We start from the raw sequence: 65,415 nt of genomic DNA, 5'->3' as shown, positions 1-65,415 counted from the left end.
TGTGTGCCATATGTGAGATTACTGTCCATCTGTGACGGTCTGAAAACAGCCCACAGCAGAGTGTTCATTTTTTTACTTCACTGAATGAGCTAGTATAATCTCTATTTTTATCCCCAACTTTCAGTAGGTTAAAGCATTCACTGATAGTGTGACTGGTGATGTATGATAAGCTTTAATTTAAAGCATTGGGAACAAAGGGAATTAAGTGGAAAAATGTACTATTTAAGGATTCAAAGCAAATGTTGGTATTACAGCAATTTTGTATGCCAGTGAAGTTATAAAATGTAAAACAGATACTTTGTTTTTTACTTTTGATTTTTAAAGCTTGTACGCTATCTGTATTTCCCTCAAAGGACATAGCAATGTTTTCTCTCTCCTTCTCTCTGAAAGCTGAAAAGGGTTAAGCACTACAGTCAATCACATACAAAACTTTATGAAAATATTAAATTTAACATCTGCAATCTTGAGCCAAATCCCTTAAAGCTAACACTCCTTTCTAGACCTATTTACATAATAGTAGGTAGTTTATTTCTGCATTATTGTTTGAATTTACTTGCATATAGGAGTAGTGGATTTCTTTTGGTCCAGCTGGGTTTCACAAGCCAAAAGAGGGAGAAAATTGTGTTGAATTGGTTGGAAATTGTAATTGTCTTAAAGCAAACATATCACTATGAATTATTTTACTATTTTATCTCTGTGTTGCTATTCTGTATTTTTAGTGATGAACAATTTCTTACCATTCTTACAGATTTTTAACATGATTCCAAATTGTATTATGGACAGGATAACTTGTATCCGCCCTGTTCTACAAATGCAACTGTTCCCTAATCTTACGGATTCATACCTTGTTCATATTTCATCTGAAAATTAATAAAAAGGAGCAGGATTCCAGCAGATGTTTTTTTTTTGTTTAAATCATACCATATGTTTTGATTTCTTCTTTGTTTTTAAATGCTATTTGTAAATCACAGCTCTCTAGTGTTGCAGAAAATCTTTTCTATCTTGTGAAAAAAAAATGCTGATGGTTTTGGAACTCTGTCAAAATAATCTTTGCAAGAGAAGGTACCAGATGCATCATTTTACAGACTTCTGCCAGAGCAGGGTTTAAGTAAGTCCTCTCTGCTCAAAGTTTGCTGTTGCCATTAATCATATTTGTAAAATTTAATTGCTGTGCATACGTATAAGCATTTTCTTTTAATGAGCTGTGTAAATAACAAAATGCTTTTTTTAAAAAATTGAAGTATACTATCACAGTACATGTATGAGCAAAGTTGGTAACCAAAGTTTTATTATATATAACCTTTTCTAAACAAAAACATCTTATGACTAATTGCAGTTTCCAGTGATTCATTATACACTATTGTGGTCACCTCTACTATCTTTTCTAAAGTTTGTCTGTCATATAGTTATACTGTGTATGTCATTTTTTAACAAATAAATAGGAATAACATTTTTAAATGATAAACACCACATGTGAACGATACATGGTAGTGTCTGTCATTGTTAGGCTAAAAAATAAGGATCATAAAAATACAAATGACCATGCAATACAATAAAATAGCACTCCATGTATTACATTAAACTTTTTAATTTTGCAGTGGAATACTTCAAAGCAAAGGATTTGTTTTAAATATCTGACAAATGTAACCTGAAGAAATTATCTAGGTGTTTACTATAGGGGAAAAAAAATAATGAAAAACTACAGTATATCCTAGCGATTGGAGCAAAATGTGTTTTTGTTGCATATTCAGTTGCGCATTTGTCTGAAATTTATTAGAAAAATATGCTCTGAAGACTAATTTATTCTGTTTCAGTGATTGACTGTTCTGTGTCAATCATTTGAATATTTAATCTCTATATGGAATATTTCAACATCTTTCAAATGTAGCATTCTACAGAGGTTATTCATTTAAAGCAGAGATCTCTATTCCTGGTCTTGGAGGACCGGTTTGTCTGCATATTCTCTTTCCAACTCAACTCATTATTGGCTTAATTAGACAATTTAACAATTACTCCTACTGCTTCAGGAGCTGGTTCATCAAAGAGAGATGCAAAACCTGCAAAACAGACCAATCCTCCAGGACCAGAACTGAAGACTCCTGATTTAGATATAGCAACAAAAAAAAAGGCTGTTTGACATTATTAATGTGAGATCACTCAGTGTTTTATTAAACACTATTAGTGAAGAAAAAATCTCAATGATTATATAATGGGTGTTCAAAGCCACTACCCTGTTTTATGACAAGAATGGCACGCCAATAATTTTTTAAACCAGATACCATTCCATATAAAGAACTCCTTCCATTTTCTCAGCTCTGCTAAGATATCATTGGTGAGGTTTCATTTAGTTTGGTGAAAACACTGCAGGTCTGTATTAATTTGTGAGCTTATGACTGAAGCCCTAGGATTAAGTACTGCAAGTCTCCATAACACACACAAATGCACAACCAAATTAAGAAAACTCATTTCCATTATACCAAGCAATGTTATTTTCTTACCACTTAGATCTACTGGGTTTTCAATAACTGAAGAGAGCACTGAAACATGAAAAAGGAAGTGCTGAAACACATCTGTCTTGCTATTACAGGAGGCTGTCTAAGAACCCCACACACCACTACCCCTAGAAAAGCTGAAAAAACAGTTAGCCTCAAAAGCAGTAGCTTGAAGGACCGTGAAGCCCAGTATTCAAACTACAGCATAATCAATGTGGATTAGTTACCAAAATCATCAGTATAAAGCATATTATTTCTTCATAAACACATACTGTATCAGATTTCCTCCTCTATCAGCCTGACAGCAAGGTAGCTAAATATTAAGAGGCAACTTGTCAGAGAAGCAGATACATTTCCTAAATGGAAAAAACACATTTTCCATCCTGTTTAAAAGCCAAGTATTTTTCAGTACGATAATTTTTAGTCTTGAACTCATTCATAGCAGTTCTGTGTAATGAATGTGAGATTTATTTTGTTCTGAAGAACTGAGAACAGATTTTTGGTATTTGTGAATGTTCTTTCTTAATTCAAATGTTTATTTCCTTGCCTTTATGTAATTCAGAAATGCTGTATTTATGAAACGCCACAGCGCTTATGCAATTGTATAATTCTTTTTTATTATTGTTATAATTTTTCCTCTTCTGTCAATGTAAATTACATGTTGTCAAAAGTTTTGTGAAAGTCGAAAATCACCGGCTTAAGGAGGTTTTCTGTACTTTTTGGACAATACTATGGATTTGTGGGTAGAATTTTGAAAATTCGTTTCTAAGTGCATTCAAGTATTTACTTGGCCTTATGTATATATATATGAAATTTCTGAAAGGTATGTATAGTAATTCAAACTAAAATGGATGTAAATAAATTATATATTGTTAAAATGTGTTCCTTATTATTTACTTTGGTTTTTAAAAGGTATTTTTTATTTAGCTGCTTATGGATAGAAATCTTTCATATCTAATTTTTCTAAAAACATCCATTTATCAGTCAGATCAGCATTCTTTAAGGAATTAAAATGTCCACACTTTTAAGCTTTAATTTTAGCTTTAATTCCAATTCTGATCTGAATTACTTAATAACAAGACCAGAAGTAGAATGAATAGCTTAGGTCTACCATCTGTTCTTAACACAGCCCTACAGGATTCTAGCTCTTAAGGACTGCAGTTGTCCAGCTCTGGTCCATCCCTTCAACAAAGAACTGTAACCGGTAGAAAAAGCACAGGACTTGTTTTGCAATAAGGTGGAACCTCACCTATCCTAAAGGACCAGGGTGTCTACAAGTCTCTTTTACAGCACTAGCACCTGAAGAGCTGAGAATTTGGTAAACTGGCCTAATGAAGCTAGTAATGAGCTTAAGTTAACAGCTGAGCTGGAATTGAACCCCCTTAGCTTCACCAACCCTATAGGACCTGAGACCAGGACCAACCTTGTACGGAGTTGGGCAATTCTGTCTTAGACCAAGCAGTTGCAGGAATTGAATCCTTCTGCCATGTTACTGAAGTGATTAAGCATCAGTTAAGGATCAAGCGAAGGTCCTGAAGAAAGACAACTTGGAAAGGTCTACCTCTGATCCCCATTCATAAAAGTGCTGCAAAAACTCAAATTTTACATCCTGAATTGTAGACTATTTTTTTACTATTGTTAAAAAAAGGGAGACTAATACAAATCAGAATATTCTAAAGAACTGTTGTGTAACTAAAATAAAATTGTAAAGTAATGCAATTATTCTAGCATTTTATATACACATTTAATCTCCTGCTGTTCATCACTAGATGTAGGGGATCAGTCTAAAAAAAAAAAATCTGATTTTCTTGAAACAATCCATGACAATAACGGTTCATAGTATGAAAAATAAATAGAAACTAAAGACAAACCATAGATAGGGCGCCATTCAATTCTAAAATTCACAGCCATGCATGTACCCCACACACACACACACCAAAGAACATGGTGTGCAGAAAAATGAAAGTTGTAACTCGTGTAACGCAAAAGACATCTAGTTGTTAAAGATTCAGATGACATCACTAAAGAATTTCTTTCTTAAGAAATTGCAGTCACATCCACATCATTGAGAAGAGTTGCACAGCTTTCTGTCCTGAGCTCATACAGCCTAGATTTCAGGTTTCACCCCCATCCTGCAGCAATATTGCTACAATGTGGTCCACAGAGTAACCAGGCAGAGTTTACATTTTGCATGGGTCAATCATCCAGCATCAGTTTTGATGTCTTCCTTCTCTTCCCTTGATCAATAATTGTCCATTTGTCTTCAGTGCATTTTTTTTTCAGTTTTAACAGAACAATCTAACAATGCCAATAGACAACAGTTTGTAACAAATACACAACCATAAGTGGTAAAAATCAAATGTATGCCCTGATTATGAAATCTTTGCAAGATGAACAGGAACGAAAAGGGCAACTTGTACATTAATGCAACAAATTTATTGGCAACATTCAAAAGATATCACTTTTTCACAAATGTCTCCTCTATTTCTATTAGAATTTTCAAGCTTGTATATTATGGGAATACAGTAGTTTTTTTAAGACTTTTTTTTAAAAAAAAACTTAAAATAGCAAGGCTTAAGGAAAAGATACATAAAACAACCAAGACAAAAGAATAAAACAATGGAAAAAAAAATAAAGACCCTGCTCAGGGAATATAATCCTAACCAACAGAACCATCAGGATCTATTCTTTGGTGCTCAGTAGAATTGTGCTGTGGACTTCAGTGCACAGGGAACTTGCAATTACTGGAGTTGGTTTTGTGAAGCATGCTGGTTTTCCTACATTTGAGCAGATGGGGCATACAGTACAGATCATAAGACTACAAAACAAAATGGAAATCTTAATAGCAATACTAATAAAGATAAGCTTAAATGGGTGATTGTGTACACATGGTGTTGAGTGCCCAGTAACTATACAAGTGTATAAAAATGTGCTGATGGTGCAGGAAATCGTGGAGTGTATGCTTACTATTATATCTGATTTCGATGTGTACTGCCCACACTTGGAATTAAAAATAAAACGGACATTCAGCTCTGGTAAACAACATACAATTCCATATGTCCTCAATACAAAAAAGTTGTCAATCATATTTATTTTAGTAACTAAACAGGTAGGTCCCATGTTGCTAAATTTTCTGGGTTACATTAATTTGCATTCCTACCCAAACGCATTCTTCCTAAAAGCATAATCATATTTTGTAATGTCTGGCAATTTAATCAGATTCCAATACAAGTTCGGTTCCTGTTACAACAGCACACTGTATTAACCTCTGGACTTTCATTGTAAAGCAAGGCTAGGTTTTATGACAACCATACCACAGGCTTATAAAATCTCTCTAATATTTTTATCAGAAGTGCATGTATAAACTTCTGAATTATACTTGCACAGAATGAATTTTCATCCACTGGTTCCATGGGAGTCATGTGACATTTACTTTCTTGATGTACGTAATACAGCAGTGTGACACATTGTATTATTAAAGCTTTTCAGAGGCAAAAGGGCTGTTATTAGGAAGAAAAGGAGCATTGGGCAAAATATGAAAGGGGTTCCAGATCACGCTTATAGCTTTACAGTAACACGTAATAGGTTTATTCCGAGCTGAAAAGAGAAGAAAACAAAACGTTTCGGCCGTGGAGCCTTCTTCATGCTCCACGGCCGAAACATGGCGTTTTCTTTCTTCTCTTTTCAGCATGGAATACACCTATTACTTGTTCCTTTGCAGCCTACGCATTCTGACGCAGCTCCCCACCTGAGCTACTTATATCTTTACATATAAATGGCATCTTAAAAATGATTCATTAGTGAACTAATTTCACAGTCACATTTACAAATGCCTTGAAATTTGTTTCTAAGATTTTGTAAAAAAAAATACTACAGCATCATAAAATCTACTTATTACAACTACTTATGTACAGTTTTTGTCAGATTAAGTTTGAAAATAATTTGATTAAAGAATTAGGATTGGGAGGGCTCCTGTGCTCTTATTAGGAATTGCTCAAAAAATATCCTCTCGGTCCAATTTCTTGCAGTTCTAGGCAGTAGAAATGAAGAGACATTTTGACGCGAATAGGTAGAGCTTCAGTCCAGTTATTCTTATCACAGGTTCTTGCTTATTATGACTAGCAACATCTGTGTGATATTACAGAACTGAGAAAAAAATATATATATTCCCCCCCCCCCCAATGTAAAAATCTCTAAAAATGACTGAATCAAATCTGCTTAATTTAGAAATTGATTAAGTAGTGTCCCACAAAACCTACTGGAATGGCACTCTCTAGGACCAGGGCTGGAGACCCCTGCTCTAGGGGAAAGGCTTTCTTGAGTGACAATAGAGACAAAACATAAGGAACGTAATATTTTCTATTATTTACTACACATTTATATAATTTTCAAGCAGTAGACAAACTATTTAAATCTGCATAGAGCTTTCATGATTCATTCTAGTCAAGCCCTTCTGCTTTGAACCACCTAGCGCTGACCTACATAAGTATTTTAATATTAAAACCTAGCAGAACTTTAAGTAAACAATAAATTCTGACTCCAGTACTGGAGATATTCATCATTCATCAGAGATAAAATCCAGCCAACATCAGAAAGAGCACTCTTAATACTTAAATATATTAGCAATTTGAGCTAATGCACATCTTTCAAGAGTTCAATCCTCAAAAAAAGTGCATCACAAATGTAGAAAGAGCAGAAAAGGATGACAGAAACTGGACATCCTTTATTTAACACTGTTGGCTGGAAACGGGGGTTAAAATGGATATATCCATTTTATGGTTATTTTTATTTAAGCTTTCTTACTCATTTGCACACTAACCAAACATCTTTAAAAAAAAGGTTCCACGCAGAAGAAAATGGTCTTGAAGCTAGGTGTGATGTAATTCGACACCATCAACAAAATAGGCAGCATTTCATTTTTGCTTCTACTGTAAAAAAATAATGACAAACAAAACAGATGTTGTACTTTACTGCTATACAATTATGAAGGTGAAAACTCAGCAGCATGTTAACCTTCAGTCTTGAGTGGTATCTGAACATTGCACAAAAACTGTGCGCGATAAGTATCTGATTTTGATTCAATCCCAATCAAACAACCTGATTACAGCAAAGTTTGATCTAGCCTGGGATTTTTTTAAAATAATCATACATCAAGCACCAATTACATTTTCCCTGATATAATTACTTTGCCTTTGAGCCTTTCATAGTTTAAGAGGATCTAGGTTTCAAATCAAGGGTGAAAAAAGTCCTTTTAGATAAGGGACGAATCTTAAAACTATAGAAAAAAACATCTTACCACGCAGAAAATACCTTGAATAACTTTTCTCGTGCAGTAACTCTTGTTCTGCCTGTAAAGTGATTTTAACTAAAGTACAAGTGGCTGGTATTTATGGAGAATTAGATTAAAATTGAAATAATGATGCCATTCTTGAAATAGTATCGTTACTATTTGGAAATAGTATCCATGTTTCTCCTCCAGTAATCTCTGCATGACAAGAGTGCAAAAACAATGCAGTCAGGATCAGGCAACAGAAGGTGAAAACTGCCCCTCTCGTTTCAATGGCAGTGTGGAGAAGAGAGAGTTGTTAGCTGGGTTAAGATGATGGCACAGTCTTTTTCAGCATCTCATTTTGCTCCTGTGCTGTCAGGTTTATTGACCACACAAACCGAAGAGATGCTTTAAACATGTGAGAAGGCATGGGTCTTGCAAAGGGGCTTGTCTTTCTTGGAGTAAAAAGTCTTCCCTTCCAAATTGATCTGGCATATCTGAGGCATCAAACAGAAGACAAAGAGATGGCAGATTAATGGAACAAATGCGCAAAGAATGCTGAAACAAGGAAAGAAGCTTTGCAAATGTTTGCAGCAAGGTCATTCAGCTACTTTATTTTTAATCTGCACCTTTTTAAAAAATTAGGACCCCTTGCACTGAGAGCGCCTGTCCAGGAAAACAGTTGTTGATGAATCAAAATGACTTACTGCACAGACGAAGCAAGTGTCATGCCAGCTGTAACCAAGAGCCTCAAGAAAACGGTCTCCTGCATCAATCTTGAAGTCGCAACCATGACATTTAGTGCCAAACATCTTCTCGTAGTCTGTAAAGATAATAATTCATTCAAAAGCCTCCGCTATAATGCCAGAAGATACCTTATTACAAGAACTGAGTCCCAAAAGACACAAAGAATGATAAATCTAACCATGTCAGAAAAAGTCAACTTAGATTAGAGAAACTGCCTACAAAATGCAGCGTCAGTGATACATTTTAAGGAAAAGCTAAATTGATACAAACAGTGAAGCTTAAATGGGTGCCTGAGTTTCTCAATATTGTAACATGAAAAAGTCTTGGAATGTCTCTAGCACTTAAGGAGTGTGATTTACAATCTTTTCTTGTTAAAACTGCAATTTCAGGTGCTGAGCCTGCACTGTTCTCTTCAACAGAGTATCATAACTTACAAAAATTGCTGGGCTCATGTTTTTGTTTAAAAGCTAGAAAATAGGAGTCTTCAGCAAAATGAAATTCAAATAAAAGGTTTTAGTAAAATTTTAAAATGGCCAAATTCAATTCTGTCATTAGAGGTTAATGAAGATACTGGCAATCTGTCACACAACTTGGCCAGAGACAGCAGATGGGAAAAATACAGGTACACAAGAAGTAACCAAACAGAACACAGACTTTATTTTGACCAACTGTTATGCGGGAGCAAAACACAAAACTTCATTACGTCTTTTAAACTGTTAATCAAGCTAAGCTTTCTAGGCAGTCATGCAGTTAATGAAGAGATGTCCTTGAAAGAGTAAGGAGAGGTCTTGTTTTCTTCGCACCCAGGGAGGAAGCTTACCTTTCTCACAATATGGCTCTCCCTCCTCCATGTAGAAGGCTTTGTTCCTGATGGGAATCTTGCAAGCTGCACATATGAAGCAGTGCACATGCCAGGTCATCTTGAGGGCATGCATGATCTCCTGTATGACGGAGTGCACAAAGCGTACTGTACATTAAAACTTAATGAATAACAGCAGTGAACAAATCCAAGATGCTGTTCAGTCCAGCTGCAAACACACGTAGCTCCAGGTTAACATCACATCTTATTGAAAAAAGTTCATAACGGTATAGTTACTACAACCTCATGCTGCCATTGCTAAAAAAAGAGCACCTCTTGACTTTAAGCACAACAACTTATTACCTCACCCCTAGGAAATTACATTATACAGGTCAGAGAGACATGATAAGGGTGCATCAGTTAATAGCTGGCATGACGTCTCCATCCATCATAACTGTGGTTAAAGTGCTTAAATGCACTGACCAAAAATGATCATGATTGTAAGATTGATTAATTTAGCCGATTCCCTTATCCAAACTGCTGAATAAGGGATACATTTCCTAAAATGTTTCATATGTGCAAAAAACACCTTAAAGTTAAAATGTCATTTATTCAGTGAAAGAAAAAGTAGTACTAGTCTTCAATTGGATGGTACAATTAAAAAAAACACTCACACCAGTGATGATCTTCTTGCATTTGGCACAGTTGGGTGCGTAGCGACTATCGTAACACTTGGTGCATAAGATGGACCCCCTTTCCTCAAAGAAACCCCCCTCCTCCAGGACCACCTTGCACTGGGAGCAGGTGAACTCTTCAGGGTGCCAGGAGCGACCAAGAGCCACCAGATACCGGCCCCTGTCAGACAGGAATAGGTATAGAGTCAGTGAAAAGGGAAAGAGGGAAAAAAATTCACCTCAGGAAGGAACTTCTAAAGCTGTACAGGTGAAGATGGATTGATTTCTCAATCAAAAAAAAAAAATCACCGCAATTCTCCAGCATCAAGTTCTAAAATGGTCCACATTATCAAAGGTATGATCCAGTGCTAAGACAAAAGGTTATGTCATGCCTCTCAAGGAACTTATGAAAGTGCAACCACACAAAGAAAGTCTTGAATCTTAAATACCGGTGTACTACTCAATTTGTTTTCCATATTATTAGGGTATTGCTGCAAAAAAAAAAACTGTCCAAACATATCATGAATATGAAATCAACATTAGTCTACGCAAACAAATGCAACATGCATCCGCAACCTGCCACCTTGATCCATAAAATGATCTGCAGGATGTCTGAAGTGCCTACCAGCACAGCAAACTGTGCCAAGGGCAAGAGGACAGTTTCAGATCAAGCCCGCGGTCTCTCTGGCTGGAGACGCACCTGATGATCTTGCTGCAGGCTGCGCACACGGGGGTCCGGGTGCTGTCGTCCGGGGCCTGCTGTGCCGCCTGCACGATGGAGCTGCGGTTCTGCATGGGTGTTGGCTGGGCTGGCTGACTATGCCGGGTCAAAACCGTGCTGGTCTTGTCAGGGCGGTATCGATCCGCAAAGTTAGGGTCCGTGACCCAGGGCGGACGACAAGAGGGCCCAGCAGCAGGTCTGGGTGTCGTTTTGGCTAAAAAGAGAGGGGGGAAAAATGGCCACTTTTTAATCTAGTAAGAGTGGATTTGGGGCAGCATTAACCAAACTAGCACAGGTGCTTCATCTTTGTCCATTTTTTTTAAAACACCTGCAATTAAGGATTGGAAAAGAAAGGATGCACTAAAATAATAAGCCTCCAGTACTTTCAGGTAAAAAAAAGGAGAATTGCACCCTTTGTAAGAGTTGTAGACTTGTCACAAATGAGTGAAAAGTGTTGGGTGATGTACTAGAGCAAGCACAATGATTACGGTGAAGTTTTGAGGAACATTTTTTAGAGGGTTTTTTGTCTTTCTGGGTACACCCCTGATGACTAATCTCAGGCATTTCTGCATGAAGTCCCAAAAGTGGGGAAGTGACTGCGCAAATGAGGGTTCTCAGACATTAAAAATGAGTTGTTCTAAAGCCTCTGGCATTTCTGACACTTAAAATGACACCTTTTATTTTATTTTTTTAAGTTCTATATTTTACGTTTTGGAAAGCGTGTCTTTGAAAGGTCACAAAACTTCAGAAGCACCCATTTCCTTAATCTTCGCCGCCATAATTAATTGCAGAATGACATTCACTCCTTACTGCCCATGACGATGTGCATCACAACAAAAGAGTATTGTTCGGGGTCTTAACTGTCATTTTCCAATTATGTGGAGACCACATCAGGAGCAGGTACCTGCCGATCTAGCTGACCTGCAGCCTTTCACCCAGCGAAGTCTTGCCAATGATGCCCCTGTAGCTATGGAACTGTTATCCACCCCCATTTCTTTGCCTCCAGCTCTTATCAGGGGACTGTATGAGTTGCTGCTGGCATCTCCAACGCCTTTACTTCCTCCTGCGTTTCCAAATTGTGCTTCACAATTCTTTTAGACTAATAAATTCCTATTTTCCCCATTAAAAAAAGAAATCGCTAGTACAATAGTACAATCACTGAAAATAACTACTTTGGCCATTTCTGGTTTCCCCAGTGTTATAAGAACAAACTGTGCACGCATCTCTGAAACCTCTGAACATCTGCACAGAATTATGAAACACTTGTTCCGTGAATATGAAGAATATGAAGGTAGTGTGTTAGTCAAACCTATTGAGCCCAAATAGTTCAGTCTTTTATGTTAAAGAATGAACCATATGAAATAGGGACGTTTCTCTTCCTGCGCTCACCCATCACAGCTGGTTCCAGACTGTGGTTCTGGTGAGGCAGGCCACGACAGTGCTTGGGTTTAGTGCATAGGATGCAATGCTCACTTGCAATCATTTCACCATCTCCTCCTATATCTGGCCCACAGTATCCATTCTTAACTGCAATTTAACAATTTTAACATAAGAATTAAAAAACATTTTTTGCATCTCTTACTGGTACTCAAAACGCTGTTCTTTAATGAAAAGGGAAAGTCTGCTTTGCAGTATGTGGTGATATGAATAATTACAAAAAAGGCATGAATATCCCCAGATTGATTTGTGTACATCTTCATTGTGCATCTAGAAAACTACTTACTGTCCTACTTAGCTACTGTAAGATTTTGTGAAGCTTGATATATACCAGACGTACAGTACACAGGGGCAGTATACTCAGTATACCCAAGGGCAGGTTTCAGAAAGCATTTGAGATACCACTGAAATGTGCTACCAAGCAACATTTGAGTTACCACAGAAAATGTGCCCTATATTTTTGGGGTACACAGATCCCATTTCCTTACCTCCACCAGGTTTATCGGCAGTTGTGCCAACTGTAGTAACAGCTCCAGTCTTGGCAGGAGATTGATTCATCTCATGGCTGTGAAGGAAAGCGTGCTGTTTTAGAACCCAGGTTCATACAGTACACAGGTATCAGCAGTTAGGATGCTACAGCCTCCAGCAGAACGTTTTATTAACACTTTCACTCCAGTCTAGTTCTGGCTTTCTTTGCAAATTCAGAGTGGGTTTCATAGACAATAACAAAAAAAAAATCAATTTTTGCACAAACTGAAAGAGCCAATATAAATACTGTCCAAAATGGTACACAAAGCTTTAGGCAGTGAACAAACCCTGGACTTGTGTCCCCCCCCCATCTCCAACTTCCGTTACCCCTCTTGTTTGTCGACATTTTACATCAATATATAAAGCGAATCGCCCATTTGTTTAAATTTTAGGAAGCCTTTATTTTAAAGAAAATGGGGAAAAAAAACCCAGGTTGATAAAGAAATGATACCACTAAGACTCGCTCCTGAACAAAGCATCTTCTCTAAATTTTTAAGCTCCTTTAACATAAGTAGCTTATTTGTAACTGCAATGTGGCACTTTGGAGCCTGCAGTTCTGTTCAGACTCTTGTCAACGCAGTGACTCTTTATATTAAATCAACAGCTCCACATGGCTGGAAACTGTGGAAAAAAATTTAGATAAACAGCATTTGCATTACAGCACTAAGATTCTGCTAGACTGTGAAAAATAAACAGGCCTTTATCGTGTTATTTTAGTTTTGCAATTTCATAGAGAAGTGACTTTTCTTTGCAAAAACGGATCCAAATCTTTTCACAAACTCACCTTCATTTTAGGAAGAAAGAAAATGCTTACATATGGATAAAAACAAGTCCCAGATGTCTTTAGTTTTGGACAGTGAGTATTTTTGCATTTTAATACAGGAAAATGCACGAAAAACTAAATTAGAACAAAACTTAGAATTATTTTTTTCTTCCAACTTGATTCATTTCCAAGATGTTACCCTTTTGCCCTGCCATATACAAACAAAAAAACACTCTCAAATAATCGTATGACTACAATAGAGGTGATGCTCACCATGCATAACTGAATGTGTAAAAACTTCCTGAAACTGTATTTTAGCAGAAAATGACAACTGACCTTATTCATATCTTCATTAATGATCTCACTGTGCAGAATTTAGGGACTCTAAATAAATTATGAATAAAGTACCGTTCTTAAATGTAATATCCTTGTCACCCACAACCCATTGACCAGAAAATTACTCCTGAAGTGCCAGTCCATAAAAGATACAAAACTGAACCAAGTAATTATAGACAAATAAGACAATGACTTATTAGTCTTAATTTGCATCATTTTAATCTTCCAGACAATGTGAAGAGGCAATAAAGAGGGCAATCTTAGGCTAAACAAAGCAGTGATAAAACAGTTTAAGTTTCTAAGGGAGACCCCATTTAGAACACTGTGTGCAATTTTGGTCAAACTATCACCTTGCTGGTTCAGAAAAAAAAATCCTAGTCTAAATAGACAGTAAAAACAGATTTTTTTTTTCCCCCCGTGATCAGAGAAGATTGAAAATAAAGTCTTGAAAAGGCTCAGACATAAACAAAGTCAATCTGTTGTACTTGGAAATGTGGGAGTGCTTTAAAGGCACTTTTGTTTGCCCACAGGGTTTTGGAATTCTGGAACAAGTAATCCACTAGAACAGCCCTGTTCTCTCCCCCCCAAGAAACGGTGTAATGAAATCCTTGGATCAACAGCTACTAGCAACCAATCCAGAGACCAGATGGGCCCAAATGACGTCCTGTTCGCACTCTTTCTCACAAAACAGAACCTATTAACAGCTTTGATTTGCTTTTGTCTTCTCCTAAATGAAACAGGCCGAGTATGACCCTGTCTCCAAGGCACAGCCGATCTTGTGCTTCACATGAACTTCTGGACTTATACCTAAAGTATACCTCCAGAACCCTTCTTCCACATTTGGGCAGCATCTAAATGTCAGAATTCTATATCGGTGTGTGTGTGGACAGAACACCAAATAACCTTCATTGCAAATCATATGAACCTGGACAGAAAGAAATGCATGTATATACACAGATTGCACTCCGTCAAGTCTTCTCAAGCTTATTGCCATGGAAACATCTAGCAGAACACTGCTCCAGTGCCTTGCAGTGACGCATGTGCAGCCTTTCAAACAAGCCATGTGAAAGAGCTACCTGAATTAATGCTCATTTAACCAGAAATAACAGAACACTTCAAAACCCCAAAATAAGATTTTCCGATTCATTGCTTGTAGCAGGCTGAAGCACAGAGGGAGGACAATTAAATATTTGGAACTTACTCTGGGTAAGAACTTCTGAGAGTGTACTGTATAAAGTGGATAGACATTGTAGTTGACAAAAGGGGAAAGGGAAAGTAAAATCATTGTACCATCTGAGTCCCTCTTTACACTCAAGGTACATTGTGGGCAATCGCAGGTGGCTGCTTCTCCAGTGAATGTTGCTTCACGAAGGAGATCAGATGACATCCCTCTGGCTGCTGGAAGGCCTTTTGGAAAAACTACTTACACTCCTGCTCCCTCAGATGAGGATTCCTCAAGGATGTGATTTAGATTAGGATGTTAAAAATTTCTCCGTTTATAAACAAAACCACAAAATTCAGCCTCTCACTCCATCAAGAGAGCCCCTCCCCGAAAGAGCCCTTACATTTCTCATTAGTGTACAAATCAGTTCCTATTTCTGCGCTTAATTGGCATTCTCTGACCTTCTGCTTTCCAACATCAGCTTGAAGATTAGGCAAACATGGCAGGCCGTTTGCCGTTTTTATTTATTTCTTAACTGACACACCCCATTTCAGCTACATTAACTGCTAAAGTGGACCACAAGCTTCATTAGTTTTCCTCATTAGTTTGGATCTCATCTCTTCTTAAGTAGAGGCACATTTAACAGTTCTCTAGACCATGCTGTGTTGCAATTGTAACATTTACCATACAATGGATTCTTATCTTAGGGTTTAGTATTGCCTTTTGATTTTAGTCTAGCTGTTGCAACCTATTAAACACTGAATCTACATTTTTTGCACTCATTTAATGAGAAAACATTTTCAGTTTGCCACTGAATGGAAATTGGATGACACTACAGAACGTTCTTCATTGTAAGATTTCAAATGATAGTTTAATTTTCATTTGTTATACGGTAGGATTGAAGTATTGCTACAATGGTACAAATGATCCATTCCTTATGCTGGTTACACAATGAAAAAAGTCAAAGTGTATGTTTGACAAAAAGAGAAGGAAAGACCTAAATGTTGTCTACAGATTTTTGTTTAGATTTTTCCTTCTCTGAAAACTGGTTTGCTGCACAGGGTTTGACAGGGGGTACCAAATCACATTAACAGACAACAGATTCTGACTTTTAAACCTAAGGGAAGCATCACAGCTTTATTAGACAAGGTCAGTGAATTACATCTAAAAAAACGAAACATCACGAACACAACGAATGGCACGTATATAAACAAGTAAACAAAAGATATTTTAACACAAACCAATGTTACAGTACTGAGGGGCAAAGGACATTTTAGCAGGAATTAAGATTAAGTATATTGTGGTAAATCCTGAACTGTTAAATGGTTTTGTAGTCTAGTCTGAAAGATTCTTACCCTTTAAAAATATACTGTAGGTCAAGTTCTCCTTCATGTACTGTATAAGGAAGACATACATTAATGGCAAGGAGACGCACAAAATAGACTCAATCCAGCCACTTCTGAGCCCCTGATTAGCACTAATCATAAACCACCTACTGCCATGCCAGATTAATAAGTCTAGAAGTAGTTTTAACAACTGTTGACTGGTGAAACAGGCCATAATGTGGAAACCCTTGATTCCTTACCTTAAATATCTCATGCTGCCCGTAGGAATTTACTTCTTTTAAAACATGTCTGCTCAAAAACAAAACCAACCTATTACCCACTACTGCTACTGTTTCAACTTCATAGACAAAAACATTACATATCTACATATTAACAACTCAAAATATTTGATGGGAAAGGTGGATACAGTTGTGCCGAGAAGTCAATGAACAAAACCTATTCTACTTATGACAGCAGTTTACAATTCTTATCAAGCTCAAAATCTAGGCCCTTTAATAGACGTGACAAGACACATGAGCTAGATCAAGAGAAGAGAAAACCCACCAAAATGAATAAAGCAAACAAATTGAGACGGCAAAAAATCTTTTGGAGCTTTTTGAATATTTTATGCATTAGTGAAAGCAGAAAGAGAAACATCAATCACTGAATTTCGCTTTTGTGGGGAGAACACAGAGATGACAGATCAGAAGTGAAACATTAAAATGAACAGTTTAGAATACAGAGCAGAGAGAAGATATGGCAAAAGAGCATCCAAAGAATTCAGAAACGACGTGCAGAACTCATCTCCATTACTGTGAACTCCGCTATTGTAATCTGTTCTCAGGGGCACTCTCTAAAGAGATACAGATCTGTTTGACAGGGGGGCTTTGGCATTATCGCTTTCTCACTGCTCTTGTTAACAAAGAAGATTCATCATCAGGCTCAGTTTTCAATTGTCCACTTTGGCTTTAGATCTAGGTTGCAATTTTTTGCTCGCAATTTATTTCCCCCCCCCCCCCCCAATATCAATCAATCAAGGGCATTTCAATCCTGGTGGCGCCGGTCGCTGATGCTCGCCACATCCTTTGTTCTGTTTGTGGGCGCTCAGGACTTGATATTGAGGGCACGGGCAGACCGCTCATGATGCCAGTCACGGAGCCTGGCATAGCGAGGGCTCTGGATTTCAGTAAGGAACTTTTCCCTAAAATGAGAGAAAAGAGAGAGAGAGAGAAAGAGCAGAGAAGAAGGGAGAAAAGAAAAGGCCACTAACGCATAGAAATCCTGCAACAAAACTAGAGACCTTTTTAAAGCCACAGAGGTCAAATAACCCAGCTGTCAATCAGAAATCGAGATCTCGGGTCAACTTCTAAAAAATAATCATAGAAGGAAAGATTTGTGGGGGAGGAAACTACACAGATCTGGGCACATTACAGTATATTTCATTCCTTAACCAAAAAAGGGCTAACAACGAACACCTACCGGTCTACAGTTTTAGTGCCAGTTGCACTAAAAAAAAAAAAGTTACTCAAAACAACTACCTCATAAAATATAAGCAAACAAATGTTAGTTGTTAACTTGCCTTCGCTCAGGAGATCAGTTCACACAGAGTTCACTCTGTCTTACAAAGAAGTTAGGGATTTGACCGAATCACTGAAGCAGAATTGCCAGCTTATAATGGGTAGTCCACGTGTTACAATAAAATCCAGCATGCCGAGTTCACACTGGTTCACACAATGGACTTACCTGGTCTTTTTCAAGTTCTCGTCATCTGGGTCCTGCACTGAGAGAGCCAGGAGACAGGGGCTTCAGCCTCTTTCCAAGAAACATGCAACACGCAACACGCAAGCCCCCTAACACTAGGGCATCCCTCTAAGATATTCTTCCCATTATAATAAAAGAGGCTGCTCATGGATGTTTGTCTCATTGTAGAGTTACAACAAATGCACTTTCAAAATGTGTCCCTTTAGATTAATGGCTGATAATACTACTAATCCTTTGCTTATATAAAAGGAACAATGCATTTAGAGCACAAGCCAGCTCTGACAAAATGATCTTGCTCATTGCCATTTTAGAGGCAAAAGCTGAAAGAAAAGATGAAACTGACTTGGGTAAGATCTAAATCAAAGGATGTGAAACAGTCGGAGGTCATAAGCCCCTCATTACAGAGATAGTTATCACTGCAAGTGAAAATAAGATCTGTCACAGAAGTGGAACACATCCACACACTTCTCGGTGAAACAAAGCAATAAAAATGTAAGCAGGCTGGGTTTTTCCCAGGCGCACCTTCACAAGTGAAAATGGTGTATGTGCCATTAACAAAACGAACCCCAACCGATCCCTTGCCTCACAAACAAGTCAAACTCAGCCCTCCGGTCTTGCAGGCTCGTCCTCTTTGACTTACTGAAGTCGGTGCCGGTGAGCTGGGCCAGGATTCTGAAGGAGCGAGACTGGGTCGTCCCAGTTCTGGGCTGCCAGTCCTGAGTGTCCTCAATCAGCCTCTTCTTGCTGGCATCATTGGCTAAGTAACAGGGCACACTCTCAACCCTTAGAGAGTGCCTTGAGCTGGACAGCCATTAAAAGACAGCTTCTTAGTTTCTCACGGTGAATGGATACTAATCTCAGGGCACACGATGCCATGCTTAGAACCACGCTCAAGTGGCAAACAGTCATTGCTGCGTCATGACAAGGGGCTTTAAATGCAAGAGAGCTGCCATAATAACCAGGCAACTTGTGCAAGCTTGAGAACCACCCAAACATAACGTCGGTCCATTTTCTTCACTTTTTTGCGTATTGGTGAGATAAATGCATGTGTTTCAGAAAATAAGGCGAATCGGGCCTTTTTCAGTTTGGCATTGTAAGGCAAAGTATTTTATCGGTGCTCATTTTTGGATTGCCAGTCTGTGGACCCAGGAATTCCACTTGATTATAACAATGGTCTGATAGTTCATAGCCATCAAGCCTTGTCGTGCAAATCAGACTCAAATCGAGAACACAGCAGTCAAGCACACATCACCTAAAGCAAACAATTTCAAGCAGAAAAAAAATAAAATTAATCGAATGTATTGCACAGCATTATGGCAGGCTTGTATATCACCAGCAAAGATATCAAATGCAATTCCAATAATGTCAGATTTTTACTTAAAATGCACAGTATATTTCTTTTTATAGCATGAAAAATGGCCTGTTAATTTTGATTACACCCAGAAAGAATAATTAAACTGAAAGTACATTCTTCTAGGAGATGAATGGGACAGACCTGAATCCTGAATTTTTTGTACTTTAAACAGCTGAGCCATAATTACAAGTTACTTTTGATGCATCATTGAAAATATATAAATTCTTGCAATGCAACAGTAGAGGGTGGTATAGTTCCAGAATTAACCAGTTTGGAGATAAGTCTTGTCCTGTAATGAGAAATCTCTATCATTTGTGCAGAAGTATACCACTGAAAAATGAAAAGGGCATCCCCAAGCACATGAAATGATTAGTCAGTGGGCAGTTAGGAATTCTTGGGTCCCCTCCAAACCTAAGCCTTTTGAGAGACTAATCTTAAGTTTAAATAAGCAAAATGTGTGGCATTTAGTACTGCTTATAAGCAGACCCTCTTGCAACAGAAATCATTCTATACTCTACACTTAAAATGACACTCACTTATGTAGCGTGTATCACTTATGCGTTATGTTGGCTCTCAATATTGTTTTTTTACTACAAGGCCAAAGCTTTATTTAATTGAGTTTCCATTAGTGACAGGATACAGGAACTCATTCCAAAACAAGAAGCGAGGTTAACCTCTATTCCGTCAGAGAATATAATCCAAATTAACTAGACAGGTTACGAATGAGAGGAGGTCATTCAGCCTTTTAATGTTCAAAATCAAAATAATCACAATGTAAAACAGATGGTATCCACTCAAAAGACATCTAAAAGGGTTAAGAGAAGACAACAGCTGAAATCAACATAAGCTTTAGTTGCAAAGGACTTGGAAGAGATTCAAAACTGGCAATTTCTCATTGTTTTATGAGCAGGCTAGAAGTTTCATTCCACATATGCCTTTATAAAGGAATCAGTTTGCCAGGAAGACCACTGAGATTCAAAGTGTGAATGAGATTTAGCCCTAAAAAATTCTCAGTGGTGCTTAAGAGACTTAATGAACATCTCTTCTCCACATCATCAAATAACAAATGTTTCTCTACAGGAATGTTTTAGAGCAACATTTGAAGGGGGATACAATGGAGTATTTATATCCAGATTGTTTCCAACCTGAAAACATTTACATAAAAGGAAAAAAAAAACAGACAATGACTCAAATCAACACCACTCACTTCTACTGTGGAAGCTAATATTAATTCAAAAAAATCTCTTCAGTCATGTCTTTCCAATCAGCATGTCCCTGCACTCCCCTTTCACTAGACGTCTGAGCTGTGCATCACCTACTCATTTGCTTTTATATCAACATGGTTTTTGAAATATAGAAAAAAATATGATCCTGTCCTGGACTTTCAAAACCTTTCAAGGACAAGTTAGTGCTTCGTGTAACTTACCCGGTCCCTTTTAGACCTAAAAAGACTTAAAATGATCAGGCAATGCTTTGTGCAAACACCTGGAGCAATAGCTGGAACTCCAGCACCGGCCTGGGAAATCGTCATGTGTCGGCTTTGCATTACTTCAACTGGAACAAGGGAACCCGAATTTAAAGGGCACCCCCCCTCCCACCATCGGAGCTAATGATCGATTTCAATGTTTTCATCCCTGACAGCAAGGCACTCTCTTCTCAACCACAAACGTACATACAGCTGCAGCATGAGTAAGAGGAAACTCAAAATGGCCATGCCATGGTCACAAAGGAGAGTTAATTGTAGAGAACACTGTTAAAAAGCAGATAACTAGTCCGATGTGCATCCGGGATCTTACTTGGCCTCGGGGTAGATCTCTTCATAGAATATTTGTGAAGGAACAGCCACCCTATTCGTGAAGAGGTGGAGAACAGGAGGGACAGGAGAGATTAAGACAGGAAGGAAAATGAACGAAAAGAGGAATCAACACACAGGGCACACACACAAAAATCCCAAAGCGTAATCTGAGCTGGTCAGCGATTGCACAACAAATCTTTATCTAATTGATCATCTAGTATCGGTAGAATTATTTTTTAAAACCTTTGCAAAATGGATCATCTAAATCAAACTTCTCCCTCCAAAATTTTCCTTGCATTTGTAGTTTCAATACAGTATCTGCCTTCTACAATTCCACATCAGTTACTCTGTAAGCCATCTGGGTCAGTAGCACACTGATTACACAACATCCTGCAGACTGGCTGACTGATTAGCTAGTGTAAATCATAGACATAAAATGCACTGCTAAAACCTTACATGGTTGCAAACACCATGCATGGATCAGGACAAATCCAATGGGTCCCTAAAGTCATGCTTAAGCAAACATGGTAAATGATTAAAGAACCTAAGCTCGGGTGACAGGGGTAAAATGGAAGTTAACTCCCCCCTCCATCAATCTGACTAGAAGTGACAAAGCAAAAGGAGGACGTCAGACCGGCCAGCATAACAAATTAATTTCATTTTCACTTTTACAGCAGGTGACCATCAAACAGCACTGTTAACATTCTTGCAGTAACTGCCGAAATGACAGAAAAAGCTTACTGACTTGTCATGAGACTCCAGCTGCAGGATGAGAGAGCGGAGAAAGAGAGAGGGAAAGGAATCAGTTAGGATAAAGCATAGAAGAAGAGATTTATCATTTAAACACTTCAAGAAAATTGGCAGGAGGCAAATTGCTTTTTTAATGCGCATAAAAAAAACCCCCAAACACCATGCTACAAGCAACGCGTCTTGACATTAGTGGCAGACTTCAGCGCTTAATCCTCAATCCTATATAGACTGGACTAGCTTTTAATTTAAATTTGATACTGAGAAGCCGTCTCGTTTACCTGTAATCTCATTTTTGTCCGTATACACCGATTTCAAAACTACCCGACTGCAATGTTATGAAAAACACATGAACCCGTGAGCAAAAAAATTGCAGCGATAAAAAATTTGATTCAAATGTTTTTTGACAGATGTCATAAGTGTGGCCTAGAGATGAGCTATTTTACATTCATTACATTTTCTTTTTAGAAATGATCATGCAGTTGATATCTTGGTTGAGGGGAGAAAAAACTAATAAAAGGCACACAGGATGAATTGCAAGTCTGTGTACAGAAGAATAACTGGGAAGACTTGCAGGGCAGAACATTAGCTGAACACTCAATCATCCCATGAATAACTGTCTCCTCTCATTGCTTCAGTGACTCCAAACTCCTCCTGTAAATCCTTCTGAAATCGCCAAGTCACACGCAAGGGCATAATAAAATGCACATTTCTGTAAGACAGCATGTTGTGACAGTGCCAAAATTAAACTTGGAGAATCAGCTCTACCCAGGCAACCCCCTTGAAGGTACATAAACATGACACAAAGGCACCATCAAAAAGAAAAAGAAAAAGAGGCTGATACGGTCTGAAGCGTTATACTTTTCTAGAAGTCAAATCCAAGTTTTGCTTTATAATTCTATTTCTTGGCCCTCATTTGGGACCTTAAGCAATTGGGACCTCTTGAAGCCCTCACAACTATTCCAGGAAGGCCTGGAAAGTTTTTCCCTACACTGTGAAAATAAATCTTGAAACTCGGACTCGTAAGACTTGATTCACCAACAGAGAATTCTTGATTAGTCCCCCCAGGACCACCTGCAAAGCAGTTACCAGCAACAACCACAGTTTTACTGTATTTCCATTTTAATTCTCTGGATTCCCGTCAGTATTTTGCAAACGACCCTCCTAACCAAGTATTAAAAATCTTCTACACAAAAAACTACAGGCAATACAGGAGAGCTTAGGTGTCTTCTGTTAGCCCTTTGGTTCAGTTGCTTCTTGTAGCCTGAATTATGGTTTTCACTAAAGAGACTTTTCAGTCAACCCCTGCCGATAGACCTTTAGGGCTACCTGAATTGTCGTACTAGCCAGGTCTGCTACTGCCCTTGTCTATAACAATGCATCAGATGCATGTAAATCAGCAATCATGTCTCTTGCGATGTTATAATACACTGAAGAGGAGGCCTGATTTGCAAAGGATTTATCATCAAGGATCTACACTGGATCACATGAACAAAACACCCATAATACAGTGACCAGAGTTCCCTTTTGGATATATACACACTTCAATCCCATTAGCAGAGTTTAAAGGGAAAAATAAATAAGAATACAGTACATTACCTGAAGCAGAGATCAATTCTTTTTTACCAACTGCTTTATAATAAAATACAAATTCCTTACATAGTAAGAGAAAACAGCTTCTTCAGTATATAAAAAAAATCTGTAATTAAATGTACTTTATATCTTGTTCTTTAAATGTATTTAATTGAAAATGGGAGATGCTTTGCAGCATCCCTTGAAACATGTAACATTTGGTTTCAGAAATAATTTTATTAATGAGAGGCACCATATAGCCAACCATATGGTTTCATTTCTAAAAAGAAGGGATGAAAAGTCCCCTTTGTCTCAGAAATGCGAGCCCCCTTTAACTCCAGGGGTTCAGACACAGCAGCTGCATATTAAAGCACACTAAACTGGGGGACGTGTGAAACTTAAAAATCCTGCATGTAACCAGGCTGTCCAGACAGATTTAGCTCTGCAGAAAATTGCCCCGGTCTCTCCAAGTAAGGCTGGTGGGTAATACGGCACCCTTGGCTGCAGTAAAAGCTGCTTTGAGCACTCAGCGCATTTTGAGGGAAGGAGGGAAACTAAAAACGGCTACAGGCATAGACAAGATCTGACCCTCTTAACCCATCACTGACCACAGCCTGAACAGAGAGTACAAGCGCACTGCCAACCTACCAGGGCAGCAGGGCGCTGTGACTTTAAGCGCTGCCCCAGCTGTGGATCCCTTTACTTGTGTGCAATCATATGACGCCACAGTAGATAAAGGAGAACTGATCTTTTCAAAGTACGAATTCTATCTGCCAAGTACCGTGAACACAGACAGACGGCCCCCCCACCCTCTCCAAAAAAAAGTGCCCAATGACTAACAGGGACAACCAAGGGCAATCTGACCAAGCCCCCCTTGATTAACAAATCTTTACCACTAGAGTAACACTGCAAGAAATGACTGCATTACCACAAGGATTTGTTTGTGACAAAATAATAACAGGGGAAGTGTGGTGACTCTGTGGCTCAGGATCTGCGCCTGTGGCTGGAAGGTTGCCGGTTCGTATCCCGCGGCCGGCAGAGGAATCCTACTCCGTTGGGCCCCTGAGCAAGGCCCTTAACCCCGACTGCTCCAGGAGCGCCGTACAATGGCTGACCCTGCACTCTGACCCCCAGCTTCTCTCCCTGTCTGTGTGTCTCATGGAGAGCAAGTTGGGGTCTGCGAAAAGAAATTCCTAAAACAAGAAATTGTATATGGCCAATAAAGTGATCTTATCTTATAATTACTAATTGTCAAAAGAAATTCAATCTTTTTATACTTTTTGTAAAACAAAGTTTATTTTAGGTGCTGATCATTCATGACCACGGTACACCTGAGTGATTCAAACTGTTGCACTAAATTTCCTTTGATGGGGAACCTAAAATCTATTGAATGTCCTGGTAAAACATTAAGAAAAAAAATACACCCACAAGGGATCAAGAGAACAAGAGCTTAGCCATTGGCTTGTTGGAGGCTGGATTAAGTGAGCATGGCGTCGGTCACTTGCTGTCGGAGATGAAGTGCAAGACAGCTGGTGTGAGATCGACGTCAGTCTAAGATTGACCACAATCTGGGAGATCAAGAGGTCACGACTCCACTCCAAGGAGGGTGGAGAGGATGACAATCTGGGCAGGAGTCCATCTTCTTCAGAACTCCACTCAGTGCTTGATGAAGACCTAACTTCAAGGCAATACATTGATCAACCTCAGGGACGTCCCTTCCTGTGGGCTCAACCTGAGCAGGACCACACCTGTAAAAACCACATGATCCCCATCGAACTTTTGCGGGATGGTTCTGGAGGACGACATGTGACACCTAGGGCTCAGAAACCAGTGAACACAACCCAAGAGGAAAAGGACACAATCCCACACAACAGCATCCAACGCAAATTGTGTCGCAGATGTACAGTCTGTATTGCTTCCAGCAGCGCCCACACACACACTGCTAGACACTTCACAGTAAACCTCCTGCTGATGACCAAAATATTCATCAGTGTAATTAATTTACTTATGTTATATGTGCAATACCATTTTAAATGTTCTGCAGACTACAAACCCAAGATTCAGGCCTTTAAATCCAACCATTCACCACAACATACAAAATGATTGTCCACAGGTCATCAAATCACATAATCAAGCAGTTTTTTTTCCTCTTTTCACAATGCTAAAATTCACCCTTAACATCTATCCATACAGTATATAAAAAATATTATGGAAGGGCCTTATAAACCACTTGATGAAACATGTAAAAGTCCAATACCTATTTATGACATCTCACTTACAAGTTTTCATTGGACATAGAAGACCATACAACCCACTTTGAATTAATTCAATCAAATCACAAGAACCCCATGTAAACAGTAGAAATAAATAATACAAAACCCCCAAAAATTGGCAACCAAAATGCCTGAATAGGCACCTGTCAGATAAAATTTCAGTTTTGCCCAGCATGGTATTTCATACTTTCCCAGAAAACTACAAACACTCTCAGCATCTCCAGTTTCCATGGCCATTCCCGAAACAGCACTCCCTAGGTCAAGGTTTAAAGTCACCTACCCATTGTGTTGCTGCAGCACGTTAGCTGGGGCATTAAATTTCGGCGCAGTGGGGACGTAAGTCACTGGTTTCGTCACAGGCCCCAAGTTTGTATCGTCGGAGCCGGAGATGAACGGCCGAGGCATCTTATTTAAAGACATGCTGGGAGCAAACGAGTACTTTGGCTGACTGGAGGCAGAAGCAAGCAACTCCTGAATGAAAACAAAACATACAGCAAAACCCACAATGCCATGCAGTTAGAGAATAATTGTCTGGCAGTGTGTCCCAGATGCATAGACACCTATTAAATTCATTCCTTTTTTGCTCACAGCGAGAAAAGAAGATTTTCTACATAGGCCATTTTTGTACCAAAGAATAATTATTGGAATGGTTGCAGATTATTACTTATCTTAGCATAAATGAAAGTATAGTTGTTTAACACTCAAAGCACAATAGAAAGATGTTTACATTCTAAAGATTTAAATATGATGGTGCTACTTTCAACAATCAAATATTTTGCAGGCTGCACAAATTATTGCATTCATGATCTCTGAAAAAAGGAAAGGGAGGTGCTAACAGCCTAGAAGTTAGCAGGTGCAACAAAAAATTCTACTTTAATACTTCTGTGGATATTTACTGGAAAACCAATGTTTTGATCATTCAAAAATGCCTATTCTCAGACGTTCCACTTACTGTAGGATGTGAAACCAGAACTGTACCTGCGATATTTCCCAGGTATCACAGGAAATACAGAATGGGATTCTACTAGAGATTCTACTAACACTTCTCCACCATAGGGACTAGCGCTGACCATCTCCAGCTCCTATTCCTGTTACAATTCCCAGTGTGCAGTACAGACACAGTCACCGTACTGCGGACATGCCTGTCTGTCCTGCAAATAGCTGAACTGGAATCAAACCAGATCAAGCACCTAGCGCACTCAGAGCAGCTGTCACACCTTCACGTGAACCACAGACTCTTTCCCAAGCAGTGCACAGAAAATGTCATTTCCGATTTTCAAATAATTACGAGACTGAAAATGAAAACAAGTAAAACAATGCAGCTTGTAGCGGAAAACAGCCACAAGATGGCAGCCCTGCATACCTTTTAAAACTCCAATAGTTGCCATGGAAATTGGGAGAAGTTTCCTATTTTAATGGCTAAATGCATGCTTTATTACATCTCAGTCTTGACATTACATCCTGACCAAGAGTTCACTTTCCAACAGGTTTTACAGTGGTGTCTCATCTGGGACAGCCTGCACATTTAAGACACTCAGAACCATACTTCACATCACACCAGGACTAGTGGGATATCAGTAGGATTAATAGGATGGCACTGACAAATTATCCAGTCATCACACTTGCAGCTGAACAAATAGTGAATAATGCTTCAGCAAAATGAGGGATGCGTCAGAAAGGGAAGTAGCTTAATACAAGCTCCAGTCTTGAGATTTTCACTGCTCAGATGCCACCATACTAGGGTAGGATCACTGACAGTCCTGGCACAGGGTAAGTGTGAACAGGGCTTCCCAGTCACATTGCGTTTCAACGGGACAATCCTGGGTTCATTTACCAAGTCAGAACACCAAGTGTCAAAAAATGAAGCTAACTTTCCTCCTGTTGAGATTTTAATTGTCAATATTGAATCTATTAGCCCAGCTATCTCCAGTCATAACAAGGGCTTTGCTGGCTATTTCATATTGATGTTAATTCAAATTAAAATGTCATAATTTATAGTAAATACTGTTATAAACTCACAGGATATTTGCTGGGGTTTGGCATTACTAAATTTGAGTCTTTAAGAAGGATTGTTTTATTCTGAAATACTTTGCAGGTAGGGACTTACTGCATAAGCTACAGATGACCTTGGTTCCTTCACATCATTTTCACTGTAGTAATCTACATAATTGAGTGTATTTACAAATTAGGTGGCATCCACACATTATTCACACTTTGTTCACATACCACTAATGCAGTAAATATAAATCTTACCTTCTGTTCTGATCCAGCAGGGTGGAAAGCTCTGAAAGAAAAAATAATTTACGTTATCGTACATTGCAGACGCTAGTTTACTACCAAGGTTACCAAGCAAATAAATATTTTTAATGGCCTCCCTGATCTTCTTCCGACCTGAACACAATAACTGTTTAGAATTAGATCCTCTTATATATAGATATGTGTAACAGTGATATATTTAACAGTGCACTGAAATCCATTTTCCCCCAGTTGAAAATCATAAGTTAAGGCTATAATTATGGAAATTTAAAAGGGTTGTAAAGGTTTTACAGCTTTTTAGACAGGGTAGAAAAAATTCATGGAACTAAGAAAATTTGTTATTTATGTTGGCTTATGCGTTTTTCCCTCAAGCAAAGAAGCAATTTTTTTTTTTTTTAACTTTGACCTTCCCAAAAATTACAAAAACATTGTATTATTTTCTAAAGGAAGGAAACATTAAGGATTAGTTGGATTTCCGATGGGTGGTCAAGTTATAGGTTTCATTTAAATTTTATGTTCCAATATTTAAGACCTACTAAAATTATGATGGCACTAAATTTTAAGGCTCCAAAAGCATTTATAAAACTTATTTCATGTCTATTGTAATAACTAATTATAAAACCCGTAAATCCAAAATGCAGACAGAAATGCCAACACGTTGTCTTGTTCAATGTGATCCACAGTGTGGCTGCTTTCAGACTCCTGCACAAACATTTCCAACCAGGCAAGTAAATGATTCAGCTTAAACCAAACTAAATCAAGAGATAACCTGGTGTGAAAAACCATGACATTAGATGGAAACAAAATATCCAAGGACCAATGCAATTGACATGATACACAGTTTAATTTATATACATAGCAGCCTCTAAGGTTATTGCGGAAATAGCAGCACTTTGTAACATGACCCCAGCCATCAGTGTTTTCAGAGCTGTTTGCAAATACCAGAGCATGTAACAAATGTTACCTCCATTCACATTACCAGCGCTCCCACTGGGATATTAAATTGAATTGCATTTTACCTTCTGGCTTCGTAAAACATGATTACAAATGAGTAAATGGGGGAAAAAAAATGTTCCATTAAATGAAGAAACAAATAACGAAAGAAAACTGCCGGCACAACAAAGCAGGGGGCTCAAGGAATGCTTTAAGTATGATGTTTCTTCAATTGGACAACATTAATCAGAAACAGTCAGAAAGCATTAGTAATTTGGACAGATCAAGGACCACAAAGAATAAAATGCATAGCATCCGGTATTTTGCTCCATGAGTCTACATACAAGTTTAACTATTATAGTTATAACACTATGTTGCCCCAGATGTAATGCACGTTTTCAAAAAAGCACAGAAAAAAAAAGAGTAAATTCTGTAGATATCGTGGTACTCACTGATTGGCATCACAGACGGAACTGCAGATCAACATTTCCATATGCAAAATACATAAATATATAAATTTGCCTCTGTTTTACCACATACATTACTTATATAACGCAGCTTTTCTTATTTTGTATTCCCATTTCATGCTCGCCAGGCTTTTCCCCACGGTATAATTGCATGCATGTATCGCACAGGTATAATAATCTGGAGCAGCGGCTAAGGCTCTGAACATGTAACTGGGATTTGAGCCCACAAATGTCCCTTGACCTGAAATGTCTCACCTGGACTTTTGCTCCGAGTACCCCAGTAACATGCTCTGCTGTATAAATGGGGACAAATATAAGCAACAGTGGATGAAAGCCTCAGTCAATTTGCAAAAAGGGGCAATCTTCATATTAAAAAAAAAAAAGGAAAGCAAATGCCAAAAAAAACTGTAAGGATTATTTGCGTGCAATGTGCAGTCAATCAAGAATAAGAACTTGATAAATAGAAAATTTACATTAACCCTGCCAAAACAAGACTTATTTCTTTCTGACCCACAGAAACTGTGAACTCTGAAACTGTTAGTGGCATGCTACAGTGTCCTCATCTTCATTTTTCCAACCCAAATGGTGACCACTTCATTCTGGTCACTGATGACCAAGTAAGCAGCTGTTAACAATTTTTAATTTCTTGATCTGTATTCAAGTAATACTCAACAACCCACAGCAGAAAATATTTTCTGTGATGAACATCTTGAAGCAATTCGAATGCACACGTACAGGGATCATTCAGAAGAAACATTCGATAGCTATGGTAGGAAGCCAAAGCTTTCTGGGTTTGTCAGACAGTCGGAGAAGGTCACAAACAAAACAGCATCTAGGTCAGTGTGGAGATATCACTACACCATGTTCTGAAGTCAGGGCTGCAGAGAGTGGCTTGTACAAATCAAATTAGTGTAATGGAACATACAGGATTAAAACCATCTTGCAAGCATGAGTTGTGTGTGTTTGAGGGTGGAGGAGTTAACTTATTAAATGTGGAAAATACAGGAACAGTTCTGCATGGTGACCTAAAACAAAACCCACCAGAAAATCAAGATACAAGCTACGCAAAAAAACAGAGCAAAACAAGGCTGTTAAGGTCCCCATTTTCTGCAACCTGAATTGTTCTTGGTTAAATGTTTGGTTTTTTCCCCCCCCCCCACATTTGAGAGTTAAAGAAAATGCAGCACTTATCCTTTGCAGTTTTAGCACCCTCACGTTTGTGCAGCACACTCCGGCAGAACAAGAAATGAAGTGAATTAACAGGCATAATACAAATAAGTCAAAAAAATATTTTGACTTGTTCTCCTGCTCTGTAAAAAAGCTACTGAGCTTTTATACAGCTCAGTTCAAATTCCGTTTTTTCTTTCAGATTTCATATAAGGAAAATGGTACTTTTGTATTTATCATAAGCCACTAAGCCTTTGCATTCTTAAGCTAACAGCAAAAGCACGTTTGGATGGCAGTTTTCTGTACAAACCCAGCTTGTGAACCCGGTGATAGGCCATTCCTTCCTGCACCACTCGTCATGATGGTTGGAATGGTTGTTATCTTGCGGGGGTGTTGCGGTCACTCGAGTTATCAGTCCAAACCTAGTTCCCCATGTGCCCGATTCGACAGCTAAGCAAGACTCCAACACGATACATATGGTAGCCAGCGGGTAATAAACAGGAAACAGACAACGGGCTATTCTTCCTGCAACAAGCTGAAATAACTCCAAGTTATCTCCCTTCACAATGTTGAGAGGTTAATATCTACATGTGTCGACAATAAGACAGGGAAATGCACTGCGGTAGCAGAGCCGCAGTCCTGCGAGTCAAGGCTGGAAGTACAGTTCAGCAACAGAAACCCTGATGTGCTCAAGTGACTATTTCTATAAGAGGAGATAATGGAAAGGTAAAAAGTACAGAGAAACGTGTTGAAAGAGTGTTGTTCTACAAGAATTTATCAATGCTTTCTAAAGCCAATGAAAACCAAGAATGGGCTTTTAACGAAGGAGAAGAGAAACGGATAGGGCCTGAATGCTCTGACAAAGTTACAAGTCTATAGGTGCACACAGTTAGGGAGGTAGACGTGCAGAATAATGGAGCAGTAAATTGTAAAAGAAGGAACAAAACTCCAGATGAAAACAGGTAATAACATTAAGATCTTGTTGCAGGTCTGCAAGAGTGTAAACAGAGGGCTGTAAATTTAAGAATGAAGACAAAGACAAGAATCCAGTGCAGGGGTAGCACCCAGACTCTACAGTCAAAAGGAACAGATGGAAAACCACAAACAAAGGCAACATTTCAGAATATTCAAAAAGATTTTACAGATGGTATTAAATGTTATCCAAAACTATTGCAATAACTTCTGATGCCATTTTTTGTTAAATCTAAAAATAAAGTACACCATTAGTAATGTACAGCCATTAAAGTTAAAACGGGTATATTTCTTCTAATAAAGCCTAAGTTTTAAGCCAAAGGTTATTTCTCGGCTAATTTCAAAAGCATCTCACTGTCATCACAAAGATCTTTGCCAGCAATCAAACATTCAATCAGAAAAGGAATAACTTCAAAATGTATACCATGCTTTTCATGAGGCAAGACATTTTCATTTTCATGAGAATTGTGCTGTAGTTGGCCTACGAAGACAGAAATATGAGACTGTTCTACCTACATCAGGAAAGACCATGCTACAGTCCGAACAGTATGTTGCTTTTTGTTATATAGACCGCTGGCAAAAAATTCAGGGTTTTGATGGCTGAACCTAAGTGAAGCTATATTGTTACAGTTACTGAAACACAGTTGGGATGAAGGGTAAAACGAAGGTAAGAAAAGAAACGTTAAGACTTTTAAGAAGCTATTAAGGCCGGAGTTGAGAAAGCCAGACCCATCTGGAGAAGACTTCTACTGATTCATTTTTCATTTCTTCTGTAAAAGCTTGGTTATCCTCCAGAATAAGCTTATCCTGCCAAAAATAATAACCCTATTCCATCTTTAAGAAGCAATTACTCATGATTACCCTCAGGAAGGTCACAAATATAAAAACGAAGCAATTTGCTTATGTAGGAATGGACTGTGGAAAAACGCCAACAAGTGTAAGGACAATAGAGGAAAGACACATGAAAGCATCTGGGATGCTGCAGGAAATGTCCCTGGAGGAAATTATAAAGTGCTGGGTTTTCCTGAAAAAGCCCTCAGTTCTCCTAAAGACACAGCACTCTTGAGATCTCTGGTGCTGAAGTCAACATTCTGTAAAACCACCAGAATCCTGCCTCCATCACAAAAAAAGAAAGTGCTTTATTTTTCCACAAGCATCATGTTCATCTTATGGGAGCATGTAAAAGGCAACTCTTGAGAAACTTTGAAGTTTAAGGGAAGCCAGGAGAAGAAGCAGTGTCCCAGCCCTCCTGTCTAAAAATCTTTAAATTGTTCAAACTCGCAGGACCATTATGGTTTGTCAGCCTCTCCTAACTCCCCATTGGTACTGCCTCTGTAACATGTCTGCCCTATAACCAGAACTAGTCACAGGGGAGAGAGAGGCACTAAGGCCTCTCTACTCAGGGTGAGTAATGAAGTGGGGGGATCATTTGACCTTTGAGAGCTTGACAAAAAGCTATGCAAATGCATGGAGAACATGTGCCCCTAGACCTGACACGAACCCAAGGCCAGAATCGAACCCAGGACTCTAGGGCGATGAAGCACTAGCATTAACCACCATATTACACCTCTGCATTTACACACGTTTTCCAAGCGTCAGTTTTGTTTTTTTTACACTGTTAGGTCTCGATGCCACAGACCCTTCTTTTGCAAGCAGGTGTCTTGCACAAACAAATTAGGCTTGAACTGAAAAATGATGATGGCTTGTTTAATTTCCTTCCCCACCTCCAAGCAGATAACCCCTGCCCATTCAAATGCTCAGCTTTAGTAAGAATATGGAAGAAGTTCATAAAAAGAAAACTCTTGCACCCTATTCCATTCCAAAAACGTAAAGTATCCTCTTGACTTTAAAAGAAGAGGCAAGCCTTCATTTCATCCTTTTGAAGTACTGTTCTTAAGATTTCACTGCCAGTAACCCAACAGGAATTCAACTCAATTACATTGCAGAAGAAGTCAAAGAAGTCAAGTGCTGGCTAAAAACTATCCAAGATCTAACTGATCCAATGGACTACCGTTCAGAGTATCTGTCCTAATTTATGTTGTGGCTGCCTGATTACCCATTAAAATGGACCTTCGAAACATGAACCTTCCCATCATTCCCACTTATCAGAATAGCTACAAATACACAAGAATTGCTTAAATGCATCATTACAGTGGAATATCGACAGCTCCAGAAGTGAGTGAGTATTTTATTTCTCTGGCATTTCAGATTTTATCTCTAAAGAAAATTAACAAAATCTGCCCAAAACTGGACTGCAGGACTGTAAAAGAAGAGCTGCATCCATTCACTATCAGCGACAGCCACTCAGTAAATTAATCTGGAGGAGCCTACAGTGGAAGCATAGGGTCCAAGGCAGGACCGAGAACACAACTGCTTTCTAACCAGACGGACCTTTGATGCTCTACCAACAGAGACTGGAACAATTTAAAAACAAACTATCTAACCTACAGGGCAAATCTTTGGGATATGGGAGGAAAGTACAAATTATCCACAAAAGCCACAAAACAAACTCCATACAGACAGAAGCCTGAGGCTCAGATCGGATCCAGGGCCCTAAAGCAGGGATGTAGCTGCACTAATTGGCATACCGCCAATTGCTAGCCATCTCCCTACTGTCTGATGTCCATTTCATCCTCAGGTCCAGCACGATCAGTAAATTAGAATCCACAAAAGATGGAAAGAGTCGGCACTAGCAAAGCATGAGCTGTATCAAAACTCCTAAATGAGGTAAGGAGATTGTCGAGACACCCCTGTCAATTTCGCAACTCTTACTGAAAACACTCTCAGACGGATTATGACTCGATCAGATTACATCACATTTTTCTTGAATCCCAAGAAAAACAGGACCGCACTACAGTGTTGTTCTTCCAGCTAGCCACATGAGAATGCACCACTCAGAACTCTATAAATACTTTAAGTGAAAGATTTAAAGTAAACTGCGCCATAAAGCAAAATCGGGAAAGATCAATATTTCAAGCCGCGCTGGCAGGGAAGCACCACCTTGACTACAGCATGGTATTCGCTTTCATCTGTCTTTATAAAGGTCTGCTGGCTGTACAAATTTCAAAGCTGTCAAAAGATACAAACAGACTTGTGAAATAATTCCTTCATAAACTACGAGGCTGTCACAAGCTCGCAGGCAAGTAAACATTTATATAGGCATTTACTGGGGCAAATGTTCCAGGTATGCAAGCATAATGGGATACATGGCATAGGATCAAGAAAGGAAACTCAGTAAAACTTGTTTTTCTCCAAACAGCAAAAATAAGAAAAACTAAATCCAAACTGAATGCCATTATATTGAGTCGATTTTCTCCCTTCTTGTATTTACACACACACACCTCTATTTCTATATTATTGTGGGACCTTCCCACTCCCCTTAATTCCATTTTATTTACTCTTCCCGACTGAATAAAACGGAACTCCACACAGGGTGCAAATCGAATCAAAATAAAAAGTACTTCTAGTTATAAGAGATGATGCAGTGTAAAATTTTTGATAAAAAGGTCATTTAAATAGTGGCGAGGCTGCAGGTTTTTCAGGAGTTAGTATCTGGGTGGGACCAGATTTGAAAATGTCAGCCCCACATTGATCATAATACAGTCCCCAAAGCACCACTACACACAAATCCAAATTACTGTTTCATTATTAAGATCGTAAACCACAATACACTGTTGTACTAGGGCAGGATTTTTAACAGACTTCTGAACTGAAAGACAATGAGGCTTTAGAATCACCTCATGTGGCCACATTTTTAACCTTGAAGACTGGGGGCAAAGAGTCTTAGTGAGGTATTACAAAGAATTCGGGGTAACAAACATTTTCATGTTAGACCACAAGGCATGCCTTTCTCCCTACTCAGCTCATACGAGAAAGGGCTTCCTTCAGGAGCCTGCCTGCTAACGAAGCCCATATGGGTACAGTTGAAATAACCGTCCATCCCCCTCAAATAGTTTTTGGTATGATGTCTAGTCTTGCCAAAACGAAAGCCAGCAAATTAAACCCCCAGCAGTTTCTACATTTCTCATTTCTGGCTCAAACGTGATGTTACGACGGTCAAAGAAATGTTACCATTCAATTCCCCAAACTCACAGTCCCAGTCATCCATCTTCCCATCCACAGTGCCCATCTCCCAAGAAGCTCTAACCTCTTTTTTTATACTAAAGGATTTTAGACTTATGACCCTGCATGCCAGATGAGAGGAGAGTTGAGAGGAGGGCGACGCGAAGCCGCTGAGTCCAGTACCTGCTCAGAGAAAGCGTGAGAGTGTCCCCAGCAGCTCTGATCTTGTTCTGCGCCTCCACATGGGTCATTTCCTCAGCGTTGGCGTGGTCAATGGAAACCACCCAGTCTCCGGGCCCGACGCCTGCCTGGGCAGCCTTCCCCCCAGGAGTCAGCTGTCAAACAAAACAAAGAGCTTGTGAGGAGCCCGCCTGCACATGGGACCCTTCCAACAGGTTCCAACTCCCCTTACTGCTTGACGGTTTACTTTTCTTCTGGGAGACAATTCCAGCACCTGCTTAAAGGGGAACTGCAACGCTATTTTTATATTTTGGGGTTAGAAAGAATCGGCGCCGATGAACACACTTCCAACCCCAACGAAAGTAGAATGTACACAGGAACGTGTAAAACCTCCAATTTAAATCACAAAATGGACAGAATTTCCAGATTCCACAGTGACACTCTCCGATTCAGAACAAGGCAACCAAACGTCCGGTGATATTAAAAGGCACTATTACACCGTAAACAAGCAGGCTTGCGAACACATCTCTTTTAAACCAGTATAAATACTGTTCTTGTTTGAGACGGTTTTGCCAACAAATACTACTTGTTAACTCTGCATGCAGATCACGTTGGAACATCTCTGGAATGAAATGACTGCTGCACAACCTCATACATCACAGTACATTAGTCATTACAGTGACTAGTGAGCAGGAAGGGCCACATCAATTTATGCAAACTCTCGCTCTCGTCCGTAGTGAGACCGGAGGTTTGTGACAGCATGGTGACCGTACAGTACTTTCACAATTTTTACAAAATCGGAATTAAATTGGGACTGCAGTTCCCCTTTAAGATGGCTGCTTCTCAATCCAGTTCTTATAAGGTACGTTATAGCAGGTGTTCTAGGTCTCTTTGAATAATCGGAAGCTTAAAAGGACGGTTGTGGGTTTAAAATCCCTGTTGCTGATATTCTACCCAAGAGCCCAGATACTTAACCACAATTGCTCCAGCCCACTCTACCGTAAAATGGGTAGCAGCAATTAACTGAATCAGGTTCACTTTTCTCAAAAAGTCTTAAGGTACTGGCAAATTTGAAGACCCAGATAACATTCTGGACCTGGAATGGGAGCGTTTGAATGACAAACTGGCAAAATTATTGCACTAGTTATATTAAGTTATATTAAGAACTTGATACAATATTATTAGGAGTGACAGAGCTGGAAGGAGCCCTTAAGGAAAAAAGCTTGCTATCTTCACTTTACTGAATTTGAGCCCTCAAGCAATTTTTACCACTGTTGAAAAGGCTTTCCACCACCTAATTTAACATGTACAGGATGCAAAAGTATCGCTGCCTCCCCAAAAAGATGGAATTCTTGAATTTTCCGCAAATAACTCTGAATACAGGATAGACACTAAACATCTGAATCAAGCACCGCATGATATACTTGTACTTAAGGCATAATTTCTCTAAAACGGCTATTGCAGAAGTATTGGGCCAAGACTGCCCACTTTGTTCATTTCAATATAGCAGGACGTGGTGCATATGGCGAACCCATAAATCACTTCATTTAATTCACATTTTACCTCAGACTTAAAGTCCATATGATACAGTGATGTCTTGGCTTGGATTACCTTCAATAATCTCTCTACAATTGCCAACTGCTCACCTGATGCCATTTCCCACTGTCCTCCAGACAGCCAGCCACTTCCAGACCAAGTTACTGTAATCTGAACAATTGCTCGGTTTTACAGAACGCGGTGTCATCTTTTAACAGACCATTACTGCTGGCTGTGTTTTTGGAGATGTCTTTCCAGTCAGTGGTTTTGAAAACAAATTGCCTTTGGTGTTGTTTCTGCTCTCCAGCACGAGGCAGCTGCCCTGTGCCATTCGTTTGCTCCCTGGCAGGTGTATGAAGACAAAGTACCTCGCTGCTGACGCTAAATGAAAGTGCCATTATTTCCCCATTAATGCTGTCCTCTGCTCAGGTCATTTCCAACACTGGTGTGCGCTACCCTTCATGCCGTCTACAGACCAGGGCAAAAAAAAATTATGGAAGATCAGGTGTTTTTAAGACGGGCAGATCAGAGAATCAAAACATGCTTTTGGGAAACCCTCTCAGGAGAAAATGAAAATGCACAGCAACAATGAAACATGAAAACATGATTTTTAAAAAGAGAATAAATAAGGAGAAGCTATTTGGTTGACATTTGTTGCAACAAGTGACCTTCATCCCTTTTCTTGTGATACTGTATGCATCATTTTCATTTTTGAATGGGTTACCAGTTTACACAGCAAGCTGAAAATTAAGGTCTGAATTGCTGACACCTCACCCCATTCCAATCCAACTGGGATGGTCAGCTTAACTGACAGGCATAATAACATGAATGGTTTCATAGTAGCCAAACGCATGTTTGGTACAGTATTAAGTGTTGTACTTGATAAATACAAATTAATAGACTATTACAGTACAGACAACCAAGCATATTACAAGCAGTAAAAGAGGTCTTTTTTAATTACATCTCACCTAAACTTCAGAGTCAGCAGGTGATAACTTATTTGAGTCTAAAAAAAAAACTCCAGATGGTTAATTATAATCTTTGCCTTTCCCTAACACAGAGCCTGGCTGTGCTTTTTCCCCCCCAGTCTGAAGATGCCAATACATGCTCACAAAGGTTTAATAAACTTCCATTGGAAGCCACAAGAGACCACCGATGTGTGTCAAAAACTCCAATATCCTTAAAACACTGGAGTCTCAAACAGCCTGCTATGTATTCCAGCATCTGGTCTGCAAACCCTAGAGTTTGATTAATGCAAAGTAAATCCACTCAGCTGACTTATCAATATGTTTCAGACCTGGCTTGTTTCCAGACATCCACAATGTAATTTTCTACATATTTAATTTAGGTTTAGAAAAAGGAGAAACTGGCCCGGTCTTCAAATAAATCTGCCATGTTTTTTACAGGAAAACAAAGCCAAAACCCTTTGAAAAAAATGCATGTACATGTTTAAAATAACAGAACATTCTATTTAATTACTCCTTAAATATACACCTATATATCATATAATACACTTGACAATTCAGTTGGACACCACTATGTGGTTTTCAGATAAGTGCAGTTGTGCGTCGTACCATTAACAGCCCCTCAGGACTGGTTCAATGTACTGAGATAAAAAGAGAGCCTGTCAGTTCTGTAATGCTGAAATATAATCCAGATAGTAATCAGAAATATATTACTATGAGAAACAAATCTGTACAATTGGGGGCCAGAAACATTAGTAAAATTGTACAATGTACAACTCAGTGTGACTCGCCTATACAAACTCTAATCCGTGACAAGGTAGCAGGTTTAGTAATACGAGAGCTTATTTCTATAAAAATGATCAGACGTAACGTATACACAATTCCAGAGATCTGTTTAATCCTTTTACCATTGTAAGATACACATGTAAGTGTGTAGACTGCAATGCGGAATGGCAGTTAAGGTTCTGAGCTTTTAACTGGTAGGCCGTGGTTTCATATCTCGTGGGCAAGCATCTTGAGCAAGGTATTTTACTATGTTGGCTCCAGTAAAAATGTTGGGCTCTTTAGATAACATTGGCTCGGTAAATTTAGAACGTGCGTTTTATTTCATTAAAGAAAACGTGAAGCTGACCAATGTTTTACAGTGCTAAATGGGTACAGTGCCTTAGCAATTTGGTCTTCTTAAGGCAAAAATCAAAGAAGCAATTACCCCTTTTTTATAGCCCTAAAGTTTCTTAAACCATTTTGGAGAAAAGGAGTTCAATCCTACAGGGGTCTGTGCCAGACTGAGTGGTGGAAACTGTGCTGAGGGCGAAGGGAGAGAATGCTCTGAGCAGCAGTCACACTCGCACCCCCATCTCTGAAATCCAGGCTCCTCACCATGTGGTGATGTCAGCTCCAGAGTTCTGTGGCAAACCGCTGATGTGACCTCAGGCTTTATAACCAAAAAGGGCATGGAGTTTCACTTCCCCTCAGACATGAGCTCACTAAGGCTCCAGGACCGCACACTCCTGGAGGGGCCGTGAGAGCTGGGATAAGTCAAGAACCTCAAATCCTGTTCCTGCACTGCCGGAGTCCAACCCTGCAGAGGTTAATCAACAAACGCCAGTGTTGTTCTCATTCATCAGCAAGATACAGTACTCGCAACAGCTAGTGAAGGCCAAAAACAAGAAATAAAACTGACCTTGGCAATTAAGACAGGACAACACAGAGCTGGCATCTGGCTGTTTTTGTAAAGCAATTGCATCACTGTGCTTGGATGACAAGGAAAGGTAAAACTGTGCTTTCATTAAGGCAATGAAGTTATTCCAACACGTATTGGAAACTAACCTGTTCTAACAGGTTCAAACTATCACCACATAGCGCATGGAGTCATTTCGCATTATGCTTTTTTGCAAATTGCTTGGTTTCCATCAGTTAAAAGGCCAAAAGCAAGACCGCTTTTCTGTCCAAGACATTTTAAGCCCCTGTTGTTTTACTGCACTTTGTTTTCTTTGACCACGATATTTACAGCAGCCTTCAGTAATAAGTCACTTTTACAGTTGGTGGTTTTGAAATAGCTTTTTCCTCTTTCTTAATGTGTCGAAATGAATGACTGACAAGAAAACCACTGTTTTATTGGCTACTGCTAACACAGACAAAACAAGCAAATAGTAAAAAAGAAACACTACAGACAATTTTGTACGAAGAGATGGTTTCCTTTATCTGTGCTGTACAGGGAGCCAGACTTCTCTTCAATTTATTTTTGCTTCAGATCATTTTTTCTTCCTTGCAGATGAAAACATTAACTGTGGCCAGTGCAGCAAAGTGAACTAATGACTTGTATCTCCTGCAGGCACCTTGCTGCAGATTCAATTCATTTATTTACCTTCAGATTATGGACAGATTGTTTAGGTTTATGCTTGACTGATGACTTCCAGTTTTGTAAACCAAATATTGTAACAGACACTGAACGTAATTTCGGTTTTTGTATTTTTTCCATTAGGGTAAAGTGAAATTTTAAATATGGGACTAAATATTTACAAATGTTTCTTTTTGCATTTCTTTTCTATTAATGGCTTTAATAGTTATTAACAGGCATAGCTCTCTACAGTACTTAAACATATGTAAATATAATATTCTAATGTAACATTTTCTACTGGACATTTCCAGTGTTTTCATGTTAAATCATGTGGGGAATAAACAAAATTGTACCAATAGAATGCAGAAAACAAAAGGGAGCATTTTACATAGGGCTATTTTATCTGCTTTAAAGGCTTCTGTTTCTAAGCCTTACCATGTAGCTCTATTTAAAGATTAGGAGTCCCACAAGCATTTGAATATAACATGAACATTGTGCAGTATACAGGCCCTAAATATACTCTCTAGAGCCAGAATGTTAACCTAAAGCAAGCCTGCTTTATTTCCACACTTTCAGCAGATTTTATTGGTTAAAAAAAAAAAAGACTCCAGCACCAGAGAGGCTGGTCTGTAAAGCACGTTTCCATCTAGACTGCGACAAGCTCACACAAAGCCAAGAACCTCCTGAATAGACACACTCTTCAGGGTTTCACTGGGATTTTACCTCCACTTCATTTCCTGTATTTGCAGCGTAGTCTTAACGGTCAATCCCAAGGATCAGACTCACCTCAGGCACTCAGTTCAAATAAACATCAAACCCCCTCCCCAAAGACTTTGAACATTCCTCCCAGGGAGGAGTGATGTAACCGTAACAGGCTTATTTTAACCTAGGAGCCACAGTACAGCTGCATCTTGTGTTGTACTTTTATAATGTGTTGTACAACCGAAACCAAATGCTGCAAGCTGAATTCTACTCTCATTACCATTAAACTGATTGATCGCGAGCCACCGTAGTTGAAATGGTCAGCTACATTAATGCATTCCTAACTGGTTATACCAGCCTATCAAAGCAACAGAAGCCATATCTGGCCAGATGAATCACCGTCTGCTTCCCAAAATTCCAGTGAATTGGTAAGCAACTGGGCTGATGGACACGCATACTTGACCTAAACGTCTTATTGAATATACATGGAGTGCAGTTTTAAATGAGAAAATAGCTGCCAACTAACTTAAGGAGATAAATAACAGAGGATTTCAGCTCTAGTCTTCCATTACAGCAGATATTAAACACCAAATGGTGCACCCAAAACCTAGAAGTGTGCTGCCTGTATGCTCTTCACACCTCGTCTGTCTCCATGGTGTACCTGAGAAACGTGTAGTTTGACTTCCATCACTTTCTCATCACGTTCACAGTGGCAGAGTAACAGTGGGTACAGTTAAACCAACAAGGGGGAGGGAGGGAGGGGGCATCCCAAATCTTTGAAGATGTTTAATTTCAATCTCCACCCTATTCCAAGGGGAACCTCAAGAAGAAAAAGCTTTTTTTTTTTTAGATGAAGAGCAATGTGTTACAGACACCCTATTACCGCGGTTCAGACCTTGTTGTCAGACAGGGAAAAGGCTGTAGGGTTTTCTGTCCCAGAGTGAAGGACATGAACACATGTGGGACTGGCTCTGTGCCACCTCACAGCTGTTCCGTCACTCGGGTCTGTGGCACTGAACTGCTGAGGTCAGGGTTCCAGGGAGATGGAAATAACTCTATAGCTCCAGATCATCAATAAAAAAAGAGGGGCAGAAAACGACACACCATATCATCATATCAATAGGCTGGAAAATAACCAATAACAGAGTAGGACAGCATGATTTTAATACAACAGAAATGATCAATAAACAGCTATGAACAAAATATCAACTACAAAAGTCATTGACAAGAGATATGCTGGCAACACTGACAACTCTCGGACACCGGAGAAGATTGAAGTTTTCAAAGGCAATCGCTCTGGAAAAGAAATAAAAAAGCATGCTCAAAACAATGGGAATAACGGCGTACTTGAAACAAACACCGTCTATAATTAATAAGCTTTTAATGGTGTACACTCCCAATGTGCACGAGGGAGTGTATAAAATAATAAAATAAAGTTTATTATAAGTATAAAATTAAATAACCAGTAAGTCCAACTTGGGAAATTATGGTATTTTTAACAAGGGTGTTCGAAGGCTTGTTTAGTTCTTTTTCTGCTTGTTAAAATTTCTTCACAAATCTGACCTTTATTTCTCCTGCCACTGGTCCCCATCGCTCTCTCCCTCTATTTAATAAGCCTTGGCCTTCTGCCACCTAATATGGAAGGAATGATCTCTAAACTGGAAGACCACCCAGATAGTGTCCTGGAGGTCACTGCACAACATTGAGCATTAACAGTTCAAAGACGTATTCTGGCCATCAGGAAAGGGCTTTGGGAGCCTCACTTTCCTCTTCAGCCAATGCAACATGTACCCCTCCAAGGGGGAAGGGTATTACACACTGGATCACCGATACAGGGCCCTGGTAATATAACCTTGCAGGCCCGTCACTGCAGGCATGGCAGAAGGTTTGCAAATAAACATGTTAACAGGTGCACTCTTTACTGGCTAAATTGGCAAGTGGCCTGCACATAATCCCAGGACCATTCAAGAGAAAATGGCACATTTAACTTCCATTAGGGCTGCTCAGTGCCTGAAGACCCCACATTCAAACCAAAATGTCATTGACTGACAAGACATATGACTTTAGAAATGCCCAAAAGATTTTCCAGCAAAGCACAGTCATAAATAAGCAGCAATTAATAGGATCTGTAAGAATGACAGTCTTCAGTGATTACATTTTCAAAAAAAGGGGCTGGTCTGTTTCCAAGTACTGAAACTGAGATTCATACCAATTGCCTACTTATTTTGGGAGTGTGACACTTTCAGGTGATGCATTGTGTAAGCTGTGTAAGAGACAGGTAGCAGACGAGAACACCTACATCACAGACCGCTTACGCAACAGACTGCAGCCCCAGGAGTTTAGTAATACTCATGCACAGAAACAGGTGTGCACAGGCACATCACCGCCGTGCTCATCTCAGATCGATTGTTCTTCTACAGCGTGAGACACCTGCAACCGTGCCAAAAAAAACACTACAGCGCCTGACCCTAGATAAACTCACAGTGACAGTGAGGAAACGAGAAAAGATATCCAGAGTCACAAGGCATGCAAATCAGAAAGATTACAATTTTATGAAAGGGCACAAATACAAGGCAAATTTAGAATTATATTTTAATTTACAAAGTAATGTTAAGCACACAATCGTAGTAGCAATCACCCAGATTGCATCTGGAGCAGCAGAATGCATGACATTTTTTTTTTTACTTTGACAGAGTCATACGTATTATGCGTATAAAAAAATGACATCTGGCTTCTTTGAGCTGCTGGAATCTACTGTGAATAGGCAAATGAGGCTCACCATCGAGGTGAATGATCAGTAAATAAGTGAGAATTTTGAGATAGTGCAGGCATTTCAGGAATCTGAGGACAAAATAACTGGACGAAGGCCTGCTGAAAAGATTAAAGGACAAGGGACTGTCCCGACATGCACACAGTCATTTATTCACAGCTCGCATCCAGAAAACACTGACTCTCTATAGGGGCCTATCGGGTGGAGACATCTCCAGAGTCTACGAGACTGTAGATCATAGGGAAGGTGATCAAAATCTTGAAGCCAGGTGAAATGCTTTTAATTCACACCTACAATAGCACTCCAATAAACATGGGGAGACCAAGAAAAACCAAGCTCTTCTTTTAGGGGGTAAAACAAGCACAGCGGATTTTACAACATTTTAAATACATCGTAAACAAATGAAAAACCTTTATACTGCATATTTTATAAGCAGTTTAATCTCAATTACAAAGTTTCTCTAAAAGAAGTAAATAATCAGTACGAATATCATACACTGCAGTGTCATATGAAACTATCTGAATAGTTCTCCCTATGATGTTTCCAGCTTGTAATGTACAAATCTCCTAAGCCTGAACTTTTAAAGTAATGGGAAATCTTCCATGAACTATACTTCACCTTTGCTTTAAGTGCGCGCTTCTTCCTTTTTGAGGAATATACACTTGACCACAACTAGCTCACGTTAAAATCGACTTCCCCTCCTACAGCAGTGGTTTACCATGAGAAACAATCCAACTGGGCGAATAAGAAGTGCCTTCGTTGTTTCACAGGCTGTTTTTGGTTTACATGAAGACAGTTTGTGTGGTGTATCGTAAAAGGTCACTGTTTTACATAGGAACGGTTTCAAAGACTTCAAAACCAGCTTTTCCAACTGGGAATAAAAGCTAGAGTTGTCGAGACCTGTTTACAGGCACCTTACCTGGCACTGTTACCCTAGCAATCTGCTTCTTGCCTTATAAGCTCTATAGTGGAACCATGCATCACATAGGAACCTGCATTAAGATGTTGGGGGGGAGGAGAAATGCACTGAAATAGTAAATGGAGCTTACTTCCACCCATCAGGTCTGAGCAGTGCGTTTTCAAAACTGGATTAACTCATCTCCCTGCAAGCATGTGGAATTACGGTTTTGTGGCCATGCAGTTCTGATCAATTCACCTGTGGCAGCTCCAGGGAGTCTTATCTGCAATATTCTGCCCATACCTCAATCCTAACACAACCCAGCTCCTCATCCAGTCACCTCATAGCTGGACTACTGCATGTGCCATTAGACTGATCTTCAAACACTCAGATCTTTAGAATACTAAACCCACAGACCCATTACTTATGTTCTTGCATTACTACTGCTTGCAGGCCAAGACACACTGAACTCCTGAGCACTTCATTAAAACTTTTACTTTGTTTACAGTTTTTTGTGGTTTTATGTTACGGTTATATGCACCCTTTGCATCTTGACGAGATGATGACACCAAGTCACTTTGGATCAAAGCATCTGCTGATTCAATAAATGTGAAAGGTCTTTTTAGGATGCTGCACCAAAAAAAGGGAAGAGATTATGAACTCAAAATGTGCAATGCCAACCTCTGAAGAACAAGCATAAACTCAACGAAGCAGAGAAACATGGCTTAGAGAGAATGGCAACAGTTCAAACCCGCATCAAAAATAGGTCATGAATGTTGGTGTCAGGATATTAACTCTAAGCCCTTTAACAACCCCTAGTGGGCAGAGAAAAACCCCATTTGAGCCCAGGCAGAATCAGGTTCTGCAACCTCATATAGTACTGCAAATAAGAAAAAGGATGAAGGACAAGACAATGTGATCACCCACCAGTACAAAGACAAATTAATACAAAGGAAATAGGTGACACTGGAGGACTGAGGCAGTATTAAAAGTGTGTCAACAGATTAATTTAGGTGGGTAGTTGCGTCAGCATGCGTAGGTTGCAAAGGAACAAGCAATAGGTTTATTCCATGCTGAAAAAAAGAAGAAAGAGAACACAACGTTTCGGCCGTGGAGCCTTGAGAAACCCTGGCCGTGGAGAAAGAGAAACGTTGTGTTCTCTTTCTTCTTTTTTTCAGCATGGAATAAACCTATTACTTGTTCCAACAGATTAATTTAGTTTAGAAAGTACAGGAACTATATGACTGCAATGAAGAGGTCATAATACCAGGGTTTTAGGACTCTCAATCCTCCTTTTTTTTTTTTAACACTGCAATGCCCAGGTTAGAAGCTGCTTGTGCTCCACAAAAATGTGTCCCTTCAAGAAGTCACAAAGGACTGCAGGCTCTTCTTAGTGCTCAGCTGACATTTAGTAACAAAACCACATTACAAAGGAATAAAGGTGGGAAAAGGATTGATCTGGCAATTACAGTGCTACACTGCTGTCAGGTTCTGTCAGGTGGAGTGCACTGTAACTAGGAGGGGACACCCAGAATGTTGCAGCACACTAAAGTTGCATTTCTCAGCTATGCGTCACTAGCTCAGGCCCTTAGACAGAGACGTTTGTGCTCCAGTTCAGATTAATAGATTAGAATTGCAAAAAGAATGGACTTCCCTTGTGCAGTTTTATTTGGCTCTGGGCCAGCCATGTCCTAAAATGTGAGTGCTCTCTGCTGTTCTTGGACGAACTTCCCTCATGAAAATTGAACACTCCAAATAAAGCAGCGGGCACATGGTCACATTACAAAGACCTCGAAAAATGTACCAGCATTCCAAAAGAACCAGAAACAAATAGCAGCTTCTTACTTCATAATGCTGTAACTCAAGACCAGCAGCGGAGAAGTTATTTTTAACACTGTGCTGCGAGGTGATCTCAGCATAGTGGCTTGAGGGTCCCCTTCCACTCCCCCCCCACCCCCACCTGCTAACACACGCCTTCGCAAACCCCCATCCAGAGAGGCGCAAGGCCTGTGGAGGCTGAAATCAAATTCCTACCAACAATAAATATGCAGGGCTCAAGCCTCGTCTTGCCATCTCACCGACAACACATCTGTTTTCAATGCCCTTTCTTAAGTAAACACTTTTGCCAAAATTATAGGCTCTTCCCCATGACAGTGTTGGGGGGGAAATCTTTCTTTCCACTTTTATTTCTATGGTCAAAATTTAAAAAACAAAAACCCACTGAAACCCCCCCCCGCAAGATCTCAACGCTTTTGAGTTATTAAAATAAGGACGGAAATGTTGCTGAAGCTCTTAACCTGTCAAAGATGGCAGGGCGAGGCGATTGAAGTGTAGCCTTTTCTTTAGAGCAGTGCATGGTATTCCTATTAACGCTGGACAATCAATCTTTCTTTACAGCAGATTGGAATTTGAGACTGTGGTTGCGGAGCTTAAGCATTTCAAAACCAAAATGACTATGGAAGGACAGACTTTCCCAGTGTGCAACAGTGCAGGGGAGGACTGGGGAGCGAGTATTTACAGTAATGTCAGGAGTGAGGGAGGATCGCAGACCTTGACAAAGATAAACCACGTCATAATATTTACAGAACAGGCCTCCGTTTTCAAAAAAACTGAGTAACGATAAACGACTCTGGGTTTTGAAGATTTATTAATGCACAGCACTGCTGAATGCCTGCCCACTGGCAACAGTTAGCTGGGATGCTGAACCCTTGTGTACAGAAAGCAATACGGTACAAATAAGGGCTGGAAATACTAGGCAAAGGGGGAGAGAAGGGCAGGAGGAGAGCTGAAGGCACTCAGAGCCGTACGTACAGCTGTAATTGCTTGCACTACAATTATTTGACCTATAAGCAGAGCAGAACACAGAGTTCTTGAGCAAAATGAATCGCAGCATTTCCTTTTGTGGAGAAGCCTGTCTTGGGAGACAATTCGCAGAAAAAAAGGATGAAATCATAAGCTCTAGAGAAGGGAGTGGCAGCGCTGATCAAGTTGTTTTTCAGCATCTGGTGTCAAGCAGCGACAGGCTTGTCCAGAAATGTCCGATTTTGAGAAGAGACAACTGGGAATTCGAATGAATACCATTAGTCTTCTTGTCAGACTTTTTTTTTATTCTGGAAAAACCAGGTCCATAAAAAAAAAATCGATATAAATGACCATTTGAAACTGGAAGGCTGGGGGACGTCTCTAAACGCTCTACCTCAAAATCTTAAACATGCCTCCCCCATCCAGTAGTCATGGAAACGGCTTAATCCAGGTTGAGGGGACAAGTCCTCCCAACTGGCCTCACAGCTCTCAGTGGGGTCTCTAGACTCCAACATGCTCATGCAATAATGAACTAAATACAGTCCAGTCTAAATTCCAGTGAGCTCCAGGTAGAACTGGAGAAAAACAAAGTTGCTATGGTTATTATCACTGTACAAACAGGTCACCAGCCCGCAGAGCAACTATTTATTTGTTTTGCATGACCTCCATGTTTCGGAAGGCCTTTTAATTGCCTTGTAAACTATCCAAAAGGACTTGAATGGAGCTCAACCTTAGAATGAATACCAGATCACTTATTACCTAAAATGGATGTCGTAACTGACTAGTGTATTCACCAGTCCAACTCAGCCTTGACAAGATTAAATTCTCAGTGAATACCAGAAAGTATACCCTCTCCAATAAATTAGAAACACATCCAGTATCAGAACACATACAGACATGTACACATTCGGTAAAATCAAGAAAAAAAAGCTTAAAAAAACACACGCAGGAAATTCTTCCATGAAGTAAAATCTCGAAGACAGGCTACATCCTGGATTACTATAATCCACAGGGATTTAGAAATTGGAGAGGGCGAGTAAAAATCATGTCTTAATGTGGTTTGATTTCTAATTTTTTTTTATATAAAATAAAAAAAATTGTTCTCACGGCCATCAATCTGTTCCTTTATTAAAAAAAGGACTTGGAAATCAAACTGGAGCTGACATTTCCTAACTTTTGCCTCTACATGCAACAGGCAAGAATATAAACATCAAATCAAAGTTTATCTATCAAATGCACAACAATACGGCGTGCAGCAGTAGTTGCTGGCAATGAAATGTCTTTAACACGTGAAGGGGTTTCAATCCATTAGGGAACAAAAGCTCCCCCATATTTATTTTCTGTATTCATAGCCTGGTTGATCCAATAATAAGGGGATGGTACTCAACACTTTCCCCACAGGTCTCCAAACCTCTAGGCACCAAAGCCTGACCGACTACTACACATGAAATGCAGCTCCTCACGTGTCTAGTGCCAGGAATCAGCCGGCTGCACTTCGATAGAACAGCTGGAAACCACTGGGCTCAGCACCTCCCACCCATAATGCAACACATGCGGATACGTTATCACGCAGTAAAATGTCCCGACGCAGATACCCGGGACATTTTCAGAAATGGCCCCCTGCAGTCAGTCCCGAGAGCAACAGCCGTGCTTACAAACAAAACATGTTGCTTGCAGAGCAACGCGTCAATGCCATGGACAGGCGATGCCCATGGACTATATGCCTTGCAGCACTCTGCTTATGCACACATACCAGAATAATGCAGTCTTTGCTACCCCACGTAAATGAAACCATCCGTCTTATTTGCTTCAGGAGCTCTAATAAGCTTTGCACACGGTGCACCAGGGGTTGTGCTGTGCGGCCTTCACAGGAATTTCCTCTGGATTTTCTGTGCTGGGTCAACTTCAATCAGACTTTCACCAGGTGCACTTATGTGGATGCAAGAGCAACTTTCACACTCCACCAGGATTTAGGGCCCAGGCGTGCGAGAGAAAGCCAGAAATCAAGTTCTTACCCTGGAGACTGTGAGGGGCATGCTGAAGTCCTTCCCTCCCTGCAGTCTGAACCCCCAGGGAGCTGGCCCCTTAAGTGTCACGGTGTATGTATTCATGGCCTGGACAGGAAAAGAACAAAAAATTATACATGTGCTGTGTCCGAGAATAATCAATGCACATGCATCTTTTAAGCAGTGATGAACAGCCAGGCAGCCCTGGAGACTCCACTTTACAAACAAAAATAGATCAGTTGCTGACAATGGCACTAGTTTTATATTTGTTACTGCATCTGGAGGAGTCTAGCACTCCTTTACCGAGTTTGTAAAAACGGAACCGATTCACAGTATTTGCACGGATCATGGGATTCATCACAATTTCCTAACGTACAACCCACTATCAATGAAATTATAATACTTTATTTACATCAGTATTCATGTACTGCCCTGTAAAACACCCATATGTATGACTCTAGGAGAGGGAAAAAAAAAGTCCATGTAGTCTTTCATGCAAGTTCACAGTCAGATGAAGAGATCTGCTCATCCCTATCAGATGCTTATAAAAGCAAGGATAGTCTGCATTACATGTACAAAGAGAAGCAGTTTAAGTAAAAATTCTGCCTTTTAGTTTAAACGCACAGTATACGATGCCTGAGCTAGTTTCACTAACACCCTGTTGATGACTGATTAGGCTCTCCGGTGTGTTCAGGAAACATCTTTGAAACAAAAGCACTCGGAGACTTCCTGTTGGATCAAGGTGGAAGGGGGGGGGAACAGGGACTGGCTGGCTGGGCTTCACACTCCTGGTTCTTAACATTTTGGTGTTGGCTTTCGATTAGATAATAATGACAGCGCTGAAATGCACCACATGGATTTAATACACTTCAGCCACCAGTGGAATACTGATGCCTGTGCCTTTCACTAAAGCATCAAGCTCTATAAAAGAAACCCAACATCACAAAAATATTTTAACTTGCCTGCATAATCTTCGATTTCTCTTTCCCCACTAAGATATATACTGATCAGATTTTAACAAAGGAGAGCACCATGCCGAGATCTTGATATGGAGACAGCAGACAGAATAAGTTTAAAAAATAGGAAGAGATCGCACCCTACATTTATTACTTTGTTGTCCTAAACACAGCATTGTTATTCATTATGGAAAAAACAATGTTTAGAGGTTTCACAGACAAGGAGCTGTGTGCTGTGAGCAAATCCACAATCTACTACTTAAAATCTGACTTATTTGTCAGTAAATAAATGTTCTCCTTTCAGAAAAAAACAACAAAAAAAGGCCAAGAGACAATATGGGCTGAAGTATGAAACACAGTTTACATGAAACAGCCATGTGTGTGTCCTTTAGCACACTGTCACTATCCCTTCATCTGCAGTTAGTTCATCTATCCCTTCATTTGAAGATTTGCATTAATCAATCTTCCTTCCCCCCCCCACCATGTTACTTTTGTGCCACTGCAAAGCTACAACGTGCCTCAAATCAGAAGAAAAGTGGAAGAGCTCTGCAGACAGGTCAATAAATTCCTCTCAACTCAAGACTGACAGAACAGGACAGGCAGGGAATTCCTTCAATATATATATATATCACAGCCAAGCTGTCATCTTTCTTTGAACCACCATAATGAGCCTTGCAATAGCAGCACTTTGCTGAAGTGTGTCCCCAGGGAAAATCAGTATTGCCACAGCAATGTTGTATATTCAGTTACCAGAACAGACACCTGAAGAAAGTGCAAAAACACAAATGCACAAACGTCTTTACATTCCCCGGATAACTGAATGTAAATGAAGCATGCCACTGCCAGCTTACAACTAAATCAGCAAACGGTATTTTCACACAAGTCTCCTGTGGCTTTTAAGGGCAAGGTCAATTTCTGAAATGCATAGGATGATCCTTCACACCAATTACGATCCTAGTTTGGCAAACAAACAGCCATCGATGTCCACAAAAACAGCCTTCAATACTTTCCTCTGTGCAATGTCTTCAGGGTCTACCCTGAAACCCGAGTCTCTGAAACTCAAAGGAAAGTAGGACTCAAGGAATCTAATTTTCTTACCGCTGGTAGTCTTTCCCCTGCTCCTGTCCCGGCACAGGCTCTCCTGCTCTCTCCTCACGCTGCTCAGAGGCTATATAAGGAATGTAAAACTACACCGAACTATTTCAGCCCAACACCCCAGTGAGTCACAGCTCAGAGAGAACGTCAGCCACCCTGATTTCCTGGCTCTTAGCTCACATATTCTAACCAATAGTTGCTGGAAGAGACAATCAAAAGGGGGGGAAAAAGACAAGTCAACATTCTTTTCTGCAACCATCACATGCATTCAGACATAATGTAACAGAGCTAGCAATTAAGGGGGGGTGGGGAGGTAGTATTTAAGAGCTTTAAAGAGACTGCCTTTTATTTCTGCAGCAGAACCCAATAACTTTAAATGGGCATTCTTTGTCCAAATCAAAATCTTTATTGACTAAGCTCAGCATTGGCAATAAGAAGCCTCTGTGACTCCTTGACAGGAGCACTGACCCTTCTCACTGGTCCGTATGCCCAACTGAGCCACTTAAATTAATTGTCAGGTACAAAAGCCTGTTTGAAGATTTTCTTCTGATAAAAGCCTCTCAGTATGACCAGTTTGAAAACAAACTTCAACATCTTTGTACTTCTCCTACAAGGATGCCTAAAAAAGGGCACCTGTTTTTAATGACCTATATATTAAAATAATTCTAATTTGGTGGATATTCTGAGAGGCTTCGGTTTCCAACTAGAAGCAAGGAGGGGACTGAACAGCTAGCAGCTGTTCCTAGAAAAAAAAAAGAAGAAAATTTGATTGTAAAAGTCAAAGAGTTGAGAAGAGGGTAGTAAGAATACAGGAGACAACTGGCTCTCAGCTACCGGTTTCGGTTTTTACCAGAAACAGAAAACCCAATTCCACTAGGCTTGAGCTTCTTGCAAGACGGTTAAAAGAGTTTTGGTCATCTTCTACACATAAGACATGGTAGTTATCCTGCTCAATCCAAAATTAAACAGATTTTTCTATATTTAAGGCTACATTAAAATAGTGAACGGTTTTTGGATACCTGGGACTAGAGAATAACACTGCACCAACTGCTGCAGGGCATTGAAAAATTCCTTAGGGGAATTTCACTCTAAGGATTTATTCTGGTGCTAGTGTTCCCCTTCGACAAAGGGCAGGATGTCGTTGATATTTTGAAAGCACCAAACAGTATTCCAATTGGTGTGATCTGTAGTGTGGCTTGCTTTCAATACATTAACGACATCTATAGCTCTGCTGCCCTCCTTAGTTTTGTTATTTTTTATTACAGAGAGGTCCCACAAGTATATTACTCAGGAAAAAGAGAGGAAACAGATTCTCTACAACTGTATACAAATCTCTCTGAATAACCACAATGCACTTTGAAGTGCCAAACCATCGCATTCTGCAAGTTATTCCACCAAATTATTTCCTGTTTTTCATGTCCTTTACTGTGCAGGTCTTTTGAGCTTGCAGACTGCAGTTTATTCTTTGGAAACCTTTTAACGAAACCGATCACTGTCACAGAATAGAGTGCATTTTAACCAAATTGCTGTAACCAGTCAAGGACCTCTGGAAACACGGAATAATGAAATCACACTACAGACAAAACTTTCAAATAGTTTTTTTTTTGGAGTGCTTATGCTTTAAGCTAGGACAAGATGTACCGAACTGTGAAATGAAAAATCACAGTTTAACTGGGAGTTGCTGTTCGTTTAAATAAAACTCCTCCATTAGATACCTATTAAAAGACTTTGAGATGGTACACTTACATTTAGAGTTTAGCACTAAGCATGCCTAACCCCAATACTGTAAATCTTATTTTCACTGTATTCTACCTTATTTCAGCTCATTATGAAGTGTGACATTCAGTTCAACAAAAATAAGACATTGTTGTGACTTTCACACTTAGTCTTTCAAGTTTAATGAACATCCAAGAGCAAAACAAACCTAGTGAACTACCAGCGTGCCTCTGGCCTGACAAAGAGATAAAATTATGTCAGTCCATTTTGCTTTGTCTCCAAGACAGGTGAATCACCTTATTCACAAAAGGTTTTGCATCTCATGTTTTCAGATAAAGACACTTATTAGCCATTACACAAAACTAGATGAAGACAAATACTAGAAACATCCATCCCACTAGACATTTTTACACTGACAACAAGACCCCGCATATTATTAACTTTTAGCAATTCTTCCCAATAGTTTTTGCAGGATTCTCAGGTAAGTCTTCTAGGTTTTCTCTCTTTTCTGCAAACGTACAGTTTAAGACAACATCTCACAGGTGGTCTTCTTCATTATTTGTAACCAATCCAATATTACTTAGTCCACCAGTGAACATTCATATAGCAGCGTCTAATCCATTGGCATTACATCCCCTTTGTCCTCACACTGGTGTTGTGAGAAACCCATTTGTTTCTATAGCTCTTGTTTGCAAAAAGAGATTTTCTTTCCTGGTTTTCTTGCCTGGCTGATTGTATTCTGAAGCTGAACCCAGAATGTGCTTACAAAGTTTTCTTACAGGTCCCAGACAATCTCCGACTAAGTATTTAGGAAATTAATACATAATTTGATTTTATTAGCATGTGCCTCCTATTATCCCTACAAATTCAACTGATATACAGCCGAACGTTCAAGAGGTTGTGCTTGAGATTTGCAACGTTCCTTGAAAAACTAGGACTGCTCTCTGACCCTGTTTTCTTCAATTACTTGATCCTGCAAAATGTACATATAAATTTGCATTTAAAACTTCACATTGATGTGATACAAGAAAAAGACTCAGTTAGCCTTTGTGTTGATCCTGATCTTCATTAGAATACGTAAGTAAGGCCCAAATCAGCAGACCGCAGCAAGTGCAATTCACAGGGGACAGGAGTTAGCATTGACATACAGTAGAATACTTTTAAAAAGCACACAAGCCACAAAATTCTGGATATAACGAGCCCTTTTATAATATCATACAAACATCCCCATATTTAAGGAATTACAGTAGTCTAAACTTGTTCAAATAAAGGCGGGTTTCAATATTTCAGCATCAGACGGGTAAAACAAGGGTCTTAACTGATCCATGTTATGCAGATGGAAGAACAATACCCTGCAACATTCCTAGCATGAGTGTCAAATAACACAGTCCAATGTACACAATTCCTTTCAAATATAAATGGCTAATTCCGCAGTAGTGTACATCACATGGCAAAACCCTCTTTCAACAAAGGCTTCATAAAGGTCAGACAAAAAAAAAAGATATCCAAAGATTTAGCACAATTACATCTTATATTTTTATAAGCAGTAAGTCGTTATACGAAAAGCAATTTTCATCTTCTCACTACAGAATGGTGCAACTAATGTCAGAGTACCACCAGCTGAACACCAACATGCACACACGCCCGCAACACAGTACATTGTCCAGATCAAAAACTCATTGGAACTCCCCTCTACATGAGAGAAACTCTGTAGCTGAGCCTTAAAACCTACAATACTCACCGCAACTCCAGCTGATTTTTCTGCCACACTTCTGCAGTCACTATGCTAGTGTGTTAAACCATGAAACCTTTCCTTGTATGTGTCAAACTCAGAAAACTGTGAGCGAGGGTAGGTCAGGAGAGTGAAGATCTGTAAAATACACTACTGGAATGTAGCCCTGTAATGTTTCTTGACCATGTCACAGAGATCCGATTAGCTGTCGGGCTCAGGGAAACTCATTGATTTTCACTTAACCTCAGTAATGTGGAAGCAAAATGTGAAAAGAGCTTTGACCAATGAGGACAAAGCATTCAGTGATGTTTACGAGGTAGAAGAGACCTCCCATATATCCAAGAATAAATTCTACATTTTTAGGATATAATAAAAAAAACCCACTACCAGCACTGTCAGAGCAGCAAAACAGTATCTCTGGTCTGAAAATTACAAATGAAAACTGTACAGGCAGCTGTATGGAGTAGAGATTGATGCTCTGTGTTCATAGCGATATCATGTATATGGATTTCAAGGCCAGGTGAGGCACTACTGTACTTATAAAGTAAACCTCAGCAAAGTACACCCCTCAAATTGCACCAGTAAAATACCTCACTGTATAAATGGGTACATGTTAAAGAATCTGGATAAAACTGTGAGGCAAAATCATAACAGAAGGTTAGCATACCTGCATATGCCAAGATCTATTTCAGAACAGAATGCCATTCACAGAATTCGCAATATCTTCCCAAAAAGAAGCATTACACAAAATAACACTGATCTATACAACACAGAAAGAGATTCTCTTTTCAGAGGGCACTAACGCTAAAAAGCAGTTGTCCTGTCCTAAGGTGATAATGCAATTCCAAGTTCGTTAGTGAAGTTTTATATTGCTGAGCTCAGACAACAATGAAAGTGTTGTCACGTTTCATATATTGAATCTGTAGGACTTTAGATCTTTATTTTTGATCGACGTCACCATAAAAACACTAATGCACCGTTTTTTTGGTAGGGGGGTTACAATTATATACAGTACCATCTATTCCTTTTCATACATCTAAACCACAGCAATATAGATACTAAACAAAACCACATCACTTACAGTCTCCCCCCAAAAAAAACAAAAACAAAACAACAACAAATAATATCGGTGACCAGACGAGTGTTTGATCATTTCAGGTTAAATGCTGATCTAAGCAAATAGCTAAGCAATTCTGGAAACGATTGAGGAGATCTCGATTAATACATAACGTTTGCTTGCTGGCATGCAATCAGAAATTGACACTTTTCTTGTCACATTAAAACTATTTGAATAATATTCAAAATGATATCAGTGCGTTTATTTTGGGAAAATGTGTGCACCAACTTAAAAAAACGCAGCATAACTTAACATCCACGAACATGAAATATCTGCTCTTTTAGCACTTGAAAAAAAATGCTAAGTGCACGAACTTGTTTCGCCTTTACACGAACGGATTCACAGCCAGCTTACAAAAGGAAACTCTCAAGAAGCTTTCGTGATCACAAATCTCGACCCACCCAAATTATCCACGCAGCGTTGCTCAGACTTGCAAAGATCGCGTTTGATTATTTAGGTCTAAACGCAAAAAAAACGCAGATAACGTCCTTATGAAAACACATCTCGTATGTGCAGAAGGATTCAATCTCTGAGCACCCTGCCCTATAAAACTTAAAAGAACAATTTACAAAAAGAAAACAAGCTGAATTAGGAAAAGAGTGGACCACTCCCTCTTTTCCGCCTCCAAACGCCAACGCCAAACAAAACTTCCATTAAAAAACTTTGTATAAATATTACCAGAGCCATGTAAACGGGTTTTTTTATGAATACAGAACAAAAATATTGTGCAACTCGCAAAAGCAATCGTGTTATATGGCAGTTACCTCCGGAGCCTCTTTCTGGCTGGCGGACATCGTTAACGATCTTTTTTTTTTTTGCACTTTAAAAACGTTAATTACTATGTGCTAAGTTTTCCTTGTAAGCCAGTCCAACTGTATCCACGAGCAGCCGTAAACTTGCCTTCTGTTTCCTTTTATAGACAAGGAAAAACCTACAGCCCGGGTGACGTCATTGGGAGCGCTGCCACGAATTCTCCGCGCTCCATCTACAGGTACAAGCTGGCATGGGGCTGCGATGGGCTGCGCGGTGCTGCGCTCTCCCATCTCGCCGCTTAACACACACGTCTGACCTGCAGCCAGCTCGTTTTTATAACTAAGCAGCTAGATCATTTGCTCAACGAGCCCAGCTGCGGAATAAAAGTGGTGTATAATTTGAAGCGCTCGACTTTTCCATGACCCCCCCTGCTAATCATCGACTTGAAAGTGTTGGTTTTATTGTGTCACTGAACCCAGCTGAAATGTCATGTTGGCATTTTATTTTAGCTTTCGGGATCCCAGTTGATTTCTGTATTGTTAGCAAATGTTTGTTTTGGGTTTTTTGCTAACAATACAGAACGTTTTTACATTTACAATTTACAGTAAATTTAAAATTCTTTGAATGTCTTCAAACCCGAACCACGTTGTCCCACATTTATTCTGTACGAACCCGAATGCTCTTGTTTATTTTTTTCTCTTACCTTTTATTGTGCTTTTCTTTATCGCTATGTACAGCATCCTGGGGTTTGGAAAGGTGCTATATAAATAAATGATGTATTACTGTTAGTCTTAATCTTCCATCATTTCTGCATTAATAACACGACACCCTAACCAATTCAACTCCACTGCTGTTTGGCAAGAGCAGCGTTGACCACAGTACTTCAGTCACTGCAATACAAAAGACAATACGGTGCTCTGGAATCAGTCCAGAAAAGAGCAACCACGTACATTCCTGTGGTTCAGGGAACTGTCCCTCCCTGACAGGCTGAAGGAACTGAATCTTCTTAGTCTTGAACAGAGAAGAAGGAACAATGTGATTCACAAATTTTGAGCCCCCAAAGACCATGACAAGGCCAACCCAACGGACGTCTTCAGAAGCAAGAGGGGAGTATTTGAATATAAGGACACCGGTAGGAATTATTGGAAAGTTCATGTCACTGAAGCCGACGAAGACCCTGGCTTATTTCACAAAGCAGTTGGATGTGATCCTCTAACCAGCAGCCAAGCAAGTTAGACTGGTTGAATGGCCGCCTTTCTTTTCCTTTGTTATGTTCTTGTGATACAATACCAGTGTGCGCAGGGAGAAGCTAGTTACAGTATGAATCCACAACCCTAATCACTATCCTCTGCCACCAGTTCATTATGTAACTTCTTTTAAAGGTGCTTATGTATTTTATGCATACAGAATCATTCCTATAAAAATTCCAAAGCGTGCTTTTTTTAGATACAGCTTTCCTCATCACTTGCCAGAAAGCCCTGCCAGGTAACAAACATTTGTCAGTTATCTGACAGTGAACAGAAGACTACTTTGGGTGAAATGCAGCTCTGTGTTTTCTTTTGCTGCCTTGAGTTAAACTCCAGTGAAGTCTGATTTTTTTGTTCTTAAAAAATGTACCTAGAAAATAAAATTGAGCATCCATTTTTTGCCAGATTATTTCCTCCTCATGTTCATCAACTAAAATACCTAATATTATCAGAGTTCAAATCAATCTATAGTGTACTGTATTTACTAACACCACTGCCTCTTTGATATAAAATCAATTAATGAGCTGTTTGCTACAACAAAACATCGAACACATTTCAGCTTCACTCATGAAAAAGCAACAGAAATAATCAGATTCTTCCTTGGGCCAAAAACATGTTAAAATCTGGAACGAATCGGTTCCAAACGAACGAACCACAGAAAATAAAGCCAAAGAAAAATCAAGTCAGACATTGGAATTCCCTGATTTCTTATTTCAAATCAAGATTTTGAAATGTTTCTTTGAACCAGGTATTGCTTGATCTTTGTTTATGTGCTGAACACAGGTCTTTGATCTGAAGAATGCTTTATCAGACAGGAAAACTATTCAATACAGGTCTAGCGGAGTTCTTTTTCTGTGCGCTAGAAAGTGCCCATATAAGGAGATCACAGATCTAAAGAGCTGCAGGAATGAATCTACCTAATTATCACTAACCTGAAGCATGGAACAAACCGGCTCTCTGAAAAGGAAATGTTTATATAGATTTAAGCATGGCTGCCAAGAAAAGACAAACAATGTGGAATAAAAAAAAATCTCAGGAATCGCTACACTATATAGTTCTCCACTTGGTGTGTCCAAAGGAACAATTGTTATTCCATGCTAAAAAAGTAGTGTTGTAGGAAAACTGTTTGCATAATTCTTAATATTTAGGGCAGCATTGTGGCACAGTGTTTGTTATTGCTGGCTTTCCACGGTGGAGTCCTGTGTTCAATTCCAGACCTGGGGTGCTAGCTGTGTGGAGTTTGTATGTTCTCCCTCTGTTCACATGGGTTTCCTCTGGGTGCTGCAGTCTTCTCCCACAATCCAAACACATACTGGTAGATTCGTTGACTTCTGGGAACTTTAGCCATAGGTGTGATTCTGCACTGCCTTTTGCCTTTGCACTGAACTGAAAATGCTGCCACAGCTGAATTTGGCACACAGCTGCTGTCTAAATGCTGGTTGAAATTATTGCTGCTGTGCTGTTGCTTTCTCCAAGAATTGTGACATCATCCTTTATGTCAATTGTCATTTGAGTAAGCAGGTACACAAGACAATAAACGTGAACTTGAACTGAGTGCATGTCTGCGTTTGTCTCTGTGTGCCCTGCGATGGACTGGTGTCCTATCCAGGGTGTGGCCCCCCTTGCGCCTGTTGCTTACTGGGAGATAGGCTCCAGCTCCCCTGCGATCCCCTGAAATTGAACAGATGGATGGATGAATAATATTTGGTGTGGGTTCCACGCTGGAAGTGAGGAGATTTGGGGATAAATGGTAACATCCTTTGATGCCTTTCATGGAAGCAAGTACAAATCCTGGTTATGGACAATTACTGTTCTTTATGACCCAGTTGTGGTATGCTGCATAATAAACAACAGTGTCATGAACAACAGAGCTAAGTGCTCCAGGCTCAGGTCTAGAGACCAAAGCACTCTGTGAGAGACCTGAACATTTCCGAGCTCCTTAGAAGGCACTTCAACAGATCCAGCTGCAGGGAGCAGTCAGCTCTTCCATCCCTAGTTAACTATAGGGTCCCAATGCCCTCCTGAACACCCAAGATCGAGATGAAGAGAGCTAGACGAGGGAGCTGTTAGCTTGATGCGCTTTACAGAAGCGACTTAACCAGCGAATGATAGGTATAAATAAACAGGGCTCCGAGAAACCTATGCAACTGAACTGCATTCTAGATTATAGCGGCTGCCGTGCAACCAAAATTAACCGTTGTTCAACTTTCTACTAGAAACATAAATTAAAATGTGCAGCAACGGAGAGGATTCCCAGTGTTCTGAAAAGATTGTAACGCATGGCATCTTTATTTTGTATAAGTTGTATTCAATTAGTTGCAACAATCTTCACCCCAAGCTAGTTCCTGTAGGTACAGTATAGGGCAATAAACTGTTCAAAAAGAAAACCGATAATTTCAACTGGGAGCACATTTGAACTTAAGGCCGTTCACTATTTCTGAATTCTAAACGCACACACAATTTGAAACGCAGTGTTGTTGAATTTTCAGCATCTTACATAAAACCCATTCTAACATGTTAAATCAATAGAGACAAAAATTCAGCGGTTTCATCATGGCCAATAGACAAATCAAAACTTGGCTTCGCTGTTTGACATGACTAGAGACATCTAGAACATCTGCTTATTGTTTCCTATTCATAGCTCAGCGGGTACCTTTAGGATACAGTATTTTATTTCCGTAACAGCGGTCAAAACATAAGACATGTGTCGTGTATGCCTTCATGTACTTGTCAAAAGAAAGAAATTAAAAGTATTTAATGTAGATTTATGTACATGACTATTTTCAGAACAACTTAATTCAGTACAAAAACGCCCTAGGGCTGTGGGCTCTATATGACTGTAACAAAATCAAGATCAATAGTTTGCGGAACTTAATTTTTTGTACATTTTGTATTGTGCTGTCTCCATCTCCTGGCTACCGGGAGTAATGCAGAAGAGGACATCACTTTACCATCGCCAGAACTAAAAAGATCGGGTGTTTGAAAGAATGTCACCCCTAGATTATTTCCGTGTATTGGAATATTACTTTCTGTATTCGATACAAAATATACAAAATGAATCTCCAGCTCCTCCGGTTATTGGAGTTAAAAGAGGAGGGGTGAGATGCTGATGTCCTGAATTTGTTGAAACGTGAATTTCTCCGTGGTGGAGGTTCCAGTTACTTTTCCAAACCTACCCCGCTTGTATGAATGAATTACCTCCAGACACTCCCTTAATGTCTTACCATTCCTAAAAGCCCTCTTTCCCGTTGTTCTAGTGAAACAGAAGGACTTTTAGTCCAAACCTACTAAACAGCTCCCTCTGTTGTGTATGTCGTTTCTCTTCTCGCTCGTTTACAGTTGTTCCTGCCTCGATGATTTTAAATTTCAATAAAAATTAGGCAGATTTTTAAACTTTTTTTCTTACAAAACTTTGGCAAGTACGCGCCTCTCAGTAATCCTGACTGTAATGTAAAACATGTTGGCGTATGCTTTGGGATTTTAACAGGCCAGAAATGTGCTGCCACAGGGTTATTAACCAGAATGCTTCAAGTAAAAGCAGTCCTTCCGGTATTCGTAATTTTGATTAATATTTATAGACTCTATTAGGAAGAGGAAAATGTTAATAACTAACAACGATGATTAAAGCGAAGTGATTAAAGGGTGAGATCATTGATTGTTTATTCATGTAGAGACAGGTTTAAAAGTCTAATAACATATTGACTTCCATTGATTGTGTAAGCTCAACATTAATCTGATCTAATTCCAAACTTCCAGCCAGACGAATTCAAAGCACATCAACTCCACTCAATTCCACATCTTTACTTGGAAGTGCTTCAGAATCCTGATATTTCCTGGCGATAAGCCACATCCGGCCTAAATATATTTAGAGTGTAAGTGTTGAGTTTCATTAATCTCACAATTATTGCCAATAACTATTCATATTCGCTAACACCAGACTTTTCTGGCACTAGAGTACCAAATTGCCTTCTCATTTCAAATGATTTATCTCATGGGAGTCTTACGTGCGTGATAAATTATGAATCCATATATGTCTCAGGTTAATCAAAAGCAATCAATGTTGTTAAATATTATAATATGTAATCACATCACACATAATCAGCTGTCAAATATTTAAAAAATTAACATAAAAAAATTACCAAAAATGGCTCCCGATCTACTGATACTAAGCAACAATGTTTTTGATCAGATTTTTGCTAGCTGCTAAAATCCATGTTCTGATTTGTCTTTGTCTTTGTCCTTGCAACTTTCAATAAAGCAAATCTGAAAAACTGAGATATTACACCGCTGTCAGTAAATTGCTTTAATTTCAGTACCTTTTATTTCACAACGAAGAGAAAGAAGTGTGATAAGGAAACACAGACCTGTATGACTGAATGCTACTGGCAACTTTCCACTGTAAGCGGATTAAGTTGTCATGAGCTGTGGTGTAATGCAGTCTTTAACAATGAGCCAAGGTTAAAATGTTGCTTAAAAGCACAGCCTCAGATTTCCATATTTTAAATTCACTGGTGTGTTACAATCAGAATACAGACCTTGACCAAAAATGTCACCAAGGATTTGATTTGAATTCTTTTTTTCTGTTTTGAGACACGCATGAATTGAACATCTGTGCTGATTTTGTCTACACATATCTTAAGAAGGCATAAAATGTTTGGCTTTATCTAGAAATTTAGTAGAAAACGGTACTGAGCTGTGATAACAAAATCCTCTAAACACAATTTTCCGATAAAGCATGTAAACAGGTTTTGTACATCAGTACATAAATTAACAGTGACAACTCTGGACATTTATGTTCTTATGACAACAATTCTTACGCTTATATAATAAACAGTAAATCATTAACCAGGGGAACCAAGTGGAAATGACATAGAAGTGCATTTATAACTTTAAATGGGATGAACATCTTTATACAAAAGAAGGAGGTGAGCCTTCATATCAAAGAAGAAGTTAAGGGAGAAGGGAAATAGGGTAAAGTTTAGAAAAGACCAATTTCAGAACTCTTAAATATCCTCATCAAATTCTTCCTTTCTTTAAAACGCTTATTGTAGACAACCAAATAAGAAATAAATCAGTTTTTCTTTGCACAATAACAAATATAAGTAATGTTATATATAGGACGTTAAAAAATGGAATAAAACATTTACAGCCTGTTTATTCCAGATACATGTACATATAAATGAGAGTTAACCTGATTTACAGTAACTACTGAACTGCAGCTCTTAGCCAGTTTTGCTGAGATTGCCGATAACCATTAAACAAAGATGAATTTAATATTGCATTTACAGGAATCTTACAGTTTCATACTCGTGGTACAGCAATACCTCAACATGGTACATACACCCAAAATTGGCACTTTTCTGATGAGTAATTTCATTATTGTTCAAAATTATTTATTGTTAGGGAAATTCTTAAATTTCAGGGATCATAGACAATGATATGAAAACTGAATGTTGTAAAATGAGGAAATTCCCCAGCGAAACTAGTGCTGTTCCTTACATCCCTTTCTTGTCACAACAAGAAATTGCCTGTTGAGCAATTTCTACTGAGGAACTAAATAATAACATCATAGTGTCATTTCCTTTTCATAATATACATACACTATATACAATGAATACACCACCCCCCCACACACACACACAAACACTTGTACATTCTTGGAAATGTTTTAACATGTCATGATCATGCTGTGCTGTATCCTAGGATTTGCAAATCCCTGGAAAATGCAATAACCTAGATCAGCAGCTGTCAATCCCGGTCCTGGAGGAACACTGTCTGATGGTTGTCATTATACCTTAGTTTTTAATCTCCAGTGCTAATTGATGAGTTGATTGGCCTGCTTAGACTTTTATTTCACTTGTTCCTTCGGTCAGTCCTGAGTGTCAAAACTTCAAGGGTACCTTTTCCAACAGCTTCATGCAGGCTCTTCTCAGCTTGCTTGCTGTTATTTCCGAGTAAACAGCTCCTGGTAGTTGATCAGACGCAGGGGGAATTACACTGTTATCACACAGTCCCACGAGGAGCGTTTTTTTCTGCTGAGGTCCAGTTAGTTACATTTCAGGCAGCAGACCTGAATGAGGACCGTTCTGAAACCAAGAAATTTGTACTGGGTCGATAACAAATACAAGTCCGTTCATATAATTTTGGATGTTGCTCCAAAAAATAGCCACCTGGGAAGGCTTTCTCTCATAATTCTAAGTTACATTCTTGCAATCTTGCAATTCTTGCTTTCTTCACCGAGTTCATTACTGGTAAGAAATGATTCTGCCACACAGTAAAGAACGGTGCGCTTTTGATTAAAATGAACAAATATAAAAATCTGAATGATTTCAGGACTCTGACCTGTTCCCATCTAAGTCTCTTATCTTTAATGTGCTTTGTTGATGGTAGGTAAACCTTCATATCTAAGTGGAAGTTTTTGAAGAAATAATTAATCCCTGTACATGCGTCCTTTATATTACAAACTTAAAATCTATTCTGCGACTGATCCAAAAATAATTTTCTAAGAGTGCTCACATGAGGACTGGGAAATCCTTGTTTGATTTTATATTTTGAAGTTTTTTGTAAATGCGATTCCAGTACATTCCCTAAATGACAAAGAATAAAAATATTATTGATTGTTTACCATGTTAAGCTACAGTACAATATTTACATGCATCCACAAGGCTACCTTTTTAAAAAGATAAGAACTGTCTGTGGTACTAAGTAAGTGAAACCTTTGAGCAGAAACAAGGCTGAAAGCCCTCTACATAACGGGGGCCGGTCCAGACTCCCGCGAAGCGTTGTTCAGGACCCTATGCAGATGGTATAATCCGGAAGTAAGTGGAGAAGGACAACAGGGAAAAGACATAGAGGATCAGGACGGGTTGACAGACAGGGGGGCATGACCGCGGTGATCCGGAGCTCAGGGGGCGTGGCCACGGTGATCTAGCGCTTGGGGGGGCGTGGCAAGGGCAAATGGATCCAGACAGTCCAAAAGGGGGAATC

The 65,415-nt window shown here is 39.4% G+C and overlaps 1 protein-coding gene across 3 annotated transcripts; it reads right to left on the bottom strand.

The window, feature by feature from the left end:
• Positions 1-4,909: 4,909 nt before the first annotated feature.
• pdlim7 (PDZ and LIM domain 7) lies at positions 4,910-57,449 on the bottom strand. 3 transcript variants are annotated; one of them, XM_088932149.1, is made up of 11 exons: positions 57,193-57,449; positions 49,822-49,920; positions 35,796-35,947; positions 28,009-28,039; positions 26,036-26,226; positions 12,628-12,704; positions 10,682-10,916; positions 9,982-10,162; positions 9,329-9,449; positions 8,469-8,584; positions 4,910-8,258 (listed from the first exon to the last, which is right to left on the bottom strand). In XM_088932149.1, exons 1-11 carry the CDS (start codon positions 57,220-57,222, stop codon positions 8,172-8,174), a joined length of 1,320 nt encoding a protein of 439 aa, XP_088788275.1. In that variant the 5' UTR covers positions 57,223-57,449; the 3' UTR covers positions 4,910-8,171. The 3 variants fall into 3 exon arrangements, with proteins under 3 accessions (XP_088788275.1, XP_088788276.1, XP_088788277.1); XM_088932150.1 differs by lacking the exon at positions 57,193-57,449 and adding an exon at positions 51,867-51,995; XM_088932151.1 differs by lacking the exons at positions 4,910-8,258; positions 8,469-8,584; positions 9,329-9,449; ... (2 more) ...; positions 12,628-12,704; positions 26,036-26,226 and adding exons at positions 16,037-17,454; positions 17,997-18,033; positions 18,655-18,815; positions 21,165-21,215; positions 21,909-21,925 and having other exon boundaries at positions 57,193-57,346.
• Positions 57,450-65,415: the final 7,966 nt, after the last annotated feature.

The sequence above is a fragment of the Atractosteus spatula genome, chromosome 14, assembly GCF_055471065.1.
Source record: "Atractosteus spatula isolate fAtrSpa1 chromosome 14, fAtrSpa1.hap1, whole genome shotgun sequence".
In the NCBI taxonomy this organism is placed as follows: Eukaryota; Metazoa; Chordata; class Actinopteri; order Semionotiformes; family Lepisosteidae; genus Atractosteus; species Atractosteus spatula.
This window is presented reverse-complemented; position numbering and strand designations above follow the sequence as displayed.

Coding starts and splice junctions, on each gene's coding strand:
- pdlim7 (XM_088932149.1), bottom strand. CDS start 57,222: ATGTCCGCCAGCCAGAAAGAGGCTCCGGAG. Junction 28,040..35,795: donor CTCACGCTTTCTCTGAGCAG/GTACTGGACTCA, acceptor TTTTTCTTTCAG/AGCTTTCCACCCTGCTGGAT. Junction 12,705..26,035: donor GTGCTGCAGCAACACAATGG/GTAGGTGACTTT, acceptor TTTCCTTCACAG/CCATGAGATGAATCAATCTC.